Below are 72,089 nucleotides of genomic sequence, written 5' to 3'. Positions count from 1 at the left end.
GAATTCGGTGCGGCCGTAGACTTCGTCGAGACGATCCCACACAACGGAGTACATGGTTCCATCAGCAAGTCACTCGCCGATCTCGTTCCGTACTTCTTTCGACAGCAGCTCTTCCAACATGAACAGGAGGGCAGGAGAACCGTCGTATTCGTTTTCGTATAAGGCTCAAAATTTGGCCTTAAACCGAGCGTAATACTTCGGATTTCCATCGAACAGCTGGATCGTGAAGTTCGGGGTACGTGAGCGACTACAGCAGCTAGCGTTCTCAGTCGATTTGCTAATAATCGATTCCAATCGATTATAATCGACTAATTAATCATTCGATTATAATCGACGGCAAAATTAACCAATCGACGCATAATCGATTAGCTTTTTTTTAATATTAATCAATCGATTTGAGAAAAAAATAATCGATTAATCGACCGATTTTCTATTAAAAATTTTCAAAATTTTTTTTTTTCGCTTTTGCTGCCACTAAATTCCATTAAACAGTTGTCAAAAGAAGCATTATTCATTCTCACCTCCACGTCCACGTCATTCTCACATCGTCTGTAGTAGACAGTGGATCTTCGAGACTTCGACAGTTAGTTCAGAGACGACTCGATAAAGAATTAAAAATTGAAAATTCCAACAATTCCAACATCGTTAGGTAGGTTGAATGAATCTTGAATTATTATTCTTATTTTATTTTTATGTTTCGATGTGATCTTAGTTATTTATAGTGAGTGACAAAATAATGTCAGACTCAGATCGACGTCCAACTAGTGCAACTACAACTAGAAAAAAAGGGGTCCTCGTCGTGGTTCTACTAATCGCGGTCTTACTGGTGGTGGTGGCCCAGTCACTCGAGGAAGCAGAGGAAGATTCGCCCAGGGTCCCCAGGATAATACAGAAGATCAATATGAACAATGTGGGCAATCAGCCCAACCTTCTAAGAAGTCAGCGAGAGCCAGAAGCTTCCCCTTTGCTTGTCGTTTGCCTGTGGAATCCTCATCAATTGCAGCTGGAGGTATTGTTATATAACTACAGATAGGTGATACTGGTACGTTAATCTGTCTTTCTAACTCAGGCACTGTGGTTGCAGCAATTGGCGTTACTCCTGCCATACCAGAACCACCCACCCACCCAACAGCTGATCCACCATCAACATTAAACGATAGCCAACCTTTGGGCTCAAAACCAGCCTTCGTGCGTTCAGTTAGTTCAGCATCTTCTGGTTCTGGGGCTAGTACTAGTGATGTTGCATGGACAAGAACTCCAACTCCAACTTCTAGACGTGATTCCAGAAGTAGCAAGTCAGAATACTGGCAGTATTTCTCAAAAAAGACCACATCAACTGGGGAGGTCCGTGCATACTGTAACTTCTGCACAACAAGCTACAAGGTGCCCTGCACCATCAACATGGGAATTCATATGATGTCCAATCACAGCACGAAGATGGTCCCCGTTGATCAGCCTACTTTGATGAACCATATTACAAATCAATTGGAATTAGTCAAGGTACCAAATTATCTCCGTTTATTTTTTATTAAACTACATGCAAGTAACATACTATTTTTCAATTTTATTCAGCCTTTCAGCAATGAATATGCTAAGGAAGCTTTGCTGGAAATGGTAATCAGCAACAATCATCCCTTCACATTGGTTGAAGAGCAAAGCTTCATCAAGTTTTGTGCCATCCTCAACCCACATTTCAAACTCACAAAAGCGAATGCGTTAAGAAATGCAATTTTTCGTCGCTACATTTCCGAACGAAAGGATCTCATACAGTACTTCAAGCGAAGGTCGATTGGGATGGTTTCAGCTACCACAGATTTGTGGACGTCTGGCAATAATTTGGCCATGATGGCTGTCACAGTCACATGGCTGACCTTTGATTTCGTGATGATGGAGGTCACTCTCGGATTTCGGGAGCTCAGAGGAGATCATTCTGGAGTTAATATTGGCAGTTGCTTTTTATCAATCCTTACCGAGTTCGGTCTTCAAAACAGAGTAAGCATAACCATCTACACGGTTTTTTATTGAACCTCACATTATGATTACTTCCTTCAGATCACATGGTCCTATACATCCTTTATTTTCCTAGTTAAGCCATTATTCTTTTCATTCAATTTACAGCTTCTTTGCGTGACAACGGATAATGCAAGCAGCAACGGGACTTTTATCGAAGAGCTCGCGCGTCTAACAAAAGACTATGATTGTCCATTTCAAAAAAAAAATTGGATTCGCTGCCTCGCACACATCCTCAACTTAGCATCTCAAGACGCGCTGGAATGTCTCAAGCCTAATATCGAAAAGGTAGTTTCCATTCTTCTACTTAGACTCAAATTTAAAAGTAACGTTTTATTTTATTGCTAATAGTTGAAGAACCTATCTATTGAAATTCGATCTTCACCTCAGAGGATTGCATTATTCAAGGCAGTATTGGCTGCTGATAATTTTGACATCGAGAAGGAAATCCGTGATGATGAAGAGTCTCCTGGAGAAGACAACACTTTCATTCGCGTCTTACTTTCCCTTCGTGACGTCCCAACCAGGTGGAACTCTACTCTTTATGTCCTTAAAAGGGGTATTAAAATTCGAAGAGCGTTAGATGCAACTACAACACAGCGTGAATGGAGAGGTTCGGAGATTCATGAAGAAGAGTGGGAAAAGATCAAAGAAGCAGTAGAATTCCTGGACCCATTCGCCCTTACGACTCGTTTTCTGGAAGGGTTCAAATACCCCACTCTTGGGACAGTCCTTCCCTTGTTTACGAAATTGTTGATGTCGTTGCAAAATTGGAGTCTTGATGTTGGCCACTCAATGGAATCTAGGGAGGCCGCTCTTGCGGCAACAGCAAAGCTAAAAAAGTACTATAAGCGGCTCACACCAGTTTATATAGTATCAACTGTATTGGACGCAAGATTAAAGGTAGAGTACTTCACTACAGGCCTAAGATGGGAAGCTGGCGATGGTGACTATTCAGATATTGATATGGTTAAAACCTTTGTCCTGCCAGCGTAAGTTTTGTGCTGTACATTTTCAATTATTCCCAAGTATAATTTTTTTATAATTTTTTTAAATTCAGTCTGGAGAAAGCCTGGGGAAAATACAAAAATAACCCTGCTCCTACGCCTAATATCACCAGTGGACTATCTTCGACTTGTCATGGCACCAAGGATACAGAACTGAACGCATACCTTTCTGACCTATATTCGGTGAAAAAACGAGCTCGGCTTGAAGACGAACTTGAGGACTATCTTGCTGAACCTCGCGAGCCATCAGATGCAAGTTATGACCACCTGTCATATTGGAAAGCACACATGACGTGCTACCCTCGTCTCTCCTGCATGGCACGGGACTACCTGGCCATCACTGCAACCAGCGCTTCTAGTGAACGTGTATTCAGCTCTGGAAAGGATCTTCTTGGCATTTGCAGGTTATGTTTAAAACCCACCACAATGGAGGCCTGTATGTGCCTTCGGTCTTGGTTGCGGGCAGGGATCAAATTGATGGGAGGAGAGGACGCTTATGTCTCGTCGTCGTCTCAGGAACCGCTGCGCGGATCCATGAGCACAGCGGAAGAAGTCGCTCAATCCGTCCCCGAGGCTGACGCTGAATGTACTGAAGAAGTCGTAGTATTTATAGCAGATGAAGATTGGAGTGACAGTGAAAGTTATAGTATACAAGATCACGAATTTGCCAACGAATACTTTCAAAATAAATAAGAATGTATTCACTATTCTGTCTATTCAATTCAGTCTAAGAAATAAACGAATTTGGAATTTCCTTAAGCATCAACACCATTACGAACTCGATTATAACTCGATTATAATCGATTATAATCGATTATAATCGATTGTAAAAATTTTTAATTTTTTTTCCTTTTAATCGATTTTAATCGATTATAATCGTTGCGAAAAATTAATCAATCGATTATAATCGATGGTAAAAAATTCTAGTCGATTGGAAATCGATTAGGATTTTTTAAATAATTAATCAATCGATTGGACCATTTTTCAATCGATTAAGGTCGAGTGAGAACACTAACAGCAGCCACCATGAGGATGGTTGGTGCTGCCATTTGCAGGCTGGTGCTCAGAAGACGTGTCCGAAGACGAGTTGTCCCCAATGGAAGGGCCGCCGTCTGGATGCATGATAGGCAGTGGTCTTGATGGCTGCTTTCGTGAAGAAGTGTCAGCGTCAAGCAGAGTTCTGCGATGCAGTACTGTGGCTTCGAGTGACTTCAAGATAGACCGAGCGGAAACGTCTTGTCTAGCTGATAGAGTCTGTGGTCGGCTAGGTATGCGTGCTCCTTAGTCGATGACTTGCTCCTGAATCGTTCTCAGGTGCACCTTGCTGTTGCCAATCTCCGTTCGAAGGCCCTCGATCTGCGCGTTCAAGTCTAACTTAACCATTTCGATCTTCTGATCCATGTCTTGCAACGTCTTACGTGAGTCTTTAACCAACTGAGTGTTGGCGGCGATTTTAGTGAACATGACATGGGAGCTGTCTATGAGCTTGCCTAGTTGCTCACCTATACCCTTTAAAGCCTTACTCAACGTTTCCGTGACTGACGTTGCGTTGGCTTCCATCTGGGACTTTGACTGTTCCAACTTGACTTCCAGCTCCAACATTTGCTTCTGGATGTGCAGGTCTAGCTGGCTGGTTTGTGTTGGAAGATCGGTTGGCGCCGACTGAGTAGACCTCTTCTGCGATAACGTTGTGCTAATCGTGACGTCTGAAGCTGACGTCCCAATAGAACTGACTGAGTGACGAGACGACGTGGCATACCTAATGGCGAAGTTGAGGATTTCCACGTGGTGGGTGTCGAATTGAACCTCCCATTTTTCACAGGCTTGACGTTGTGGATCAGTAATATCGGGCAAACTTTCCATATACTTGTGATGAAGATCTTTGACGTCTTCGTAGATACGAATTAACTCGTCTCGCCATGCTGCAACTTGCAACTTCTTGAGTCTGATGGCTCCCATCTTGTGATCTGCCACTGCTTTTCTGAGCTGATTCGTTAACTTCGTGTGGGCCGTCTTTCTTCTCCCACGTTTCTGCTTGAGATCGTTGTCTGGGAGGAGGGGGCCTTCATTCTTCATTGTTCCTGGCTTCATTTCGTCTTCTATAGAGATATTGCCTCCCGACTCAATACTCTCGGCTTTTGCTACGGCTTCACTCATGACGTAGAAACGTTCAAAGGCAAGGAAGTAGTCACACGTAAACGGATGTCGATGATTCACGTAGATACAGCGACGATTCAGTCAGATACGCAACGCGTGGTAGACCAGGCTCTGCCTTCAGGCTTGCGTAGACGTATGCCAAAGTCTTGCAACAGGGAATACCCGACAATTTTACTGAATCTTAACACGTTTTACTAGGGATGACAAGAGAAATGCACGTGTTCGTTAAATCCCGGGTTTCGGCACCATTTTTTACACACGTTCACGTGCAGTGGAACGTCGTAACAGAAAAGATGAGGAATGGAGGGTGAAAATAATGAAGATGAAAATGACGGGTGGGATGAGAACAACTGGGTTCTTTGTTAGAAAAGCGAGGGGGGACACAGTTCTCCACTGACGTGGTTTAAAGAGAGAGAGAGAGAGAGACTGGGGGTACTTAATTGCTCGATTTCTAGGCCAATACTCCAAAAAAAAAGGGGGCAAGGGCTTCTTAACATTAACATAAATTAAGAGGGTCCTTTCCACCTACAATCCTGCCTGTGAGGCAGCACCGTAGGTGACACATAGGTAATAGCTCCTAAATCCGAACCTCCGAAAACTCGAGAGTCGTGAGCACTTTGCGGAAAACCAGTAAACGAGTAGCTGAAGGAACGGTTTGGGAGGCAAACGGCTAGAAGAAGAGTGAAATGATAAAACTTACGATTATTATAGTCTATTTACTTTCTTCTGGTGCTTGAATATTTCTACACGTTCCATCCATGGCACCTGTAGCACCAGGGAATCCAGCCAGCTTTTTAAACTCTTCGCTGACTGCAGGGATTTCATTTGCGACTGGCCATTTGATGAAGTGATGATGATGCATTTCTATGATTCCCGTAACATTGTCGACCGTTCTCGAGCTTGTTGAAATTGAACGATCAAACAAGAAGGATATAACTCGGTATGAACAAGGGTTCGCCAAGTACCACAGGGTTATGTAAACCTTTTCTTTTGTTTCTAACTGGTTTTCTGGTGTTTCAGGTAGATGGGTATCACAAAAGGTTATAAATTTTGCAAATGTAGTGCGTGTCATACGAAAATACTGATGAAAGACATCTTCCGTAAAAAATGGGATGATCATTTTGCAAAATCTACAACAATAAACAAAACATTATAGTATAAATGCATCATAACTGCAAGTTAAACGGAATCAAGTAGTAATAAAACGAAACATTATTTACCCGAAAACGCAAACATGGGAATTACGCATTAAACTCGTAATGCCCACTGAAATTATCATTTTCGTATGGTTTGAATAGAAATTGGACATTACTTCTTCGTATTCATTTTCCTCGAAACTTCGGGACATATGACACCACTAAATAAAGTATACTTCTGCTCACTGTGAGAGCTAATAACTCCATTGCCTCCAATCGCAAAATCTCACCCGAAAAGAGGAACAAAATTTTAGCACCCTTGAATGAGCTTCTCTTTTTTTTTTACAGGACCAAAAGAAAGGTGGGGATAATATTCTTTTTTGTTACAAAAACATAAATTAAAAAGTTTTTCTAAAGGTATTTCCTTGAGAGAGGAAAAGAAAATTATGTTGAGGGATTTTTTTTTTTTTTTTGCATTCGAGCTTTAGTTCATGGAAGACACGCTTGAAAAGACCCCGTTCGACTCTATCGGCAATACGGTTGCCTAAGGTTACATTTTTTATAAAAGTAATTTTTTTTTACATTTATTCGGGCACTCTACCCAACGGTAAATGTTATTAAATTTTTTTATGCTTTCATTTTAAATCCATTTATGGTATTTTCTCAGGAACAATGTACAGCGTTGAAGTAGACATCGACTCGGTCCCTCCATCCCACCTTTATGTGCCATGTTAATGTTTAGACAAATATGCTAGAGAAATTGTAGACGAAAAAATCCGCTCCCGAAACGAACAGCAGAACTTTGATGCTACTGAAAACTACCATCAATCCCCACGGAAACTATTCAGGAAAGGCCAGCAGTGGACCTAAGCGACGCTATGCCTGAAACAGGCCCCGTAAGTAACCAACTAACCAAAGTACATATGAAGAGCTCTGGGCGGGCTGCAGATCTCAAGCAAAAAAACCGCTAGACCTGTTGGCCAGTACCGAGTACCAAACTGTTGGAGGTTATTAAATAACATTGGAAAGAAGTGTCCAACAAGAAGATTCCAAGAAAATCAGTATTTGCTGCAATATCAGCAAAACTTAGATTGCGAGGAATAAGACTCAGTCAAAATCCTGCAAAATCCTGGCTTAAAGTTTATGGTAGGTGGAACAAGCTGAAAGAATCCTACATTAGGTACAGGGATTCAGTTTCAGAGACAGGAAAGGGGACCTGGAAACCACCAGCCCTTTACGAAGAGCTCCACGATTTACTGGGTAAGATGTTTAAAATATATAATTTAGATGGTTTTTACTCTTTGAAATGTTACAGGAAACGGTGAAATCGTCAAGCTCAAAGTTCTAAGTAGCTCCCTGCCCATGGGAAGAAGAGTTCAGGAAACTGGCCCTAGCGCGTAGAAGCAGCAAACGAGTTAGCAATGATACAGCAGGAAAATGAATACCTGGTTTCCAACGGCATAATTACAGCCGAAGAAGCAGCATCAGCGGCAACAGTAATAACAAAAAGGGATCATATACCTCCAAAGAAAAAGAAAAAGGTAGGACCAAGTGCAAAATTGTTGAACGAAGTTGTTTCCAGTCTGGAAAGTTTTAAGTCATTAGAGATGGTAAGTACAGTCAGACATGCCGTTCGATCACCAAAAAATGATCAATCGCTCGTTTACTGATCATTTAAGAAAAGTGGTAAATCGCTCGCTCAATCGATCAATTTTGCAAAATGACCGATCGCTCTGTAAGGAACGGCCAGCCGCGAACCTTTTACCACCGCCGATTTTACACCTCCGATGCGCGACCTTGGTTAACATGGAAAATTCTAACCCGAAAACCCTCACCCGGTACCTTTTTACACTTTAGTGTTAAATTTACATTAAAATATTCTCTACCTTTCCCCGTATGTTGAATTAAACTGACCTTGTTCTCCCGTATAAAATGTCCCTCCAAAACCCTAACGAATTCAGTCTTTTTCTAGTGCTCAACTCGACAAGTCCTTTTAAAATTTTGTAAGTGTAAGTGTTGTGTATTGAATAAACTGTTTGGTGCCCCGACCCGCCGCGTTTTACTCTACCACCGCTAGTTGTCACTATGCGCACACTGTAAGTACACCTAAATTCCCATCTCTATCTCGTTTTATTCTGGAAGCCGACTCTCACCCGGAGAGTCAAGCTTCACATTGGTAACAGTGAAATTCGAACCCTAAACCTCCGCTAGAGACTCAAATTTTCCTATAGATTTCCGGCACCTCAGATAGCGACACTTTTAATTTTTTCCCACATTGCCAGATATTTATCGATTTTTTACCAATAAGCGCCACTGCTAAGGGAAATTATAACTTATTAGTCTAAAAAAGTAAATGGATAATTTTACAAAAGTATTTCGAAGCGCTCGGAAAATAGTTACAAGATTCACAACCAAAAATAAAACAGCCAGAAAAAATCAGGGTCCTACAAGCAAAATAGTCTATTCTCAGATACAGCCACAAATTGCCCCAGACAACGAATCCCCTAGCAACATCAACCTACTAACGGACAACGAAGTAGAAGAACACAACCTCGTCACTCAGTGGGATAGAATTTGGGAAGAAGATACAACGCACCTAGAAAGCGACCACTACGAAACACCCCCTTTGGAAATTCTAAGACAAGCTCAAGTACTTACCGCAGAAGATCGTGGCCAGCAGAGAATAGAAAACCAAGCCACACAACTTTTCTTCGACGAGAACCTTACAACACTAAAAACAGACACAACAGGCACACCAAGCTTTAACAAACGATACGCTGATTTACAACTTGAAGACGTACCAGAATAAGAGATTTTACAAGAACTACAATTTTTGAGGGAACTTAATTGTCAACCTGAATTGTCTTACGAACAAATCAGAAAATCATACCGAGCAGTGATACAGCAGTACGGCGAACATTTCTATACACCAAGGGAACTCTTCCGATTTTTGAACCTCAGAACATACCTCACTACGATACCGGAAGCTCTTTACCCAAACCCTTCACCAGTAACCGCAGGGCAAACGGAATCAACCACACTGGCTTCCCGACAAAATCCTGGCCTGGAATTTACCAGTTTTAAGGCAGACATACCGTACTCCGCCTTCGCACCGCACCCGATCCGTGTAACTAGTAGAGGAAACCCCTTTTTAACAAGCCAGGGCCAAGAAACCGCGGCAAGAAGCAAAACAACAAGCAGACTAGCAGAAAGAGAGTTGAGATCTTCTACAGTAGCAACAAACAAGGAAACGCCGAGAAACGCAGAAAACCTCCCACCTCCGGTTCCAAAGAGAGTATCATTCACCCTTCAATTATCAACAACAACAAGACAGGACATCACAAACACAATGAACTATAACCCGTGCCCTCAAGGCAGTACTAACTCAAGCAATCCCGAAGACGACTTGGTAGTATTCCGAGCTTTAACCAGAAATAACTGGTCAACTGACGAAGCTGCAAATTTCGTAGCCACCCTTGTAGGAAACAACACAATCCGAACATCCAACCCTCCCCAGTATACGTCTACACCAAACCGCACCTTGTGGCAAAATCCGATGAGCAGTGCTATCGCCTCTCCCTGGCTGAACTACCGAACGATGGCATCAACAATAGCCCCTCAACCAAGCTACATGACTTCAAGAACGCATCAACCATAGCCTCACTACGGACACCACCAATCAATAATCAGCGAACTCGACATACAAGCAACACGGCTGCTGACACAAATTAGCTTATTCTCCACACCAGGAAACAACGTTGACTTCAACTCTTGGCTAAGGCATTTCGAAAATACCTTGGACATTGGCGATTTCGAAGAATCCAAAAAATTTAATATCTCCGATCCAAACTAGTGGGTCAAGCAGGAGACTTCATGGAACAGTACCAACTCGATCACCCAGTCGAAGCAACCTCCTATGAAACCCTCAAACGAGCGCTCAAAGAAAGATTCATGGGAAAAAACGTGGAACACAAATACCGAACCTCGTTCAACAGCTGTAAAAAGGAGCCTGGATAATCAATCAGGAACTTCGCACACCGAATCCAGAAACTTGCAAGAGGAGGCCACCTGATCGTAAGCCACGAAGTGATTGAACAGTTGAGCAGGGATAAATTCATGAACAGACTAGCCCCTCAACTTCACGGCCGACTGTTCTGCAAGGATTTCCCCTCATTCGACCAAATGATCGAGACAGCAGAACGACACGATTTAGCACTGGAACTCAAAAATTCAAGAGAAAACCAAGTCGCAGGAGACGCAGCAGGACCCCTAATGAAGAAAGAAGACGAAGCAAAGAACATCTCCGACCCCATGAGGGAAGTAATTAGATCGGAACTCGCAAAGAACGCCGAAACGAGGAAACCAGAGAGAAGGGAACAGAGAAATGGGCAATATGACACGTCTGAAAAATTCTGCAAGTACCACAACTTGTACGGACACGACACCAATAACTGTGCTGTGTTGCACTGTCGTTGCAATACCAAATGAGACTAGTGTGTGAAATATGCGGACGTAAGGAACACAGTCGCAATTCCGGTCGCGCTCCCGGAAAACACCCATCAGCAGGGCAGCAACCTCAAAACAATCCACCACTGAGGGACTATTATAATCAGCCTCCAAGACCGCAGCAGCAACAAACGCCGCAATACCCACCACCTACTGCCAACCACCCCCCAACAAATAACACCGCAACCGGGCAGTTAAACGAGTAACCACCGATAGTGATGTCGGGCCAAACGGTGGAAATGCTCCTAAGCCACGCCAATACGTAAAAAGTGTGCAAAATAAAGTCGGACCTCCAAGAATAACACTAAAAGCATGGGAAGTAACAATCGACAGTGGTCCCTTTTCGACAGTGGTGCAGGACAAAGCTTACTAAACAACAATTTATACTCGGCACTTGGTTGAAACGTAGTGAATTTTTCTCCAGAAGTAGCGGTAGAGCTATTTGATACAAACAACAGGCGCTTAAAAACCCTATAACCATTCAATTTCAGCTAGTGGACGAAGAAAGTCCCGATCTCCTAGTTCAATCGTTCATCGTAGTGGACGATATTACCGAGAACTGCGTACTAGGATTAGACGCAGTCTACGGTCACAAGTTCATCTTCAACTGCAATGAGCAGACGATTTATCGGATGAGAAAACCAGATCAGCCTACTCACGAGCCCGTTATGATAACTCCGCGCAAAATCACAATTCCTCCATACACAGCCCAAGTGGTGGAGAGCGAACGGGGGGGCGGAAAGCTACCCCCGAACGTCGCCTGTTCATTTATACCCGCTCCAGAACTCCCGAAGGGAGTTCGCCTTGACCCCTGCGTTTCGAAGAAACAAGGGAATGGATTATTTCGCATCGTCATCATCAATGAGACCCACAAACAAATCACGATACCACGCTTTCGAGTATTAGGTACAGTAGTCTTCACTGAAGAAAGAACACAGCACACAATTGCCTCCTGCTCCTACCAAAACACGCCGACTGACCCCAACGTCTTCGACGAAGCCCTGGCAGAAATTCCGAGCAAAGAAAAACAAGCCCTATGAGAGCTCCTAGAAAATCATGCCCATCGGTTTGCTTTTAAAACAGAATATCTCGGAAAGACAGGACTATTCAAGCTCACGATCGACAGGCAAGGCAAAGGACCTATCCTGTCGGAACTCTCCACGACAAAAAGAAGTCGCGGAGGAAATCATCCAAGAACTACTCAGACACAAGATTATACGACCATCTGTTTCTCCATGGGCATCACCCATTGTTCTGGTAAGGAAAAAGTCGGGAGAAGATAGACTGTGCATCGACTACAGGAAACTAAATGCCATCACAAAAAAAGACTAATTTTCGCTGCCAAGAATCGAAGACGGATTAGACCTCCTACAACGACAGAAACTATTCTCCACCTTGGATCTCGCTTCAGGGTACTGGCAAATAGAGATGGATGAGCAATCTAAGGAAAAGACCGCTTTTATTGTGGACAATAATTTGTACGAATGGAATAGATTAGCATTTGGGCTAACAAACGCCCCAGGAACATTTCAACGTTTGATGAATTTTTTGTTAACAAGCGTCCTCGGTAAAAGTTGCCTCGTTTACTTACACGACATTATAGTATTTTCCAAAACCATCGAAGAACACAATCTGCACCTGCGAGAAATTTTTTGACTATTGGAGAGAGCTAACTTAAAACTGAAGTTATCTAAATGCAAATTCTTGCAGAAGAAGGTACATTATCTTGGCCACACCATATCAGCCGGAGGAGTAGCCCCCGACCCAACAAAAATTGAAGCAATAGCCAATTACAAACGCCCATGCACCGTGAGAGAACTTCAATCATTCCTGGGACTAGCCTCATACTACCGTCGGTTCATCGAGAAATTTTCAACCATTGCGCCCTGCTAGTGCAGTCAAAAGGGCAACCCAAAGATGGGATCAAATGGGGATTGAAGGAGGAAAAAACCTTTGAAGCCCTCAGGAAGAGCCTGATAACAGAACCAGTGCTGTCGCATCCGGATTTTGGCAAAGAGTACATAATCTTCACGGACGCAAACGATCACGGACTCGGTGCCGTCCCGTCTCAAGAAATCGACGGGAAAGACAAGCCAATTGCGTACGCCAGCAGACATCTTAACGACAGTGAAAGAAAATACTCAACGGTAGAAAAAGAAGCAGCAGCCCTGATATTCGGGATAAAACGTTTCAAATATTACCTATAAGACTAGCCCTTCATGATAGTAAGCGATCACCGGCCACTGCAATGGCTTCAGACCTTCAAGGATGAAACAGGGAGACTAGGCAGATGGTCGATAATGCTCGGTAACCTAACATACACGGTACAATATCGCCCAGGACGGGTAAACGAAAACGCCGACTTCCAATCACGGATAACAGTGGTAGCCGTGCAAGTGCAGCCCAAAGACGCCGATAGTATAACACAAGAACAGAGGAACGACCCCTATTCCAAGACATCCAGGCGCACTTAGAAAACGGGCTTTTATGGGAAGAAGATCGACGACAAATGCCAACCTGGGCAAGAGAATTCGAACTATTCACCGTTGAGGATGGCAAATTCTGCAGATTGTACACCCCTCACTCCGAAAAGAGGCGACAATTTGTGCAAAAACAAGTGGTGGTATTAGCATCCTTACGACAGGCACTAGTGGAAGAATATCATGACTCACCACTTTCTGGCCACCTTGCTTACCAAAGAACCTGTCAGAGGTTACGTGATAATTATTATTGACCAAGCATGCTCGAAGATGTTAAAGAATACTGCCAGAAATGTGAAACGTAAGCTCGACAACGACGATCAGACAACAGAGCGCTTCTACACTCGCTCCAACCCGCCCAAGCCCCATTCGAAACATTGGGACTAGATTTCTTGGGTCCTATTAACCCTACATCCTTCGAAGGAAACAACCACATACTTGTGATAACGGATTACTTCACCATGTGGGTGAAGGTCGTGGCGTTTCCAGACCAAACCGCAGTAACAACATGTAAGGCCCTAGTGGAAAAAGTCATTAACTACCATGGCCCCCCTCGGGTAATCATCTTAGATCGTGGCACGAATTTTACACCAGAGCTATTCAACGAACTCTCCAAGGCTCTCCGCATCAAACACTGCACAACCACCGCGTATGATCCACAAACCAATGGATTAACCGAACTTTTCAATAAAACCGTCGTAGAAATGCTAAGAAAGTACATCTCCGAAGGATACAAAAATTGGGAAGACATGTTGGGACACGTAGCATTCGCTTATCGTCATTCGATCAACTCTTCGACGCACGAAACACCGTATTTCCTGAATCATGGTCGGGACGCAGTCATGCCTATCGACCGATGGTTACAGCCAACTCCCTCCGATCCTATTACATCGCAAGACTACAAGAGCCAAACCATGATACGCCTCTTCAAGGCTTTTCACCTCGTTAATGAAAATCTAGAGAAAGCAAGAGTACAGCAAAAATAACACTACAACAAACGAGTTAAAATGTTTGAATACCAAATATGGGATAAAGTACTCCTCGACGTACAAACCGTTTAACCCGGGACCAGCCGTAAACTTATTCCCAGATACCAAGGCCCGTACCGAGTGACCAATATTAACCCGAACCACACCGTGGAGATACAGGCAACACCAGGGACGGCCTCGCACTTCTTGGCGTAAATCGTTCAAATTCGTCTCGAGGGCGCTGTCTTCCCCCGCCTCTTCCAGCACCCCCACTCATCTACCGCCTTCTGCACGAAACTCCTACTCCCCCCACCAACGATCGACCGTCGTTACCTGACGGATGACACTCCGTCTACCCACGATCCCTAGATCGTCATCCACGACCACCTGCCGCTTCCCGACGAACCCCTCTTCGTCCCAACTCCCGATTTTTCAATCGTTACTGGCGGTGATCTACCACCTGGCAGCGCACCACTGTCCGCCTCTACGCCCCTTTAATTACCACTAGGTCCCACCTACCTCCCCAGAAATTCTTATGTCCGTCCCCGTGCTATCGCACCCTAATCGCCCGTCACACGGCCGGTGCTGTCGCTTCGTACCCCAACAGTTTAAGGCGCGTAGGCCAGTTGGATCGACGACTCTCGGAAGCCCCTAACAGCCTCCGCCTCCACACAACTAGAGCACAATAGAATGAAACAGCGCAAAGACTTACCACAAGTTCTGCATCTTTACCATGTAGCACGGAGGAATAATGCTGAGACTCAAGTAGCGATTAAGATTGTATTCACTGTCGATGCGCTCACACACACACAGTACTAACAAACAGTTACAACTAGACTGGGGACGCAGCAAGGAATACACACAAGTATTTATGCACTAACGTAGACAGCAGCTACCAGGAGAAATATCTGCTGACAAGACTGCCGGACATCTCGGGTAGAGTTGCGGTCAATAGCGGATATAGGAGTGCCGGACGTGACAACTAGTCCATGGGGCCTCAATAACCGGGACAATAGTCTGGCAATTTTAACCTCCCTTCCATTGGCGTTTATGCTCCCCTCTAATGTTGTTTCAGGATCTTGTAGTCTTTTGCGACTTCTGTTTAGGAACCCAAGGATCCATACCGTTCTTCTTACGAGTCGGTTTCAGGTTGAGATCTTGTTGACATGCCATTCAACTGGCTATGTTGTAGTGGCGATTGCTGCTGTCATGTTGACTGTTGTGCTTCTTTCTTCCGCTCCAATTTCACTTTGAACCTTTGATGGGATTTCTGAGTCTGGAGAATCCGGTCATAAATTTTCTCCTTCTCTCAGCCATGTTGGACCTTTCCACCAGAGCTGAGAGTGAACCAGCGACTGCGCTGGCACTCCCCGCGAGACGAGATCGGCAAGATTGTGCAGGCCTGGACAATGTTCCCACCAGTCGGTTTTTGGGACCTTTTGATGGATTCCACTTGGTTGCGGACGAACGGCTTCCATCGATGGGGTTCTCCTCTTATCCACCCTAAGGTGACTAGGGAGTCCGACCAGTAGGTAGTTCTCCAATGCCCTATCTGTAGTGCCGTTTTGATTGTTTCTACTAGACGAGTGGCCAGACGAGCGCTGAGAAGCTCTAGTTTTGGTAGAGTAACCTTTTTCTTGGGTAGAGGGGCTACTCCTTTCTTGCTCGCAAGGAGAATGGCGTGAGGTTTTTCATTCCTTTTCTGGAGCCAGCCGTAAACAACGGCTCCGTATGTCGAAAATATGGATCTTACTTGAAATTTTTTGTTCTGAGAATCCTGTACACCGTGGAATCGGCACTTGGGTAAGTTCTGTTAGGCCGCTCATCACAAGAGTCCATGACTTTTGTATTTCTTCTGGTGCAGCTTGGTCCAAACTTATGTCGTTCTACCAAAGCTTCTGGTAAATCACCTTCAGTAGTAGGGTAGTTGGAGCTAGAAATCCGAAAGACTCAAACATTCTCGACGAAAAACTAAGTATTTTTCTTTTCGTGATCAGCTCCCCTACTTCTTCCACTGCTTGGACTATTGCCGTAGGGTTGAATTGGAATGAATCGGATGCGGTATCCCACCGGATCCCTAACACCTTTTGTTGGCTTTCTATGGCTAGGGAGAGGTTGCCGACGATTTGGTTAGCTAGACCTTTTTCTTTTAGGTTTAGGCGTAGCTCTTCGTCGTTTGTTGCCCAGCTTCTCATGTTATGTTGGGCTTCTCGGAACAAAGTCTTCGTATCTTGGACTCTTCTCTTCGCGATTTCTGTATTTTCTGCGCCGCCGAGGTAGTCATCCACGTAGAGTTATTTTTCTAGCTGCTCTATGGTCTCTGGGAAACGAGACTTGAAGTGTTTGTTAATCGTCACCCTCAATAGGAATAAGGACTGGAACTGAGACTCAAGGGGTTTTTTTTTGTTTACTCTTTTCCATTTGTAGGCGATTAACGGACGGCCGATTTTTTCCGGCTCTCGTGGCTATAAGAATCTGATTGCTTCAGAGTCTTTTGGTTGTAGCGCAATATTGAGGAATGCCTTTTAAATGTCTGCTACCCATGCGATTCTGTTCGTTCTGAATCGCATCAACACCGACAGGAAATCGGGGTTGAGATTAGGTCCAGTCTCCAGGACGTCATTTATGCTGGGTCCGTGTTTGGATTTGGCAGCTTCGTGAAAGACAGGGCGGATCTTGGTCGTCATCTTGTCTTTTCTGTAGACTGGGTGATGAGGGGGGTAGGTGTGATGTCCGTTGTAGTCCATGTTTGCCTCCTCGACGAATTCTTGTTCGATTAGGATCTGGATCTCCTTGTGGTATTCTGCTAGGTCCTGTGGGGTTTTCCACAGTCTGTTTAGCGTGTTTTCTACCCTTCCCGTGGCCAACTGGAGGTTTCGTTGTAATTTCCAATTGTCTGTTGTCCAGGGTATCGGAGTGCAGTAACGGCCATCTGCTAAGCGGGTGATTTCGTCTTCAAAGGAGCTGAGGTGATCCCTTGGTTCCGCTGATTGTGCACCGGCTAGGTTAGCATTCCAAATTCTATTCTCCAAAATAAGGAGAGACCGAATAAACTTCGGTGCTTTTAGCTCGTCTTTTTCAAACCTTTCTTTGTCTTCTTTTCCTTCTGGCTTCACTGGAATGCCCGAGGTTGATACTCATTTTTTCGGCGGGTGCTGGATACTGGAGGGTTCGGTATTATTTTCTACCATCGGGGTGTTTGACGAATTTGAGTTGACGTTTGTGTAGCTGTAGCAATTTGTCGTCAATGACGACGTAACCTCTAGCGGTGAGCGGTCAGAGCGTGAAATCATTTGCTAGATAACTTTTTGTCCTATCTTGGAGTTGGTTTCCTTTGACGGTCTGGCCAGCATTCTTCCGAGTTGACTATTATAGGATACACAAAGACCGCACGGGCTTTGGATTGCTGGTTCATCTGGAACATTTGGTACATTCCGATTAGGATTCCCACCGGCTCTTCTTTGTACTCGTTTTCGAAGCGATCGTCCGCCATTTTCTCGTTTTGCAGTCAGAGGTCTCTGGCGAATTCCGAAGCGACGTAAAGACTCGTATCTTCTATTTGTTCTGATTCCAACGCAATTATTTTGACCTTTGGGGCGCCTTTCCAAGGGCTCCTAACTTGCATTTCGACGGCTTGTGTCACTTCTGGCGGGTTTGCTTCTTTCTTATTGAAGACTATTGTTCCGATGTTTTCGATCGCGACCACCTTTAGATTGAGTTGGTTGGAGATCGATTTGAGTACCCAGCTTCTATGGCTCCTTTCGTCTGCAAATAGAATGGCTTTAAGTTCTTTGTCATTCTGGTCGGTTACAATTACTGTGGCAGTTTTTAGCATGAGCTGTCCAAATGTACTTTTGCATGCTGAGGTGGTTGAAATTGAGTTTCTAGCAACTGTGTGGTTTGGAGACGTAGTTGTCTCCTTTGAGAATTTGAGCTCTATTTTGTCGCAGAGTGTCGAGATGCCTTGCCTTGCATCTGTTGCAATTGCGAATGGATGTGCATGTGGAGACATCGAGTTTGTAGCTAAAGCAGTTCATGCATCATTTCAAAGTTTGGATGATGTTCTTCCTTTCTTTGAGAGTTTTCAGACAGTTGGAGGGCCAGTGAATTTCTCGGCAGAAGATGCATGGTCAATTACACTCCATTGTGCTTCGTGCACCTGAATTTTGCGGATATGAAGTTTTAGTCTGAAAATGTTGTTTGAAACTTGAAGCCGGGTGTTGTCTGGCTCCAGCCGCTAGTCGTGATGCTGTAGCTGGCGTAGGCACGAATTGTCTCTGTGTTGGTGACGTTGGAGGAGGTTTTGGATTCTCCTGTTTCAATCGATTAAATCTTTCGGCTGCCTCCCCCTGTTCACGGATGAACTTGATCACTCCGTCGATGTTGGTTGAAACGTTCGTAGAAGATTCTTCCCATTTGGCTTGTAGCTTGTGGAGGATCAGCTTGATTAGTCTGGATCCTAAAAGTCCGCCAAGTGTGTTTCTAGAGACTCCTAATGTTTCCAAGGCATTGATATGCGATTGTACGTTCAGGTAGAAGATCTTAAGGGCAGCGACATCGTTTGCATCCTTCACCGGTTGAAATGTGTCCAATTTGTTGAGATGGGCATCGATAAATACGTCCTTTTGTCCGTAAGTTTCTTTAATTCGTCGATAAAGATGGTGTAATTGGTGTCGGTGAGTTCTAGATTTTCCACGAATAAGTATGCTTTTCCTTCTTGGTACTCCTTCAAATAGTCGAATTTCTGTACCGCTGGAAGTGAGGGAGAGTGGATTGCAGCATTAAATAATTCCCAGAATGGGGTCCATTCGAGGATGTCCCCTTTCAACGGCTTAATTTGTCTTTGAGGTAGTCTCGATGATTGTTGGGCTGCCTGTGTTGTGTTGGCTGCAGGAGGGGCGGCCATAAGTTGCTGAATGGACGCGGCGTTTTGGGCTTGTTGCTGCTGGAGAACGTCGAGGAATAATTTTTCTCTGGTCGCCTCCTTTTGTATTTCCTTTTCTTCTAGTCATTCTTGTTGTTTGAAGGCTACGATGACTCTTCTTATATTTGGGAAACTGCATCGTACTCAGCGTCATATTCTTGCTGCGTAGCTTGAAGGGTTGCCATGTCTTCTTGGAACTCAGTGAAAGTGCCTTGTATGTCTCGAACTTTTCTTTGAGTATTCTGTCTTCTTCGATTAAAACGGTGGATATCCGAGCTGTCATGGTAAGTGTCTCGTATCCGTTGATAGCGTGGATAGTCCTAGTGATGTGGCATTTCACCACGGCTCTAGTAGCTTTCGCTGATGGAGTAATTTTTAGAGATGAGGGTGAGCTGAGAGAGAGAGGTGATGAAAGAGATGTGCTTGAGATTGAGTAGTTAGTTGTCTTTTCTTGTGAAGACGGCAATCTCGATGGCGTTATTTATTTGCAAGAGGGTTTTGCTCACGCTCGGCTGGTGCAGGAACTCGAGGGTTGAATAACTGTTTTTTTCACCACGCGGTCTTCGATTTGGCCAAACAACTTTGAGAGTTTTGGATTTAGTTTCTTGCTCCTACATAAGCAATGGCAAGCACGAGAGAGAGAGAATTAAGAGAGAAAGGGCAATTCGAGAACTGAGAGGAGTATGCTTGACGGCTTGTCAACCATTGGAGAGAAACAATTGAGAGAGAAAGGGCTTCTGTTTTGATGCTGAGGGATATTGAGAACAAATTGAGAGTCGAAACCAAAGATGAGAGTGTTCAAAAATAATCAGAACTCAGAGCGTATACAATTGGTAAATTGAGAATTGAGAGGTTTAATTGAAATGAGAACTGAGATAAGAACTTCTGACTTGAATACTAGAAATTGAAGAGAGAACTGAAAAGAAATAAGAACTGTTGAGTTGAATACTAAATTCTGTATTCGTACATCTACTTGAGAGCATAGGAAGAGCTTAAAATTTGAGCGCTAGATGGCGTTACACCAGACATGCTGTTTAATCACCAAAAAATGATCGATCGCTCGTTCATTAATCATTCAAGAAAACTGATCAATCGCTCCCTCAATTGTTCACTTTTTCAAATTGATCGATCGCTCCCTCAATCGATCATTGTTCGATTAAAGAATATGTAGTATTTTAATTTTTCCGGCGTTACACGTATAATTTACAAGCTGATTACTTACTTATACCCAAAAACGACTCGTCAAGCTCCGCCCCTTTCCCACATAAACTATTCCCGTGAACGCTATTTAGGGATTTTAAATTTTTTTCACCCTTTATAAATTTAAACAAACACCTTTCCCAGGTTACGACTTAAATTTATGTGAAGTAATTTAGACATAAATTGCAATAAAAAAAGAAAAAGGAGGTTGGGAAATAAAAGGTGTCTAAATCCTCTTGGTAAACCAAATGGGAATACAAGAGACTTCTATCAAACTAAAATCTAGCGCTGATTTATCTTCTTTTGGCATATGTGTTTGCAAAGACAATTTGAAACTTCTTTTGCGAATCATAGATGGCGTTCTGTTAGTGATCAAAATTGATCAACAACCTTTCAATCTCGATCTTGATCTCGATCTGAGTAATTGATCAATCGCTCGCTCACGATCACAACAAAACGATCGATTGATCAAATCGATCTCGATCAACATTCGATCACGGCATGTCTGGTTGACACCTGCGCTTTGTAAATGAGAGAGGTGTGACTTTTATGTGAGAAATTTTTTTTTACATGTCGAAGTGAGAGAAAGGGAAGTGGAAGAAGTGAAATAAGTTTTAATGCTTGTATTTATTGAGAGTCAATACGTTCCCTTCCACGAGTGGAAGGGAATGCTTCCCCTCCACTTCCACTTGCTCTGCCTCTGCCTGGCCTTGGTGGTGTAGGGAGGATGGGGTCCAGGTGTTGTCCGTGGCCTTTCCTGCTGGTCCCCTAGCTGCTGCCAGTATTTGAGCTTCGACTCCAACGATATCTTCTTCCTCCGACAATTCCGATGAATCCAACGAATCGCTGCTTGAGGATTAGTTTGGAGCCTCCTTGACGGTTGGCTCCTCCAGTACCGCTTCCGCTTGTTGTTGAGGTGATGGTGATGCTGGATCCGGAACCTCGGGTGTCAACTGGTTCGGATCCTGGGGCCTGAACCAGTTGTCTCCGCTTTATTTGGGGCGCAGAGCTTCACGAATTTCCTCCACCAACAGGTGTCTTAATGTGATGGGGAGAAAGTTTCCAATGGTGGCTCTGGATTCGACTGAGGCGCCGACCTGCGGTATTTCGCCACGAAGCTCCCTCAGATTTTGCCTGCCTTCTGGATTTTTTTTGTGGAGCCCTTGGTCGAATGGGGTGTGTTTAGGGGGGCAGTGCTCCCTCCTTGCGCTGCTGCGCACGCCTTATACGTTGGGATTTTTTTCCTATTTTTGAAGTGTTATTGGAGTACCTCCTCTAATAGAGGGGAGAGCGTGGCAGAAAAGAGGAATTTAGTTTGGGCTGAGTTTAAGAATTTAATTTGATTAAGCAGAGGGTATGAGAGGACAGAGCGTAAAGGTGTTAAAGCAACATGTAGATGTGGGAGTGTGTGAGAGAGAAAAAGAGAAAAAAAAACACAAAAAATTTCTAGTGAGAAGGGATTTCCACGTGGGTACCACCCTAAAGAGGTAGGGTAAACTTGTTGTCGGGAGGGTGGTAAAAAAAAGAAAGAATTGGGTCCCTTGCGACGGTCATAAACACTTTAAGAGTTAAATTCTTTAGAGAGTTAGTTGGGGGCTATTAAAAGTAGTCCGTTAAACTGATTGGTTGAGAGAGAAATATTGAATTTCGTTCATTGTGTTGAAACAAAATTCAGAATTGAGAAAATTTTTTGAGCTGAGAAGGTGTGTTTAAGACGCCATGTACTTAACTTTAGAGTTAGGTTTTTTAAGAGACTTACACAAATAGAAGAAATTTAGAACTAGTTTAAGAGAAGGTTTGAAGGACCATTAAAATGGATATTGAACTCTTTTCGGTGTTTTCAGACTGTTCAAGACCTTTAGAAGATGAAGAAATGTTAAACACTAACTGTTGCGGCTCGAGGAACCGCAAGAACGAGTTGGCAACGCCGGTGTCTTTGGGGGCGTTTTTTCGGCAGACGTTTTTTGGTTTTTTCTGAGCGCATTAACTAATCCCTCCGCGAGCATTAACTAATCCCTCCGTTTTGCATTTTCCTCTATGATTAATACATGATCTCCAATGCGCGCGTTTTTATTTGTTCTGAACCATTTTTTCCTTTCCATTAGCGATGGCACATATTCCTTCACCCATATTTTCCAGAACTGATTTATAATAAACTGTTCCTGCTTCCATCATCTGCGGGACATGTCCGTAAACTCGGATACAGTGTTGATTGGAATATGATGGTAGGTTTTCAGCACTAAAAAGTGATTTGAGGTAAGGTGTTTGTTGTCTTCGTGGTCCATACTGACGTGTGTTAAGGGCCGGCCGTTCAAAAATGATGTTACTTCGGCGAAGACAGTTATTAGCACTTCGTCAGTTACGGCTCGTTCATTTAAGATTACCTTGATGGCCCTTTTGTTCCATTGCATTAACCTTTCCTTAATCCCTCCAAAATGTGGTGCCGACGAAAGAGAAAATACTCACTTCACTTCTTTCCCTGCTGGCTCTTTGGGGACTGTTTCACTTTTCACAAGATGTTCAAAGGCTTCTCGTAATTCTTTCTCCCCTGCCGTGATATTTGTCCCATTATCACCTTGCATCCGACTCCCAGTGCCTATCCGAGTTCTATTTCCTATCGTTTCTTTACGTTCCGTCTAATTTCACCCGTATCGCTCACGGTACTACGGTAAGATAAAATTATGCTGTCTTCATTTCGCTTTTGTTTTTTCATATTCTGGTACGTGTAGTCTCCTTATATTTTATGGCCTAGATTAGTAGGGGAGAGCGGGGTCATACAGGACAACAACTTTGTTTGGTCTGTAATTCAGTGTGTAACAATGTTATGCCGAAATAAATTAGATTAATGTAAAGAGCGTTGTTTATATAATATTAGGGAATTTTTCCATCGACATACGTTATATAATTTACGAGTTATTGAATTTCGAAAAATAGGGGTAAAAATGTTGTTGAGGGAAAATGGGGGGGTAAAACTGGACAGAGAGTGTCCCATACTGGACACGGTTAATTGCACTAAAAGTTTCTAGTTATTAATGTTTTAAAAATTTCCCTAAATACTTCATCAATAGAACATCTATTTTAGCTTTAGATTAAATTTCAAAAAAATAAATTAACATGAAAAAAATTTACGAATGAAGTTGGGGGGGGGGGACTGGACAATTTCGATACCAGATGGAGAAGTGGGAGGGGCATCTTAGATATTGCGTGATCGATTCTTGCTCGATTGTTAGTGAAACAAATTTTTCGTAGCAGACAACACTTTTGGACCATGATTGGACAAACTTAGGCTCCGCCCATAAAAAATCGATTTCGTCCGATTGTACCCCCAAAACCGTGTTCAGTATCACCCCCAATGAGAGTCTATTTTTAATTCATTAACAACTCTTAAACCATAATCGTAAAAAAAAATTTAGACCGGCTCTGTATAAGTAAATGAATTAACTAGCTTCTTTAACTATTATATTAATTTTGGACGAGTCATAGCGTGGGCAATACCAAAAAATGTGCTGTATATAAAAATGAAAAGACACCGCTCTTTTTTTGTTTCCTCTATAACTCGTGTATTTTTCAGAATTTCATGATGATTTTTTTTTTTCACATTTAGATTTTGACATTGATAACATCCCAGTATTTTTTCCCCCAGTTCATCATCACCAAGACCCGTAACTGCTACTGTCCTGTTTGGTACGTGTCCTGTATGACCCCGCTCTCCCCTAATGCACAGTCGTCGTTGTGGGTAAACCCTAGGGTGTTTCATTTTGCAAAAATTTTTGAAATTCAAGGCGGCCTTTTAAATTGGGGTGCCCAGTACTAAACTAATGATAACTACAAAATTTCAGATTTTTAAAGAAATATTTGACCCTCCCAGCCGTGAGAAAATAGCTAAATTTGCATTTTTCTTCCTATTTTCCCCTGCGCTCGAGATGTTGTACTTGGAATTTTTTAGCGGCCTTTCGTATTTAAGTTTTTCAATATACAACTAATATATGCACAAAACCTCATATTGATCGAAGAAGTTTTAGAGGTCGAAGGAAAATTAAGAAAAAAAAATAAGGAAATTCAAAGTTTTTGTATTCATTCCGACGTAAATATCAAATTGAATTCAAACTGCTTTTGTTGAACGACTTGAAATGAGCTCAATGTTATTCAATTACTTGAAACAAATAATTTTGCTCTTCAACGTTACCCACAACATCTTTGAAATCTGTAATTAATTTAACAGCACGCTCAGCACAGTCATTAACCACTTCCATAGACCGAACGACAGCCTCTGCTTTTTTATACCTACTCATTTTCTCCCAGCAAGAAACAGGTGCCTGCATCCAATCAAGTTGTTCCTCATTCATTTTTAATAAATCAAATAGCAACCAACTGTTGGGGCCTTTGAATCTTATTAACTGGTCAGAATACTCAACTGAATCGTTAGGGCCAGTCTTTGGAAATTTTGGTTTGCCGGGTAAAAAGCGCTTTGGACGAGGAATGGATAATAGCTTTTCAACTAATGCTTTCCTCAGAGATTCAGCTAACTCTCTATAAAAAACGGAAAATGCAACCAATTCTTCCGACAAATACCACAAATGATTGAGAATCGATTTGATAGCTGATGCTGCGGCGATTTCGTTTTCCTTTCGATAAAGCGACATCATCGATAAGTATTTTAGATCCACAGCTTGAAATATCATTGCAAGCCTTGATTGTAGAAACGCTTTACTGTGAAACAGTGCAATGAAAGTTGCCATAGTCTTGACGTTCTTTGCTTCTGCATCGTTCATTTCAAACTGCTCCGAGAGCAATTGCATTTTGAGAAAGTATATGGAATACGCCATAAATCTTGCGTGATGATGGGCTCCTTTTAAATGAAAGTAAAGTCATGTATAGTGGACAATATTTAAACACATATGCTAAAGCTTATTAATCAACCTGGTTTCCGAAAAGAAAATGGATATACGCTGCCGCCGAGGAATAAAACTGTCAGTTCGAGAAGTTCACGATAATCTTCTATCGGAAAAGTTTCATTTTCTAAACGCTCCGTGCCCCAGTCCACTACCGAATGAGCAATATTTTGCAACTCAACATCTACGTCAAAGTCAAATAGCGATAGATTCTATGAAAAAGTAAAGCAACATTATTGATAAGTCAATCATAGTTATTGGAAGACGCTACTCGCTACTGTCACTAACCGTGTGGTCTTGGTCAATGTTTGGCCACTCTTTTTGAAACCTGACAAATAAAGCTTCTGACGGACTATTCCTCTTGCCAATTATTGAATCCGATACGTGTTTCACATGAAGTTCGTAAACAGGGTGGCGACAAGCAATCCACAATACCGAGTGGCCAACAGTTGATTCAATGATGGTCGCGCTGCCTTTCAAACGCCCCGTATTGCTGGCGGTTGTGTCGAAACAAAGGCCAATAACGTTCTTCAATATGCCCCAATCTTCTAATAAATCGACTACAGCTCGATGTTGAGCGACACCTGTGGAATCTGGAATTACTGGAATTCCTAACAACTTTGGTGATTCAATCTGAGGTTTGCCACTGACTAACACAGCCACGCGATCGTCAATATTTCCCGTTAAATACCTTTAAAAACATATATATTTTAGTCGATGATATGCATTCCATAATACCAAATAATTTCAATACTTAATGAGCTTTGAATCCCAATGGACAATAACAAAAGGAGGTTTTTCTTTCAGCCAGTCCTCTTTTACTTTTTCTGCTATGGCTTTTCTGTTCTCGCGTCGGTGGCGGTAAGCAGTAGATAAAGACATGCTCATGTCATTAATGTCACCACCTCCTTCTCTTACAAAAGCTGACTGCAGAAGTAAATGGTCCCGGATGCTAATATTACGGCTATCGGCAACTTGTCCAGTTTGTTTCGTGAGATTTTTTGCTGGAATTTGAAGCACCACTGATGATGGCCTGGGCGTAGCGCGTGCAGCTGAATACTCATCATCAGTCAAATGACAATCAGGGATAGATTGTTCCGATTCAGAAGACAGCTGGGCATCATCATCAACCAAACCAGGCGTTAACTTGTCAGCGATTGAGCATGACTGTTTTCGATTCATTCTTCTTTGTCGACTACTTGCTCTTTCTTGCTCTTTTCGATCCAATCCATACATCGTTCCAGTTTGAGGATACTGTTGTTGACCAGCTAAAAATTCTAAATCTTCTTGCCAGTTATTCGTTCGTAAAGCTTTAAGCTGATTTTCAACATCCGATGGAGACAAATCACAGAGACTATTCATGCTGTTGTTGAATTCTTGGATTTGTCTTTGTGAATTTTCGTTTTCACGAGCAGACACTTGGATTTTTTTAACAGACGCCCAAACTTTATGAATTTTAATGAGTTGATCAAGACATTTCTTGTCAGACTTGATTGGGATAGCGGCTCTTTGCCAAATTTCTTTCAATTCCATAAGTATGGCTCGAAAAACTTCTCTAGTACTTGTGTTCCTCTTCATGACGGCTCTCTTCAAAGGCAGTTTAGTCCCAATCGATAGGCTACTTTCGGTTCCATGGCCGAGTAGCCAATCTTTATTGTTGGTCCTCGTTTTGCCCATTCCAAATCAAAATAATTACCACTAATTCGACGCACTACTACTGGATTTCAGATTTCACCAACGATCACTGTCAAAAAAGGGCGACTAAGCGTTGGTGCCATATTTCTTAATTTTTCTGCGACCTCTAAAACTTCTTCGATCAATATGAGGTTTTTAGCATATATTAGTTGTATATTGAAGAACTTAAATACGAAAGGCCGCTAAAAAATTCCAAGTAAAACATCCGAGCGCAGAGGAAAATAGGAAGAAAAATGCAAATTTAGCTATTTTCTCACGGCTGGGAGGGTCAAATATTTCTTTAAAGATCTGAAATTTTGTAGTTATCATTATTTTAGTACTAAGCACCCCAATTTAAAAGGCCGCCTTGAATTTCAAAAATTATTGCAAAATGAAACACCCTAGGTAAACCCCTCCGAGTTCCATGGTAATATAAATATGTCTTAATCCATAAAGTAATGCACCCGAGAGGGAAGATGCTTTACATTAGTGTCGATATCGGTTCTGTTTTCCATTCGTAAATAGAACATTGCTCCAAACGTGGTTTGCGATGCATCACAGAATATGTGTATATCAAAATATGTGCCACCAAGTTGAAATCTTGAATCTCTAACGCACCGGGCACACTTTAATGGATAATGACTTCTAAACCCACATTCCGCGCACTCCATTTTTTCAAAATCTCTTCTGGCAACGGATCGTCTCTGCATTGGTTCAACTTTTACGAAATAATTATTTACTGGTCGGCCAGTTTTCCATACAGTTTGGAACAGGGTCTTTACGATGGTTGTTATTGGCAGCAGCAATCCTTTTCAGGATTTGTATCCCGTAAGGCCAGTTACTGCTGGCGCAGAGGGTCAGTCGGGACTTACCGGGGTGAGCCTGCCAGACTGTTCTACCTTTACACGAATGAACTATTTCTTAAGTGCCGTAGCACGTTGTAAGGACAATAGCTGTCGCCTTATCGGGCTATGGCTAATAAGTCCAGCGATTGCTTGTCGCCCTTTGGGGCTAGAGCAAATGCGGAGTCTGTTGGGCCGTATGGGGTTCAACAGAGGATGATGCCGCAAGAGTCTTACTCTTATTGCGGTGGTGACTGGGCTCCGGAACTGACGGCTCGATCGCGGGCTGGCACGGCGGGAACGGCGACTGGCAGGCTACAGAAGACGACGGCAGACAGGCGGTAATTTCCTGAAAGCAAGAGGGTTAGAGGAGCAAGCAATAACTCGACACTAACACGATGATTCGGTGAGAAAAAGTGAGTGTATTTGCATGGCTTGACAGCCCCTTATATACACGGAAAAACTACACCGTTGTCTGATTTATGCGGGCGTCCGATCCGGGAATAGAGGGCACCAGCTGCTGATAATTGCCGGTTATCGATCGGTAACCTTCTCGATAACCCTGCGGGAACTAAACCTATATTCTGGCGGGATGAACTCTGCAGGCTCCGCCTCAATAAGTTCAACCCTCACATCGTTCCTTTCACCCTCAACAGGTGTCTCCATATAAATGGAAAAGCACTCAGGCAGTTCCAATAACACAGTCTCGCCCTCCAGCCTCTTAACTACGGCTATTGCGAGCCGTAGGCCATTTTAAGTCCCTTGCTTCCGCTAATGGACTTCCTTATCCTCGGTGGCGCGGCATTCCACCGAGGATGACTCGTCTGAGCCTGCTTCGGCCAAAGGGTTGTCACCCGGACGAGGGCTGTGAGCTTCGTCCGTCGGAGTTTCCGACAATCCTAACGGATCAAAGATACGGGCGATGGGTACTAATAGTTGCCGCTTTTTTGCTACTATTGAATGCTGTTGCACTATGAATTTAAAACGATCTCTTTTGGCAGTCCCACAGCATGCCCAACATTCGCTTTATTGGTAAATCCCCCCAGTCTAGGTTCAGGTTTTGGTCAATTCTTTTACTTTCCGGAATGGACGCTAGAACTAATCTTGATGATGAGAACCAGTGGTTTAGATGAAAATCACCACTGCGCAACGGCCTGGTGAGTCAATTCACCGTTTGTATTGCATGTTGCTCTGTTTCAAAAGTTTGTATTGCATGTTGCTCGGTTTCAAACGGTTCAAAGTAATTGTCGACATAGAAACTTGTTTTTACAATTTTTTCGACATCTTTGATCTCGCTCTCTTCTGCCGTGGACTGGAGCGTAAAAAACACGAAGTGGGCGATGATATTAATCCGAAAACTTACACTGTCATTTGATATGTTCGGGGGGGGGGGTTCTTCAACTTCCTTGCTTCCACTAAATGAATCGTTGAACAGATTGATCTCTTAGGTGCACCCGAACTTACTTGTACATTGCTATTCAATGTCCCCCGAAACCGCTATTTTTTACTCTTGAACGAATCAGGATACCCACCAAGCATGATAATAAGAAGTGCCCCCTCAGCAGTTTATCATTTAATGAAACTACTCGGTACTTTGCTGAGCCGTCGAACACGACTCTAACTTCATTCGGTTTGTTCGGGTTTGTTACGTGATGATAGGGCAAGTGCCAAATCTTTCCCCGGGATCCATTAATTCGTGCAGGGGTACCAAACGAGCATGGCCACTGCTTATGTATTTTCAACTGCCTTTGTATATTGGTTGGCCGTGTCTTCATTACGGAGTATACGTCTCTCTATTGCAAAAAATCGATGCATAGCTTGGATTCTGTTATCTGAGAGCTGCCCTACTTCAGCTTTCCATAGCAGTTTCAGCTCATATCTGCTTCCAACGTTTCGAACTGTACTTCTTAATATGTGCAAAGTACGAGCGTCAGATTCTCCCATTTTGTATGGGAGAGTTCCAAAAGATTCTGTTGAATGATATTTTTCTACCAGCTCCACGAGTCGGTCGTTTACGTCATGAATACTGCCAAAATGACAAGAGAATCTTCTGCTCGGCCCCGAGTTAAGGACACTTGAGGGAATTCCGCCAATTACGGTCCACCCGAACGGCGTAAGAATGTCTTGTGGAGCCTGGAGATAATGTTTACGAATCGCTCGTCTAATCGTTTGTGTGCACCTACGATGTCCATTCCCAACAACACTCCAATCTTTCTTAAGTCAATACTTGGAAGCTTTAGATCTGATAGATGATGCCAATTTTCTTTTTCTTGTGCCCAGTCGATTACCGCTGTAGATGTTTGAATACATAGCACAATGAAGGCCTCTTCTTTGTGCCACTTAATCCCATTTTTTTGCCACTTAATCCCATTTTAAATCCAGCGTAATTAACGTTACCTCAATACCCGGGTCAAGGAACCCCCGAAGTTTCAACTTTTGTATCCTTGGATTTCACTACCATCGGAACAAGTGCAATCAATACTGGACGGCTTACAAATAGCCACTTAACCGATTTTTTTCCAATTATTTTACCTTGATTGCTGGGGAACACTCTTTCTCAGCCATGAAGCAACGAGAGATGTTGTTTTCCACAACCCATGACGTCGCATTTGATTGACTTCTTGCATGATGCGGAAAAATGGTCTCGCGTGAGGGAGAAATTTGAAATAGCATCTTGATCTACCGCATTCTTCAGTCCGTCTTGTTCGGGGTAGGTCAAGGAATTGTTGGCAAAATTTCAGCGAATGTCCGGGATCTTTGTTTCACACCGAACATGATTGGTTTGCGTCTTTTGAGTAACGGTTGTGGACATGACAGTTGGACCTGTTGGGTAGTATCGGTATGATGTCGGCTGATGCCTCTGTGTACCAGATGTTGAAGGTTGCCATATCTCTTTTTGAGTTTATTTAACGTTTCAGGATAATTCACTGAAGCGGAAAAGAGGTTGTTGACGCTTTTTCTCACTTGCGGCTCTTAATTGTAACGCAACGTGGTCATTTTTAACGAATCAGGCATTCGTGTATTATAGACCATTGCAATAAATGTCTCGTTGCGTTGAGCCTTTTTCCGAATGTCTTTCATATCACGTTCCGTTTCTCGTCTATTTTGTTCTCTCTACTACTCCAGTTTCAATCTTTTTCTTTATGCTGTTGTGTGCTGGTCTTCCAATGAGTCATGATCATCCAATTTTTCTAAATAATCTTCGATCTCTGCTTTACCACCTTAATACATCGTCTTTACCTCTTCTCCCCAGGCAATAGCTGTTGCCAATAGCTCTGCTCCTGGCTTTGTCGCTTTATATTTGTTGTTAAGCTGTTTGGCTTTTTAGTAAGCCTCCTCCCACATAGGTCGATGTGAATTCCTGTTGGCTGCCGAAGGTTTTTTTTTTGTATTAATTGTTTTATACGGTTTACAAGTTTTATATGGTTGCGCTTTGCTGTCGTACGTACCAAAACAATCACTCGTGGTTCATTAAGATTTTCTTTGTCTTGTTTCTGACATTGTTTTTTAAAAGTTGGTAGTCGCTAATCAGATTTTTTTTTTTCAGTCCAGCCCTCGGTGATAATCTTGATGTTTGTACTGCTATTGATTTACGAAACTGAAAGAAAAAAAGTTTCTGAGACCTAAACGTTTGTCTGTACGGTTTTCGATCTTGAAGTTATGCCCCTTATGCTTTCGATTTTGCCTGAAAAAATTCAGAAATGAAATAGCCACACTGTTATATATTGTTGTGGTTATTGAGAGTATGGACTCGGTTGTCATGTCCGGTTATGTTTTATTGGAGATTTCCCGTAATCCTATGTCCGGCAGTCTTGTCAGTAGAGATTTCCCACGATAGCTGCTGTTCCCCAAAAGCATAAATACTCGCACGTTTCCCTTGCTGTCCCCCAGTCTAGTTATATCTGTTATAGTGCTTTGTTGTGTTAACAGTGAATAAATGTGTCTTAGTTACTTCCCGGGTCCTCAGGTTAACACCCCCGCGTTACAAAATGCATAAAAATATAAATAGTTTTTTTTTACCGGAAAAAATTCAGAAACGATACGAATTTCATTTATGGCCTACGACCTTGAGATTAATGTCCTTACGGCTCCCAAGAAAAATTTCAGTTTACCTTTACGGCTTTCGATTTTACCTGAATATTATTCAGAAACGGATTTTGCACATTTCAAGTATTATAACCATTCGACTATACGTGCGTATGTATCTATATATTTTTTAACCTGAAAACAAATTCAGAAACGATACGAGTTGCCTTTACTGATTTCGAGATTTCAAAATGCCTCATTCGGAGTTTGAATACAATTTTGACTCAACTTCACGATTCTATCCTTTCGAAAACGTATGCAATTGAAGTATTGATACAATAACCGTCATTCGTTTTGAAACGCATTTTACCACAAGTACCCGTGTCAAACGCGCACGACTCAGACCCGCTTGTTCTGGTCTAACGTATAATCTATGTCTTATGCATTTATATCGCTTAATAGCCAAGAAAATTTTCTATTTAGCGGTGAGATTGAAAAATTTTTTGGTTGCTAATTTTTTTCGACACATGTTTAATTTTAAGCTAATCGGTGCGGTGTACTCCCTCTAGCAGACTCCCAGTACCACCCTCTAATTCGTAGTTACAAGAGTGCGCTGAACAAAGGTTCAGAGGGTGGTACTGAGGTGGCTAAATCTTGAATATATAGTTTATTAGCCATTCTGCATAAACCTTCAGTGCTAGATAGCAAGGGAGTCCCTACAGTGATTGGCGGAGACTTTTAAATGATGGCCGCCGGCTCAACGGTGATTGGCGGGAATTTTTCCATGATGGCCACCGTTACCAGAATCAATTTTGATTGGCCGACAATGTTAAAGCTTGTCGTTTGGTTTTCGTTAGAACGCAAGGTGGCCGAAGAGTTAAATGAAAATCTATCTGTCGGTCGTCGTCCACAAGGCGGAAGCACTTTTCATCTTCCGATTTCTTCATCAGTGTCCCAATTACGGATTCAACAACTCGAATTGCATGGTGAACCTCATAGCGTGTCCCAACCTAGAGTTAAATGGTTGTGCGATAAGGAACCGGCAGCTATGGAAGCTTTTCCGATTGGTGTCGGATAATCTTTATCTTTACAGTGTTGAGGTATTATAGCTTAACAACTTATACTAGGGGGAATTTATATATGACTATTACAAATACGATCTGTTACTTTATAAGTTACTCTAATAATAAAGAAATGATAAGAGACACGGACACGTGTTGTTACTTGCTTGAGCTGCGTATACTTGCAAAAATAGAAGAGAGAGCTGAGACACATTGACACGGTCTTATATAACATAAGGATATTAAGGATAAACAGAATCCTGAGTGAAACAAAAGAGTGAACAGGTACGTATAGGTTTACGCAACCTTTACTTTAGTTGCTGAGGAGAAGCGCACTTTGACACCTGGTCTCAACTAATAGTGAAGGTTGAGTTTTATCATAAGTACAAAACGAATTTGGCAATCACACACCCAAAAAAAGAAGAAGAGGAGAGTGAGAAGACGAAACACAATGAAACGATGAAATACCAAAAAAAAATAAATAAATGAAATATTGAGTGGGATCTTCTTGTCTAATATGCGGTCGATAAGGTGCCTGGTCTGATTCAATATTAACTTCTAGCTCCGATTTCTGGTCTGAGTGCATCGATTGACTGCTAAAAGCATTAAACCGCTACACAGAGTTTTGAGTGCTTTTTCAAAACGTGGTCTTGATCTTTAGATGTGGAGACTGGAAAGGCTGAGTCTTGATTTTTCATGTTAGGGAAATTGTCTCCCTGGTCTGCCTTTAGGATCGCTCGTGCTCTTGCCAGTTTCCGACAGTCTGCCGTTTTGTGGGTGTCTACTTCACAGAGATCACATTCAAATTCTTGATTTTGAAATTTTGATTGCTCCCATTGGTAGTGGTGATATGCAGTATTGTAGCGATTAGCTGCTCCTCTCCTGGCATTTTGAAAGTTTCCTTGAAGACCGGGATATCCACCTCTTCCAGCTTGGTAACTGCCTCTTGATCGTCGGATGGACGAATGGTTATAAGCGCGGAAGGCACTGGACATCTCATTCTTTGATTCAGACTCATCTGATGCAATCACACTCTCTTCTGCCACTAATCTCCGAGTGAGATTATCGATAGTTCTCTCGTGGACTGGTACAACTGTCCATGCGGAACGCACCATTCTAAAGTTTGGTGGAAGAGCGGCTAGGATTTTGTTAAGAATTTGCCTCTCAGGAACTGGCTCATTCATTTCTCTTAGTTGGTTGGCGATGGACACAATCCCGTTGATGTAAGATGTAACGTTTTTTTCAGAATCGTACTGGAAATCGTAGAGTTCCTGCCATCTCTGATGAATGGTGTCATCTGCTCTAGCGGCATGCTGAGAGATCAGTTTAACCCACATTTCTCTTGCGGTAACACATGGATAGAGAAGGATCTTCTGACTTTGATCTGTGGTGGCCAAGATATAGTTTCTGCATGTGATATCTCTCATTCTCCATGCGTTGATGTCGACTTGATTAGTGACCGCGTTATCAACTCTTGTCTAGTAAAATAGACAGTAATGAGTATTTGGATTTTTTTTTTTTTTTTTAGGATAAACTGAGTGTGAGTACACCCTTTAATTGAGATGCAAAATTCTCGTTAAAGTGTGATGACACTTGTTTTTTTTTTGTTTTTTTTTGTTTTGTTTTTGTTTTTTTTTGTTTTAGGATAAACTGAGTGTGAGTACACCCTTTAATTGAGATGCAAAATTCTCGTTAAAGTGTGATGACACTTGTTTTTTTAGGATAAACTGAGTGTGAGTACACCGTTTAATTGAGATGCAAAATTCTCGTTAAAGTGTGATGACACTTGAAAGAAACAGAAAAAAAAATAATAATAATCATAATAAATCACAAGTATTTATGCTGACCAGCATATTGGGTGCGTAGTAGACATTTGAAACAAAATTTATACGATAATGTATAACTTTTATTACACTAATCTCCACATGTTAGTGGAGCACCCCTTCAATAGAGTGGTTTATATATATACAGTACGGTATGATGTATGTACAATCAAGAATTTAAAATGCTGATATCACTATCAAATTTGTACAGATTTTAAAGTTTCTTGATTGAACAAGTTGCGAAATAATCCACTAATTATGAATCAATATATAAAAAAAATGTGAACACACGACAGATAAAAAAAACATGAATTTACCTCCAAAGGGATGGCATCTAGTACACCACCGGGAGGTGCTTCAAGCAAGGCCTTAAGGCCGAGTTGTTCCATCATGTTTTGAAATTCATATTTCCATTCCGTGAAATTCTGGCCATTGAATTTTGGTAAATGGCTCACGTCCTTAAAACTGTTTGTAACTATTGCATTAGCCATTACGCGAAATCTGGGCCCATAACCTGTTGAGGTATTATAGCTTAACAACTTATACTAGGGGGAATTTATATATGACTATTACAAATACGATCTGTTACCTTATAAGTTACTCTAATAATAAAGAAATGATAAGAGACACGGACACGTGTTGTTACTTGCTTGAGCTGCGTATACTTGCAAAAATAGAAGAGAGAGCTGAGACACATTGACACGGTCTTATATAACATAAGGATATTAAGGATAAACAGAATCCTGAGTGAAACAAAAGAGTGAACAGGTACGTATAGGTTTACGCAACCTTTACTTTAGTTGCTGAGGAGAAGCGCACTTTGACATACAGCTGCACTTGTTCAAGCTCAAAGTTAAGAATTTCCGAGTCGATGGTTCGTAACCAATATCCTACAATTTTCGCATCACGCGTGAATACACATTTATCGTCCAAAAGACTCATTTCATACCACCGCATGTCTTATTGTTAATTAAGCTGTGGCATTCAGCTGGCATCCTATCAATAGGAATTTTGTCAGGACCGATCACTTATTGTCCGAAAAAGATCATTGTTACATGGTGAATGTTTCTCCACTTTGCGCAAAAAACCCCGAAAATTTGACCGTGGCGCGTCCATCACTAAAAACAGCGTATCTCTTTTGAACGGCACTGGTATTATTATTGCAGTCGGCATCAGGAAATTGAATAATTCCCATATTCAAGGGCTCAGTGCACTCGCACAGAATCGTTTGAATTGTGAGTGCTTTTAGACCAAAAAGACGTAGAAGCAGTAAAAATGGCAATAGTCACATTTCTATATGCGAAACATAGAGGAAACAATACAGACAAAAAAAACGGAACAATATTATGTCCAACAATATTAAGTCATCCTATGGGTTTCTTAATTCTAAATAAATGAAAATAATAATAAAAGAAGTATAGATGGAAAGATAAAAAGAAGACAGAAAATGAAAGTATTCTGACTCGACTTGACGGCCTCACTGACTGCCAAACTGGTCGACTGGCTGCTCGACTGGCTGCTGGTGAAGTTTGTCCGTCTTTTATACGGCAAAACACATAGTCGAAATTAAAGTCAATCGTGGCCAGGCGTGTTCAAAAATATAAGTCGGCGGAAGAAGGCTGGCTTTGCCGTTAGAGTAATAAAAGTAAAAGGTGGGTCATTCGGGGCAACAACTTGCGGGTCAAAACAGGGCAAGGACTAGAAGATACAGGCAATAAAAGCAACACGTTAAATTTTACCGTTTGAATTTTGATTTGGTCGGCGGATCGTTACAATAAGGAGTAGACATAAGGTAAATAATCAAAGATAACATTTTCGTAGAAAACAAGCGAGGACAAAGATTTTTTTTTTATATCATACACAAACATTTTTCATTACTATTCCACAATACTCTGTTTTATTTATTTTTTTTATAAGAGAGAATTAAGGAACTGTGGTTTTGAGGAACTTGTTTCGTTTTCCTTTCCGAACGTGTTGATTTTTTTAATCTTTTTTGTTTCTTTTTTTCCGCTTTCATTGGGAATTTATTGTGTTTTATTTATTATTTGTATTTTTTTTTACTAAAAGTTCTGTTTTCCACGGGGCGTACAGCATGTGTTAGCAACTACGAAAACGTGGCACTTACTTACGGTATTACAAGAATACGGAAACAAATAAAATTTGGGGAGATTTCTTCAGTGAAGCGGTGCACGACATTCGGTGCAGGGATCCCCTTCGCCCCGATCCGGAGGGTTTTAGTTGGATACACGGTTGTTCCCGTCAGGTGGATCCAACTCGAGGAGCCGCATCGAGCGAGCGTCAATACTCGCCATGTTGGAGGGCTCCTGCGAGTGCTAGCCGTAGGACGTGTTACGACTATACATGGTGGCCCCACTCCCGTTGCCTGCGCATGCTTTGGGGCAACGGTACGGGTCGCACCTGGGTCTGGCGTTTAGGCCCTCAAGTGGGGGCGCCGAAGTTGGAGCAGGTGCGTTGGGGACAGAAATCGTTATACTGATGTGACTGACCGATGAAGGCGGTGGCGGTAGATTGTTGTGATCGGCCATGTCATCTTTTTCTTTTCTTTTTAATGGGTAAGTAAGAACCCGAATGTGTGTTGCATCGGTCAAGAGTAAAGTGCAAGTGTGGGTTGTCGAAGATGGTGAATGGCGTTTTTTCTCTTCTCTTCCCGCCAGTTGAATTTAGGCGACGTGAGGAAGCATCGACGTCGATGGCTAGTTGGAAATTCGAGAGCTGGGTGAATCGTTTTTCGCCGCAGTAAGTTGGCAAAGAAGGGCTAGCTTCTCCGACAAGTGTCGTTATATTTTGTGTTGTAGGGGATAGAGAAGGATGGATTTTAAAAAAGAAGTAGAAAGAAGAACATAGAAGAAGGAAGGGGCTCTGGGTCAGTACGGGAGCTACTTTGGAGTTCAATTTGTAAAAAAAACGTACCATGTAAAGACATGCCTCCAGTTCTGATCGAGATCGATTGCAATCGACCGATCATTTTTTCTGATCGATTGCTCATCGACTTCAGTCGAGATCGAGATCGAAATTTTACTGATAAATTTGACCAACTTTCGAAACGCCATCTATGAGTCGCAAATAGTAGTTCTTCTACTTTGCTTTGCAGAAGCCATACATCATGCTTACTATTCTTAATCAGTCACAGTAATAGTTCACTGCTTTCAATCATTTTTTGTCACTTTTTTTATAATAGCTGAACGCTGAAGCCATCTCTTCATTAAGTAATGAGGAAAATGAAATCAATCGTTACGTAAATGTACTTAATATTTGTAAAAGAAGTTAAAAATACCGATCACATTTTTTTTAGTTTTAAGATTGGGGTGGAATGAAGACAAACACTGAATTCTGAGGAAAATTTTCAATCTCCAGGCAGAATTGAGCCACATATTGTTTCTGTGTCACAAAATTCTTCTAAAATATCAGTTCAAAAGAAAAAAGTACAGTAAACAAATGTTTACTCGAATTTTTCTCAACAAAAACCACCAGTTCCATTCTTCATTGAATAATGCACGAAGACATCTTTTTTTAGTTTACACTAATAGCTAATCTTGCTGCTTTCCAAGGTGACTAATTAGTTTAAAAAAAAATTTTCCAAGACTTTTCACCGTGCTAGATGACATGAGAATTTTTTGGTCAAAAATTGATCAGATGAACGATCAATCGATCAGTTTGTTTCCGTGATCAATTGAACGATCGATCGATCAAAATTTGAGGCTGATAGAGATCGTTCATCATCGATCACGTTTTCCTGATCGAACGGCAGGTCTGACTATGTTTAATTACGGGGCAAACCTACGCAAGGTGAGTACGCATAAGATTCATATAACCCTTGTAAACCGTCGTGTGCGAATGATGCGACCCTTGTATTTGCGAATCATTAACCCATTCCTCCCATTTTATCGTTACTTGTTTACTGCTCTTTTATGTTTGACGAGCCAAAATAGATAAATTAACTATCGTTTCAAATTTTACAACTTTATTTACTACAGGATCAATTTCGAGAGATGAACCCAAAAGAAGAAAAAAGGGCAAAGAATCAAAGACGACAGGATAGAGGAATTGCAGAGGAAAGAAAAAAAATGATAGGAAAGATATCCATGCTGTAAGCATTTCACGACAGGTTAGAAAATAGAAAAAGTTTCTTTCTTTCGTTCGTGATCGTAGACGAAATTTTTTTCGGTTCAGGTTTTACTCGTGCTTACTTATCACCTCCTTGGTGAGAGCGGTAAAAGAGCGCGTCGCACGAAGATGACGGCCATCCGTAAAGCGGAGGATGACGATTCGTCGGATCGAGATCCAGGATCCTTTTCAAGGGGTCAACCGCAGTACGCCAGTTTTCATTCTGGATATAGACTTGAAGCCTATTTGCGAGCAGGGAAGTCCGAACCCGTAGGCTTTCTTCATAGCAGTGCTGCTCTTGGACCCAGGTGTTCTCTCCGTACGAATCTCATGACTGGCTAGTCAAATGCACGACGGTCTGCTGCTGCGGCTGTGCCCAATCTTGCACCGTGTGCTGCTGCTGTTGTGCCCAGCCTTGGTCGGCCAGCTGTTTCGGATGTCCCCAGTTTTGGGCCCTTGACTGCGCCACAGGTGTACTCTATGGCGCTTGCACGTTGTGCTGCTACGCGGAACCCAAGCCCCAGTCATGGTAAGTGCCGAGACGCCAGAGCCGAGTCGAGGGCGGCAGGTGTTCCTCCGGCTCTCCGTTTAGTTGGTGGTCCTCCATGGTGAACAGGTTGTGTCGACGTAGAAGAGATTAATGTGGGCAACGAAAGAGGGTTGTGGTATGATTGATGGTTTTTCCAGTCTCATATAATTGAGCGACTACTGATGACATTGATGTCACAGTATCCAGCATTAATGCTTCGTTCTCAGTTCGCGTTATTGGAACCCGTCTCTGTAACGCAGAGGCTTCCTTCGACTGCGTTGCGGGCGTCCAGTGACAAATCGGAATTGTTCGGATTTCTCGGCCAACGCATCTTCCTCGGGCTCCGTGATGGACATGCATCTGAGTCATTAATAGCGCGTGCAGAATCGTTCTCGCTAATTCTATCGTGATGAATCATCTGTGTTGCGTCGTTGTGTTTTTCGGTGGTGGAAATATTTTCTTCTGATGAAGGTCGGAATGGATAAGTGATGTTTCCTGGACCTAATGGTTGCGGAATATCTCCGTCGGAAAATTTTTACCCGCTAGAGTGGCGTCCAAATTGGAGCTATCGTTCACCATTGCTTCTTCGTGATCTTGACCTTCAATGGCAATGTCATTTTCGGAAAAATCTATTGTTTGGGTTGCAGTTGATTTACGGAATCAGTTTTCAAAGTCCGACGGGCTTTTAAAGGGAGGACGCATTTCCCTTTTTCACAACATCGTTTCATGCAAGGGTTTTAAATTATTGACATGTGTACGCTGGCACACATAGGAGTTATCAGCTCAGCTAAATAGTAAACGCGGCTTTCGGCTCGTTACAATACAAGAGGTAAGCGAATGTATAGTATCTCTAAAAACTCACCAGAGACTGCTCTCAATACTAATCAACTATTCCCCGACTCATGAGCACTTACCTTCCTTATACCCTTTCTTAGATACCCTTGAGACCCAAGACCCTGAGTCCGAAACACAACAACTTAGAGAACAGTTTATCGCACATTGGAAAAAGCTCGTAGAGTATGAATACGAACATTTTAACGAAAAAATTAAACCTCATCTAACCATCTCAACAACCCTTAAGTTAAAGCAGAAAGAGGACGAACAAACAAAAATCAAAAGTTTTACTGCCCTTCTTTTAATTTCTGTCTAATCTCATTTTTTAAACGTTTCACTTCCATATGATATCGGATTTCTATATATTCAAACATTTAAAAAGGGACCATTTCCATGCGATGTTCGTCGCAACAAATTCAAGTCAAAACAAGGCCGTTCAAAAATGATTTTGAACAATTTTCTCAACTTTGGCAAATGTAAGTAAACATGCCAAGCGAGGCAAAACGTAGGAAGCCTTTGCCTCTCTTGGCATGTTTTTTAAGTTGAGAAAATTGTTCAAAATCATTTTTGAACGGCCTTGTTTTGACTTGAATTTGTTGCGACGAACATCGCATGGAAATGGTCCCTTTTTAAATGTTTGAATATATAGAAATCCGATATCATATGGAAGTGAAACGTTTAAAAAATGAGATTAGACAGAAATTAAAAGAAGGGCAGCATAAGCTGCGCAAACTGTCTAAGATGGTCAATTAATGTGTATTAATGTATATTAAGGTTTATAATACAAAGAGGAATTGATTCAGGTTTCCTTTATTTGTATAGTAAATTTTTTTAATTTTTAATACAGAAGAAAATAGCGCGAAAAACAGTCACAAACGACTACTTTCCCCATTGTTGACAACGTTCAGGAGGGAATGTTATGACTGATCCAGGTAGTCAGCGCCCCTAGCGAGTGCCCCAAAATTTGTCCACGGAAATAGCAGACGAACAGCCCAAAAAAGGCCTAGCAGACGACAGTTCTGGGACCTCTAATGTTAGACCATGGTTTTACTATGTATTCGTGGCTCCGAAATTCTTAAAAAACTCCAATATTGTATTTCCCCGAACAACGTTACATAGAAACGGAATTGGTGAACATTTCTATTTCCCTTATCGGGGGGAGGAATGTAACGAGCCGAAAGCCGCTTTTACTATATTACACTCATACTGTAACGAAACGCCAATCGAAGCCCCTTCTTACCACTTTTCTTTTGCTTAATTAAACTGAGACCTTATTTCTTAAATTCTTCTTAACTTAATACGCCACTAGTTGACCTAGTTATTAGACTTTCTAGAAAATATAACAAGCGGAGAGAACAAGTCTCGGCACGCCCGTTATAAATATAAACTTTTACGATTTGTCAAAAGCCGCCCAAAACGGACTTAACCTGCCGTGTCTAAAAAAAGATATATTTTGGTCTGTTGGGAATCGCCCGAAACGGCCCGAAACCGTCCGGCCTATTTTTAATAATCGTCCAAATTCGCCCAATCTCGCTTGAATTTGTCCGTATATACCTCTTCTTGACGTCCAAAATCGCCCGATACCGCCCGATTTTGTTCGCCTATACCTTAACATTGTCCCGTATGTCCTCCATGGGATGATGACTAACATATAAAAAGCCACCGCAAACTCCCAAAAGTCAGTCAGATCTACTCTGCCTGTTCCGTGTGCCAACTTAGGCCTCTGCCGCTCTCCCGCCGAGCCCGCTACCGTAACTCTTGCAAGCCGCAGAATAAGTACCCCCTTAAGTAATCACTAAGTAGCTGTTTGACTCTTTCTTTATTACGTCTATGCCTTGAAGTTAGTACCCATTGGTAACATTTAAGTCTCGTGAGTCTTCTTTCCTCGATTTACGAGCTTGAATTCTACGAGTACCTGTTGCAAATCGGTTTATAATACACGGCTTTTTATTTATTGCGTGCGTGTTGTTTTATGCTTGCTAAGTATACAAGACATTGTGAGTAAAGACGCCGCATTAAATTTAACTTTTCCGTATTGGAGACAACATGACAATGTCGTGTACTCCTTTAAATCTGGTGGCAGCGGTTTTCAAACTCACTTACAATGTCGCTGTATACGGGTGCTAAGCCTAAAACTAGAAGTACCTTTTTCAAAAAATCTAATAAGACTGCTAACGCTCCCACGGAACTCTTTGTTATTCCACCTTTCACGACTGATCTGACTCAGCCTAATACGTACACTCCTCTCAAATCTCCTCCTTCCCAGAAGAGACCTACTCGTTCAACGCTAAATTACGTACCTTTAGAGCAAGTAGATAACCCTGAGGCTATTTTACGATCTAAGAAGATACGCATCCAAAACACTGACAACGTAAATCCGTCACTTATAACCAGGATTGCAAATTTCTTTACACCAAAAAAAGTGACAAATCAAACCAATTTATCAATAAGTACCGAAAGCTCCAACAAAGGCAGTATTAAAACAGAAACCATAAATACACAATGAAACACTATTTCCCAAACCCCGCAAATTACTGTCATCCCTGAATCACATAGTGCAAACACAACGCCCACGATAAGTTCGGTAAGTGACAAAACGAACTCAGCAAACAGCAAGGTCCTAACAAATAACACCCCATCCGACGAAACTAGCACCGACCAGCCAATACAAAATATCTACGTAATAAATAACGCAGCCACCACATTCCATCAAGATCGTGTAGACAACCAGACTATCGAAGAAACACTCTCGACCATAATTCCAAACACTTCAGATCTTTCCCCGCCCACTAGCAACTCATTTTTCGAATTAGTCAACCGTCTCACAGGGCATCTCCATATTCCACCACCAAATACCAGTACTCCCCAAGGAAACATTAAACCTAACACGCTCAACTCCACCACAAACACCATCAATAATCCCCTACCTTTCACGCCGTACATCGAACACATCCTGACAGCGCTAAGCCAACACAGCAACGCTATCGGCGGAGACGAACTAAGCATCGATATCATAGAATACCCTTTAAGAACAATTTCCGCGCATGGAAAAGTGGAACATCACGACGAGGATTGCAACATTGCACAAACAGTACGCCAATCTACTCCGGCAAGAGCTGAAACAAATACGCCCCGCGTATCCACAAGCCAGTGCAATAATCGCTTGGATAACAACGGAGCTAGAGAGCACCCCATCCAAACAGCAAATCCATCCCCTCCGACAGGACTTTCAGTGTGCATATTTAGAGACCTGCGACCATCATTCCCACTTAGCACTCCAGCCCTACTTTTCAGAACTATTGCACAACTTAACCAAACTCGCGGAAAGGAAGAAACTCACGAAAGCTCTACAACTCTGGCAGCACGAAGTGAGCGAGCTGACAGCCCTTTTGTGTGCATTTGTGACCGCTGCAGTCAACGAAATAAGATCCATTCTCCACTTTGTGAAAATACCGGGCCAATTCGCGGTCGTAGCGCAGACTTACACCACAGCGCTCCGGAAAGAAGCGAGTACCAAACACACGACACGACAAGGAACCTACTCTCTCATCCAGCCACTCGAAACCCTAGCAATAACACTGAACACAAAACACCGGATCGGGATCACGCTATTTTGTACAAAATTCAGTCAACTGATCAAACCCCTGTTCGACCCCAACCACGTTACACCCCTGCCGTCACCCTTGAAGATCAGAATCCCGATCCCTCGTTTTCCAAATACGTACGGACCAGTTTATTACCTCCCACAAAAGACACAAAATCCTCACCGTCTCTGGTTTGATACGAACAGAGCTGCCACTCTAAAACGAACCGGCGCATATACGCCTTACCCGAAAGAAGCGAGCTATCAAACTCCCGAGAACAGCACACACAAAGAAGCCTGGGTAAACTGCACCAATTACTCACCCACTGACTGTCACACGGGACGAAAAGAAAAGCGAAGACCAAGAGTGTTTATTTAACGAAAAAGGAATCAACAACATAAACATCACAAAAAACCAAGAAATGGCATCACCCCCAAATAATTACCGGAAAAATTACCACCGTAAGGGCAGGGAAGCCATCACCATGCTGAATCAACTGCAAAATTTCTCAGGCATCCTCCCTGTTCGCTTCGATCGTTGGATTTAGCTTTTCGACAACGTCGTAGCCATGTCAAACTGGGACAACGCAGAAATAATCAGTATGCTGTCAACTAAAATGTCGGGCGAAGCATACGACTTACTACAAAATATCTTGGAATCCAGCGATACTTACGAATACGAAGATATCAAGAAACTCTTCCAAGAAAACTACCATGGATCCGAAGACATTGACTTTTATCAAAACCAATTAGACGAGATACAACGGAAGTCAAAAGAAAATATTTAAAATTATTCCTACAGACTTAAAACGCTATACACACGGGCCTATCCCTCCAACAACCAGGAAACACCCGAAGAAAAAACCACGCAACTAAGATTACTTCGACAAAAATTTTTGCAAGGACTGGAACCAGAACTTCAAAACATCGTAAGACACAAATCGGTATCAACATTCGAAGAACTTGTATCTATCACACAGAAGTACGCAAAGCGCGTCCAATCAGATACGATAGAAAAAGACAAAAGGATATTTGTTAACGCTGTAGCTAGCACTCAAAACGAAACGTCTATCCTACAAGCAATTGAAAAACAAAGTGAACACATAAACTCAATCGCATCCTGCCTGAAATAAGCCACCGCTGAACCTGCTCTACAAGAAACAAGCACATCGCCCGACTTGAGCGGAAAAATTGACCGTTTAACGTACGTCATAACAAACCTCGGCAGCATCATGCAGGCTAGCATTCGCCAAACAAATGAGATACGTAAACCCCTCAGAAATAACTTCAGCTATCACCCGAACCAATCAAGACACGGAAATTTCTCAAACCACGCCCCCAAAACAGTTTCAACCGCCAAGGCCCAATGAACGGGTTCCGACAACCAGTCGGAAACACTTTCGGCAGGCCTAACGAAAATAACTCAGGTCAGCAACCTTTCCCACGAAATAGGGCAACGCAAAATGCCGCTGGCTGCTCAAACTGCGGCCTCACCAACCACAGCATCGAAAGTTGCTTTCGATTTATAAAATGGCAAACGACACCAGAGACGCCACCTACCTGTTACTTTTGTCAACAAGTAGGCCACGTAATGAAATTTTGGCCCCAGAAGAAAAACTTAATTAAGCCTAACGAAACTGACGCTTCACCGAACCAGGGAAACGAATAAAGGCCAGCCATAAAATTGGGTTAACGGAGAATAGGTCATTAAGCCCCAAAACCATACCATCAGTCGCAAAAATTGCAGCTTTCAGTTAATTAGCAGCCCCTCGACTTTCTGTGATAATTCACGATATTCCGTTTAAAGCATTATTCGATACGGATGCAGCGCGGAGCCTTTTACATATAGATATTTTTAATCGGATAGCGTTGGAAGAGCAAGTGAATTGCTCTGAGTCCGACGTAGAACTATACGATGTGCACAACAAAAAATTTTTTACGTTAGGGTTAGTTTCCCTACCAGTTGTTTACGGTGCCAATGTACTAGACCAAGAATTTATCGTCACGAACGGTATATCAGAATCATGTATATTGGGTCTGGACGCCGCAGACAAACACGAGTTTATTTTTGAGGGCCGCTCCAAAACTATATTCCTTGCCCGTGACAAACCGGAAGGTAATCAGGAAGTTAAACAAAATGGGTTATTACCGACGAGCCAAGAGCCCACGGTCAACGTAGCCATGACTCTAGTTAGAAAGGTTTCAATTGCCCCTAGATCTTCTCAAGTTGCAGAGGCCACATTAAAAGAGCAGGGTGATAGATTAGGCACTAGCTCTCTCTTTTTATTTTCCCAGAGTATGGATTTACCAGAGGGAATATACATAGGCAATTTCGTAAACGCTACGAACGAAAACAGAAAATATCAGATTGTTGTAGAAAACAATTCCAATATGGCACACACTCTACCGAGAGATAGTCCCCTGGGTGAGGTAGAATTCTTAGGGGGTTTCATTCTGCAAAAATTTTTGAAATTCAAGGCGGCCTTTTAAATTGGAGTGCCCAGTACTAAAATAATGATAACTACAAAATTTCAGATTTTTAAAGAAATATTTGACCCTCCCAGCCGTGAGAAAATAGCTAAATTTGCATTTTTCTTCCTATTTTCCCCTGCGCTCGAGATGTTGTACTTAGAATTTTTTAGCGGCCTTTCGTATTTAAGTTCTTCAATATACAACTAATATATGCTCAAAACCTCATATTGATCGAAGAAGTTTTAGAGGTCACAGAAAAATTAAGAAATATGGCACCATCGCTTAGTCGCCCTTTTTTGACAGTGATCGTTGGTGAAATCTGAAATCCAGTAGTAGTGCTTCGAATTAGTGGTAATTATTTTGATTTGGAATGGGCAAAACGAGGACCAACAATAAAGATTGGCTACTCGGCCATGGAACCGAAAGTAGCCTATCGATTGGGACTAAACTGCCTTTGAAGAGAGCCGTCATGAAGAGGTTTTTGTGGCTGAGACAACAGGCCAAAGGTAACACAAGTACTAGAGAAGTTTTTCGAGCCATACTTATGGAATTGAAAGAAATTTGGCAAAGAGCCGCTATCCCAATCAAGTCTGACAAGAAATGTCTTGATCAACTGATTAAAATTCATAAAGTTTGGGCGTCTGTTAAAAAAATCGAAGTGTCTGCTCGTGAAAACGAAAATTCACAAAGACAAATCCAAGAATTCAACAACAGCATGAATAGTCTATGTGATTTGTCTCCATCGGATGTTGAAAATCAGCTAAAAGCTTTACGAACGAATAACTGGCAAGAAGATTTAGAATTTTTAGCTGGTCAACGACAGTATCCTCAAACTGGAACGATGTATGGATTGGATCGAAAAGAGCAAGAAAGAGCAAGTAGTCGACAAAGAAGAATGAATCGAAAACAGTCATGCTCAATCGCTGACAAGTTAACGCCTGGTTTGGTTGATGATGATGCCCAGCTGTCTTCTGAATCGGAACAATCTATCCCTGATTGTCATTTGACTGATGATGAGTATTCAGCTGCATGGGCTACGCCCAGGCCATCATCAGTGGTGCTTCAAATTCCAGCAAAAAATCTCACGAAACAAACTGGACAAGTTGCCGATAGCCGTAATATTAGCATCCGGGACCATTTACTTCTGCAGTCAGCTTTTGTAAGAGCAGGAGGTGGTGACATTAATGACATGAGCATGTCTTTATCTACCGCTTAACGCCACCGACGCGAGAACAGAAAAGCCATAGCAGAAAAAGTAAAAGAGGACTGGCTGAAAGAAAATCCTCCTTTTGTTATTGTCCATTGGGATTCAAAGCTCATTAAGTATTGAAATTATTTGGTATTATGGAATGCATATCATCGACTAAAATATATATGTTTTTAACGGGGGGTTTTAGGTATTAAACGGGAAATGTTGACGATCACGTGGCTGTGTTAGTCAGTGGCAAACCTCAGATTGAATCACCAAAGTTGTTAGGAATTCCAGTAATTCCAGATTCCACAGGTGTCGTTCAACATCGAGCTGTAGTCGATTTATTAGAAGATTGGGGCATATTGAAGAACGTTATTGGCCTTTGTTTCGACACAACCGCCAGCAATACGGGGCGTTTGAAAGGCAGCGCGACCATCATTGAATCAACTGTTGGCCACTCGGTATTGTGGATTGCTTGTCGCCACCCTGTTTACGAACTTCATGTGAAACACGTATCGGATTCAATAATTGGCAAGAGGAATAGTCCGTCAGAAGCTTTATTTGTCAGGTTTCAAAAAGAGTGGCCAAACATTGACCAAGACCACACGGTTAGTGACAGTAGCGAGTAGCGTCTTCCAATAACTATGATTGACTTATCAATAATGTTGCTTTACTTTTTCATAGAATCTATCGCTATTTGACTTTGACGTAGATGTTGAGTTGCAAAATATTGCTCATTCGGTAGTGGACTGGGGCACGGAGCGTTTAGAAAATGAAACTTTTCCGAAAGAAGATTATCGTGAACTTCTCGAACTGACAGTTTTATTCCTCGGCGGCAGCGTATATCCATTTTCTTTTCGGAAACCAGGTTGATTAATAAGCTTTAGCATATGTGTTTAAATATTGTCCACTATACATGACTTTACTTTCATTTAAAAGGAGCCCATCATCACGCAAGATTTATGGCGTATTCCATATACTTTCTCAAAATGCAATTGCTCTCGGAGCAGTTTGAAATGAGCGATGCAGAAGCAAAGAACGTCAAGACTATGGCAACTTTCATTGCAACTGTTTCACAGTAAAGCGTTTCTACAATCAAGGCTTGCAACGATATCTCCAGCTGTGGATCTAAAATACTTATCGATTATGTCGCTTTATCGAAAGGAAAACGAAATCGCCGCAGCATCAGCTATCAAATCGATTCTCAATCATTTGTTGTATTTGTCGGAAGAATTGGTTGTATTTTCCGTTTTTGATAGAGAGTTAGCTGAATTTCTGAGGAAAGCATTAGTTGAAAACCTATTATCCATTCCTCGTCAAAAGCGCTTTTTACCAGTCAAACCAAAATTTCAAAAGACTGGCCCTAACGATTCAGTTGAGTATCCTGACCAGTTAATAAGATTCATAGGCCCCAACAGTTGGTTGCTTTTTGATTTATTAAAAATGAATGAGGAACAACTTGATTGGATGCAGGCACCTGTTTCTTGCCGGGAGAAAATGAGTAGGTATAAAAAAGCAGAGGCTGTCGTTCGGTCAATGGAAGTGGTTAATGACTGTGCTGAGCGTGCTGTTAAATTAATTACAGATTTCAAAGATGTTGTGGGTAACGTTGAAGAGCTAAATTTTTTGTTTCAAGTAATTGAACAACATCGAGCTCATTTCAAGTCGTTCAACAAAAGCACTTTGAATTCAATTTGATATTTACGTCGGAATGAATACAAAAACTTTGAATTTCCTTTTTTTTTTTCTTAATTATTCTGCGACCTCTAAAACTTCTTCGATCAATATGAGGTTTTGAGCATATATTAGTTGTATATTGAAGAACTTAAATACGAAAGGCCGCTAAAAAATTCCAAATACAACATCTCGAGCGCAGGGGAAAATAGGAAGAAAAATGCAAATTTAGCTATTTTCTCACGGCTGGGAGGGTCAAATTTTTCTTTAAAAATCTGAAATTTTGTAGTTATCATTATTTTAGTACTGGGCACCCCAATTCAAAAGGCCGCCTTGAATTTCAAAAATTTTTGCAAAATGAAACACCCTAGGCCTCCCCCCAGCGGCGTGGCCACCGGCCTCCTACAGCCGGATGTCCACGATGGATCTACAGCTGCCGAGAGCAACTCCATCGCCGGGACTATTCGTGGCTCCCACACGTCCAGGCTGGACGACCAACATAAACCACAGGAGCTTTTCCTTATTTTCCTTTCTTTACCTCTAGCTTTTGTTTTATATACAATTATGTAACACCAAAACAAATAAATGTTACCTCGCTTTTGCAATAAAAATAAATAAATAAAATAAAAACTTTGTCAAATTGTCTACCAGCAAAAAAAATAAAATAAAAATAATAAATAAAGAAAAAACCAACAAAGAAAAAAAAAAACAAAACAAAACAACACAAACAAAACAAAACAAAAAAATAATTAAAACAAAACAACCCCCCCCCCAAAAAAAACCAACAAAAAAACCCCCAAAAAAAATCTATTATCATGATAGATAGTGACTAAAGAAAGCGACGAAAGCCAAAAAAAAGAAAAAAAAATTATAAATAAATAAATAAATAAATATTAATAAATAATAAAATAAAATTATAACTGGTTTGTTTTACGGGAGACATTCTGTTAATGCTGCACAAACTCCCGAGAGCCCGTATCGTCCATCATATAGGATGCGATCCATCATATAGGATGCGTGATAAAATCGGATGAAACTTGCTACAAAATCATAATTGATACGCTAACTCTAAGCTCGTCTACCGTTTTCTCCATCTCCTTGCTCTACATAACCCTTACTCATTCTGCCTTTATCCAACTTCCACCATGTAAAATATTTGCCGTACATATATCTCGGGGAAACGCCCCAGGCCACAATATGGTGCGCCCTCTATGATATTTTCACCCTTCTATTCATACAGCCATATAGCACTCCCCTTGTATTGCTTTTTGCCACTCCTACGGTGAACGAAGCACCAACCTGCCATATTTCCATAATAACCCTGCGTGACACGACTGTCATGCGGACTGTTCCCCACCCCTTCATACCATAGGATGCTTCCGATAAAAACAGATAAGGCTCCAACAGCCATACGATTTAATAGGCTACATTATCAGCCATCCGTATACTATAACTCACCCAACCCCACTCCATACACTCTGAACGCTCCTGCAATAGCGAATCGATTTCTTCGTGTAAACCCCCGATAAACGAACTCCCACCACAATCACCTCCCTCCCCCCACAATTTAGGATGTCGGGAATACAGCCGGATACAACTGCGCATGCGAACGTACGTTGCGGCAGTCAATTTTTCTTCCCATCTCTCACTTCTCACTTCATCCTTGTCTTACGCACCTTCTCCACTGCCCTCCCTCCCCGCGACAACGCAATGTTTCCCCCTGTAGCTCCCCTTATCCGACTATCAACCCCTAATGCTTATTACCCCCTATAAGATACGATGTTTTAGATACAGATGGATAATAATATTAATATACGGCCATATGCCATTGCTCTCCACATATATGTCCATCCCCCCCCCCAACCCTATAAGTGTATCACAAAAGAAAAAAAACAAAAAAACAAAACAAAAACAAAACAAAACCAAAAAAAACTAAAAAACATTTACTGCGTGGAAATACGGTAGTAAATTAAGGTGTTTTTATGATTACCTTAGATAATGATTACCTCGTCACACTACTCCTACTGCTCTCCTCGACAAATGCATTCCAGATCACGACATGCGACTGCAACAAGCCAAGCGGAGTCGGACTCCTCCAATTTTCCGATGGCTCCTGTGAACCTGCCACACGCAATTCGAATACGAAAGTCGACTATCGAGTCATGACCGACAAAAAGGCAGCTTTTTACTTCCCGGGATACATCTGTGGTAGATGGAAATCAATTAAGCATATCACGATCAATTTCCTAGGAAAAGTTATTACCGTTCCGGAACGCATCGCCATGGAAACGACGGTGGTAGAGTGTGATATAATGAGACAGTCGAGGCGATGCAACGAGAGCCCAATAATGAAATCAGAAAACAAATGGATATTTAACCAAGAACCGGAGGACTTCGGATATTGGCTAAGAACCCCCACTGTGGTTACAGTCAGCTGTATGTTAGAAGAAGTCGTCCTTTCCCGAATTGACGAAGGAGACATGATAAACACGCCACTAGGAAAAACCAACGTATCCCATGGATCCCTATCCCATAACCATCTAACATTATTTTGGATAGACACCTACGGAAAACCAACTGATATCGCAATCCGACAATTAGAGAAAGGCGTGGGAATCTGGTACGAATCTTCAACGAACGGGACTTGAATCCTCCAAGACGACTCCAAACAGTTGGACTTTCACGTACGGTTGACGCCACGCTGCCAAACCGTGAAATGCGACAAAAAAATAGACAGTTGGACCGTGATCGGAGACAACCATTTGTTCATCATTAAATACCCATTAGGATCGTCCGCAGTTACCGTACCATCCTTCATCAAGGATATTGTGACAAAAAAAATGACCCTTTAGATATCAACATCCGACAAAACGCAAGAATCTAGTATTTGGAGGACGCCGCCATCCGTCACGAAAATGAACTTATCCGCGTCATTCAGAGCATGCAGTGCGACCAACGACGTGCTAAACACGCACAAGCCGTGTCAACTGCCCAATACAATGGATGGCTGGCAGCCGCACAGCTGGGTCTTCGGCAATGCATCAAACTGATCGCCACCGGAAACATCGTCTCAGCCCTACAATGCACCCCTACTACAGTAAATTTCACGACGGATACAACCACTTGTGGACCTCAACCGCGGTTCAACAATATCACCATTGGCCGGTCCGCTTGGGAACTCACTGCTTTCACGCCATGCTACTGGGCCGGAGGTATCGTGAATTTTAACGAAAAAACTCACGCCTATCGCAATAACACGTGGAAACCGGTCAAAGCATCCGTCATCATCCCACAGCGCGATTTGGCTGACGCTTTCCGATATAAATACGTCAACTTCTTCGAACACCAACATCAAACCAATCCCGCTTATACGGAAGTCCTCATTAGCCCGATGGATATAATGGCCGATATCACAGCCTCCATGAACGAACACTCCCTGACTGTCCCCAATCAAATTACAGGGACATCGGCTATCGTCGTATCCGCAGCCGAAAAAGCAGGTCTCGGAACCTTTACCAATTGGTTCGAGAATTTTAAAGTCTACTCATTCATCATCCTGCTCATCGCTATCTTCCTACTGATCGCTCGTGCTTGTTACGCCCTCGGATTTTGTGGTTTGATATGGAAATGTTGTTTTAAGCCCCCACGTCCTCCTCCTACGGCGGTTTACCAGCCGAGAAGCAGCCGACCCACAGGTCCCTGAATTTTCTTTTGGATTGCGGGACGCAATCTAGTATGACGGGGAGCGATGTAACGAAACGCCAAGCGAAGCCCCTTCTCACCACTTTTCTTTTGCTTAATTAAACTAAGACCTTATTTCTTAAACTTTCCTTAACTTAATACCCCACTAGTTGACCTAGTTATTAGACTTTCTAGAAAATATAACAAGCGTAGAGAACAAGTCTCGGCACGCCCGTTATAAATAGAAACTTTTACGATTTGTCAAAAGCCGCCCAAAACGGCCTTAACCTGTCTCTAAAAGCCTCGACCCGTGTCTAAAAATAGATATATTTTTGTCTGTTGTGAATTGCCCGAAACGGCCCGAAACCGTCCGGCCTATTTTTAACAATTGTCCAAATTCGCCCGTTACCGCTTGAATTTGTCCGCCTATACCTCTTCGTGACGTCCAAAATCGCCCAATACCGCCCGATTTTGTCCGCCTATACCTTAACATTGTCCCGCATGTCCCCCATGGGATGATGACTCATATATAAAAAGCCACCGCAAACTCCCAAAAGTCAGTCAGATCTACTCTGCCTGTTGCGTGTGCCAACTTAGGCCTCTGCCGCTCTCCCGCCGAGCCCGCTACCGTAACTCTTGCAAGCCGCAGAATAAGTACCCCCTTAAGTAATCACTAAGTAGCTGTTTAACTCTTACTTTATTACGTCTATGCCTTGAAGTTAGTACCCATTGGTAACATTTAAGTCTCATGAGTCTTTTTTCCTCGATTTACGAGCTTGTTTACTTATTCTACGGGTACCTGTTGTAAATTGGTTTATAATACAAGGCTTTTTATTTATTGCGTGCGTGTTTTTTTATGCTTGCTAAGTATACAAGACATTGTGAGTAAAGACGCCGCATTAAATTTAACTTTTCCGTATTGGAGACAACATGACAACGTCGTGTACTCCTTTACAATACTATCCTTGCACGGGAGTTTGAGTGATTCGTAGTGTATGTCACTCAACTAAGCCCCTCCCACTTCACCTTGTTACGGTTGACATACGTAACGGTCAACGTACGTCACGGTTGACGTATGTCACGGTTGGCGTGCGTCATGGTCGACGGGAGCACCAACGGATATTACATCCGGAAGATGCACAACCGACGGATGGTACCATCGGAGGATGCACCACTGGCGGATGCACCACCGGCGGATGTTAATACCGGCAGATGTTACTACCGGTGGATGCTTCATCCAGTGAAAGCTGCCTTCCAGGATTATATAAAGTCGTTTCGGTTTCTTGCACTTTCAGTGCTGTTTTGTACTCTCAGTAAGAACATAGTACTGTATACCGAGAACAAAATACATATTTAAAGCAGGTCTCACAGTATTACTGTTATGAACTTTGACTACTCAAAAAGGGTCTTTATACTTTGAAGTAAACTTCCTACTATCGCCGTCCTTAACTACGGGAATATCTAATAAAACTCTATCTCCTACAACATTTTTTCTCTCTTTTTCTCGTTTATTGTTCTTTTCACGCTGACGATTCCGTGCTATCTTGCTCTCCTTACGGACTCATTGGAAACAATAACTTAAACGATCAGCTAATTTTCCTACATATTCAGATTTTAGTATTTGAGGGAAGCATCTAAAAATTCGTTAATGGGAAAATTAGGTTCTCTACCATGGACTAAATAATATTGGGTTTCAAGTGTTGAAGAGTGAGCTGAACTAAGCCCCTCCCACTTCACCTTGTTACGGTTTACGTCTCGGTCAACGTACGTCAAATAGGCAATTAATAGTCAATTGATAGGCAAATAAAACATCGTCTAACATATCTTCCAAATTAGCATGTTCTCTATCTTTTAATTCTTTTCTTAACATAGCGTTTAATGTCCGATTGAACCTTACGGTCAGACCATTAGTAGCGGGGTTGTAGGTCGTGGTGAGCCTTTGAAAAAATTTTTATTTCTTACAAAAATAACGGAACAATTTTGAAGTGAAATTTGTCCCACGATCAGCAACAATTGCTTTGGGCAATCTTGACTGACAATAATTTTTATATATATACACTCAGCTGCGGTTTGGGCAGTTTCATCTTTTAATGCAACTTCTTCCACCCAGCGACTAAAATAATCTGCAATAACTAAAATATAACTATTTTCGTTTGGTGAAACGGGAGTAATAGGGCCTAAAAATTCCATGCCAATTACTTGAAAAGGGGCTTTAGCAAGTTTATGGCGATGTAAAAGTGCTCTATAAGTGGAAGAAGTATAAGCTGTACAAGTTTCACAAGCTTGACAATATTCTAAAATATCTTTTTTCGTTGTAGGCCGATAATAATGATTTTGGACTTAAAATAAGTTTGATAAAAATTAATGTCCTCCCATTGGTACGTCATGTAATTATTTTAGCATTAGTTGGCGAAGCGAATACGGCAAAACTAATTGATGATTAATTTCTCTACGCTTACTATCCTTGGAAGGCAATTCATGGCGATAAAGTGTACCTTCTATAATTACAAAATATTCAATTTTCTTAGCCCAATCCAGTTTGGATTGGTCGTATTTCTCATCAAATTCTCCTTTCTCCAAAAAGTTATGGATGGCTGTATGAAGTTCGTCTTCTAGCTGTTTTTCGCAAATCAATTTAACATTATTCGGTACCGGTTGGATACTAGCTACTTTTAATCGGGATAAACAATCAGCGTTTTGATGAATAGATCCAGGCCTATACCTTAATTCATAATTTGTTGCGGCTAACAATATAGCCCATCTGCCTAATCAACCATTTTTATCTTTCTGATTTTTCAGCCATGTACTATATACTATATACTATACTATATGCAGAAAAAAAATGCTTAAAGCGACCTTTATTTTTTAAAGAGCCGTTTGTATTTGAGGCATCGCGGACACTTAAGGCCCACATAACACAATGCAGTCCGTCGGATGTCCGACAGATGTCGAGGTCGGATGTTGAGTACATCTTTTTTATACCCGCCGGACAGCGCGACATCCGATTTGGATGTTCTATGGATGTAATTTTTTTTTGTTTTGACCGCCCTCAACAGCGCCGTCGGACATTCTAAGGATATCCGAACGGGCTTTCTTTCATTTGGCTATAAATATGACATATATTGGACCTATAATCTTGAAAAAACATTAGGCTTTATCTGGATTCAAACTCGGGTCTCCCGCACCACAGTGGAATGTGTTTCCACTGTGTCAATCGACAGATATAATAACTATCATTTTAGAACAAGCCAATCGAATTGTTGTAAAACACTTGAGTTTTTTTCGATAACAAATCACCAACAGGATTTTGAATAAGTCAAGATGATGTCGAACTTAGGTTAAAACAGAACTGTATAAATTGCAATTAAACAATTTGTGATAAATATTTTTTAAATTTTAAATTTCCGCATGATTTATTAAGTTTAAAGTAGTTTTTTATTATTTGAAATTAAAATCCTATCATAAGTATACTTGCTTCGAATATTATTAAATGCTGAATAATATATATTTTCTCTAAGTTAATTTCCAATGGCTTGGTTCCCGTAATCTAAACGGCAAGCCTGTGCAAACAAACTCACGACTTACATATATTTTATTCATTTTTTTGTAATAAATTAAAAAATAAACCACCTGGCAAATAGATAACTACTCCTTTATTTTTTTTATTTTTCGTATTGAATGATAGACTTAAAATAAAAATACGTTTAAGGGGCTGTTCATAAATTACGTAGTACGTTTTAGGGGGGGGCTCTGAGAAAATACTACGGTTTGCTCAGGGGGAGGGGGGTATTTCCTATTTTACTACGTAGTGTGTGGAAAAAAAAAGTAAAATTTGCTGCAGTAGCCGGGGGGAAATGGGGAGGAGCTTCCAGACAGGCCTAGACATGAAGGGGAAATCCCCATTGAATGGCAAACTGGTTGTTTCGTTTCGTCTCAGTTAGTCGTTGACCCCGACCTTAGTCAACAATGTCTCAGCCTAATATTTACCAACAATTATTTGAGGCATATTGTAAGGCTTATCCAGACAAGAAAAAAGAAACTTGCCAAAAAGAACTTAACAAAGAATGGGAGTCAATAAAATCAAGTTCAGAGAATAAACCGTTGCTGATAAAACCAAAAGCTGGAGAATATCTTAAAAAGCTTAATGCTATTGCTGCGAAAAAAAAGGTGGATTAATGCAATTTTTTGCCAACTCATCGATATCTCATTTAAAAACAAAAACAACCATAGAAAGGCCCCAAGAACTAGAATTTCAACCTGATTCGGATCAGTTTTGTGAACCTTTATTGACGGAATCTGAAACAGAACAGAACATTTGTTCAAAAATTACGAGTTCTGTGAAAAGGCCTGCCCAAGAAGCAGCTAAAAATGAAGTTGATCTATTAAATGGGGATTTGGTTGGTCTTTATAATCGAAAAAAAATGGACATGCTAACTATAAAAGAACAGGAAATTCTTAAAGCTAAGAAAAGAAAGCTGGATGAATGTAAGAAAAAACTTAAAAATTTACAAGATCGCCAACAAAATCAAAAAAAGTTCCGTGATAATCGTCGAGAAGCTCTTAATTCAGCTGTTGTTGCTGACCCTAATTTAAAATCAAAACTGAAGATCAAGGACTCTGGCAGTGCGGGTAGGCCTCGCCTCGAAGAAACACAGCATTTGTTGTTGTCTGAAATTGTCCGAATCGCAAGGCATGGATCAGCGGCTCATGAAAAGCGACAAGATGAAATCTATCGTAGCATCTTAACCTTGGATGATTTAACTGAGATACTTACTAAAGACGGATTTCACGTGAAAAGATCATCAGTGTACCTTCGATTACAGCCTAAAAGGAGTAGTAGCCACCAAGGAAAGTGCCATATTGACACGGTTCCAGTGAGACTTATTCGGGCTCAGAACGACTTTCATAAAAGTCATCCAGATCAGAGACTGTGTCAAGCAACTATACGTACCATGGATGAACTTGCATCTCTTTTGGGACCGTCAGAAGTGTGCTACATCTCTCAAGACGGCAAAGCAAGGTATTTATAATTTCAAATAATTTCTGGCCTTTTATTAGAACTATTTTTCTATTGTCACTGTCTTTTTATTTACTGCGGTTATAAAATTAACTTGAAATTATTGGTTATTTTCAAAAGAGTGGCTATAGGGATAACGGCAGCAAATGTACAGGCCCCTATGCTTATGCACATGCAGTATCGGGTAAAACTTTCGGACCATGATTGGGTTGTCGCAGCTGGGCACAAGCTCATCCCATCTGTATATGCAGGCATAGCTGTTGACAGAAATGGCCTAGGAATGCCCGGTGCTGTCGGATATTCAGGTCCAACTTATGTCACCATTCGCTCCGGCAAACATTGTTCTTCAACTGCTTTAAGTCATTGTATGGACTTTGAACGATTACTGAACCTCCCTGAATTCAACTCTATAACAAAAAGTTCAGATGAGAGAGTGAAGCCGATTGTTATGTTCTCAGGTATAAAATCAAATTGATGAATGAAATTTAATTTCTAACACTTTTTGTATAACTATTTTCTTTCTACTAGTTGATGGGGGTCCTGACGAAAATCCTCGTTACAACAAAGTAATTGAAGTTGCAATACATCACTTTGTGTCACACGATCTTGATGCGATTTTCATCTTTACCAATGCACCAGGTAATATCAACTTTATAACAATCCTATTGGATGAGATTTTTTACACACCCATATACAAAACCTTTTCATTATATTTTCACATAAAAAGGCAGGAGTGTCCATAATCGAGCAGAGCGAAGGATGGCCCCTTTAAGTCGCCCACTATCTGGGTTAATTCTTCTTCATAATTACTACGGGAACCAGCTTGACGCAGCTGGTAAGACCATCGATGTGGACCTTGAAAAACAGAACTTTGAAAAAGCTGGGACTACTCTGGCAGAGGTATGGAGCGAAGTAGTATTTGATGGATATCCTTGTGTTGCTGAATATGTGGATCCGAATTATTATGAATTCAGTCAAGATCGGCTCAACGTGAAAGATCAGTGTTGGTTTTCGGAGCATGTTCGCACGAGCCAGTACTTTACGCAAATTGTTAAGTGTAAAAATCTAATGTGTTGTATTAACGAGCCGAGAAGCTCATACTTGGCCGTTGTTCCTACGCGGTTTATTCCTCCTCCGATTCCATTGATCCAAACTGACAAAGGGTTAAAAGCTTCTGATCGAAGTGGCTTTGAAAGTCACGTCTTTCCTTCTTTATTTTTATCGCTCCATCTTTCACGCGACTTATTGCCTAATTCAACTAAAGAATTCCTTACGCTCCCTTATGATCTTTACACACCCTCAGTTCAGTCGCAGTTATTGGATCGAATTTGCCAAAAGTGTTCGCTTTATTTTGCATCGAAAGTTATGCTGAAGAGTCACATGATTGTACACAAAAAGAAGACTCAAAGCGCAAGTGCAGTTGTTGAGAAAGAGTTCATCGTCACAAGAACTAGACCTGTTCGCATCGCAGCGATGCGACAGAGAGAAATGATGGCTATCATTGTATCAGATGACAATAATGGCTTAGAAGCAGAGGACGCAGAATGGATTGACAAAGACGAATTGGATATTTCTGGAATCCCACCATTTGTCGAAAAGCCTTCGATCTTATCGTGCCCAGTTGTGACGCTTGAAGAGCATTTTGATAATCCATGGGAGAACGATGAGTGAATTAAAAAATAAGTCATATCCTGCCTATTAAATTGTTTATAACGCAGTTACACCCAGAATCAATCAATATTTGTGAGCAAATTGTTGTTTCATGTAAAAGTTAAAGGGTTGCTAAGATACAGTTTTTTAAACCCTTTATTTGCCTACTTTTTAAGATATAGTTTTTAGGGGGGGGGTCTTGCCGTTTACTACGTAATTAGGGGGGAGGGGGTTTCCGATTCTACTCAGCTTACCACAATAGGGGGGGAGGGGGTCCAAAAACAGTAAAAAAGCTACTACGTAATTTATGAACGGCCCCAAAGGGAAAAATTTGAACACGGTTAAGTTCTCCCCTTTTGGAAACAAAAATATTTTGACAATTAATAATGAAACTTAACGATCGGCATCAATTAGCTCTAATCGAGTTAACCGCCCCACACCGATAAAGTGCATTCGGGGCTGAAATGAGGTGCCACTTTTTCAACCGGGGCGGTGTGGGGAAAAATTTGAGGTCAACCCGTTGCCCCAACGCAATTTATTAAAAATGCCGTTCTTTCGGATTCAGAGTAAAAATCGGGGCAGGCGGGTAGAACAAGCTATTATCGGGGTTGTTATCGGATCGATCGGGTGAAACAGTCAATCGATTATGTTTTTTGCATCGATGAATCGATTGATTACAATCGGGGTAGCTTCCCTGATTAAGTACCTCGATTAAACCCCGATTGAATTCGGGTAGAAGAATTTTCCACCCTGAGCCACGCCTCGTTGGCCCGAAATGAGAAACCCGATTGGCAAATAAGCGCCCCGATTGGCTCTAGGCCGATCCTTAAATGAAACAATTGAAAATCTTCTTGGCTGTTGGAAGGAGGTCCGTAGAATATAATTTTCGCACATCCATTGCACTTCCAAGGTGACTAGCCGACGGACATCCCTGGAACTACCCATTGAGTACATGGATATCTAACGGATATTCGGCCATGATTCGGACATCCGACGGCAGAAATGTGCTATATGGGAGGTCGATGGTCACTAGTAATTTAAAAAGGTTTATCCAAAAGATAATGGTGGAAGGGTTTAAGTGCATCAATCACATCTAACGCTTCTTTTCCTATTGTACCCTATTTCAATTCGGCTTTCGTTAGTTGTCTATTGGAATAGGCTATTGGATGTTCTTGCCCATCCTGAATTAGAGACAATACCGCTCCTATTCCCATATTCACACGCATCAGTGAAAAGCAAAAATTTTTCATTAAAATTTGGATAAACGAGAGAGAACAGGGGGAGTTACGTACGAATAGCGCAAAGGTAACTTGTTCCTCAGTTCCCCAATCAAAAGATTCCCTACTTAAATACTGATGCGTTAATCGAGTTAACGACTTAGCTATCGAACCAAAATCTTCAATGAATCTTCTATAATATCCGGCAAGTCCTATAAATGATCTTACTTCTGCAAAAATTGGTGTTTTATAATTTACTATCCTTTCAATTTTACCGGGTTCCAGTTTAATGCCGTCCGTCAAAATAACATACCCTAAATAATTTTCTGAACCCTTAATAAATTGACACGTATAAAGTTTAATTTTAAAAAATTTCTCGAATGTCGCGTAAGTGATCCTCAAAAGTATCCGAAAGAAACCAGGCCAAGCCTCGACTCGAGCCGAAATAGGGGGGAGGCGAAAAACAAGAGGGGGTTAAGAAAGACAAAGAACGTTGTTGCCCCAAGGCCTAGAGAAACGTCGTCTAACGTTGGACCCAAACAAAGAAAAGAGGAATACACAAAACTAAGGCCGGGAATAAATTTCCGACATCATCAATGCGTGGCATAGGAAAAGATTCTTTCTTTGTAATGCTATTCAATTTCCTATAATCGACGCAAAATCTTACTTCTCTAATCCTTTTCTCTTCAAGCACCACAGGGGAAGCCCACGGTAACTTCGAATATTAGATGACCTTTGCATGCTCTTGCACCTTGTCCTCTAATAATTTCCTTAGGTTCTTCTTTACCCTATATGGGCGCTGTCAAATTGGGCCTCGTTCTTCTGTGTCAATTGTGTGTTTAATGAGATTAGTATTCCATAGTTCCGAATCTTTTGAAGCAAAAAAGTCGTAAAAGTTATTTGATAAATGAGATAGTGGTGCCTGAAATTCCGAATTGACTTACGAAATCACAATAGGCACAATTATTCCACTAGGCCTAGCTTCAGTTTGTCTAAAGCTATTTTCCCGATGATCTGATGGAAAATCTCAATGATTCCTAACTTGGTGTTTCTTAGGATCCTGAATTGATTAAACGAATAATTTTTTACTATAATATCATATGTTTCATTTCCGATAGCTTTCCAATAATCTCTTAAATATGAATTCCTGCCGTAAAATTTTCTACCTGTGTAAATATAAATACTGTGTTAGGTGGATCATACGGAAATGAACCAAAAAATTGGCCTACAACTACGAATGACGTCTGACGAGATAACGTCGTCTTTTTCACTGTCGTAACTGCCATTTCCGGTGCCCTAGAAATAACTGATGGACCATGTTCATCTCTTGCTAGATAAATGCTTTTGGTTTCTACATCGAGAAGAAATCAGTGTTTCTGGATTGCATCCTATCCAAGAATACAATGTTTAAAAACACCCTTCGTAACAATAAATTCTTGCTGTAAAATTGACTCTCCGTATTCAATGGGCAAAGAAACTTTTCCTAGCGTGTGTAATTTTTCTCCCCTACGTCATACAAATCGAAATCAAGTTGACTGCAGATCGTCTGACCTCTAGGGGGAAACTTATTAATTAATCTTTCATGAATAATACTTTTAGACCCGTCTGTATCAAATAAGGTTTAGAACGGGACCTGGAAAATTTTTAGTGGAATTCTCAGGGTCGATTCACTCGTAATAGTTGTTAATTTTGCGACTTTTCGGGATTTTTTAAAATGAGGTTATTCATCAACTGACCCGAAGCTACAGTTGGTCCCTACTGGTTTTCCTGATGTTGAGGGGGACTAGGCATATTGGCGTTTCTGAACTTAGGACAATTATTATATCAATGCCCGATGTCACGGCAAGAATAACTAATTGGCGACTGAGCTTGTTCTAGTAATTGACATTAATAATTACGACAATTGGACTGCACATGACCTCGGTAACCACCAAGTTACACCAAGTTACAAAAAACCGACGGTTGTGTAGGCCTATTGTTGGGATCGTTTGTAAGCCTTGGGAACGATGGTGTACCGTTTGTAGGCCTATTTTGCGGGTTAAAAAACTGTCTATTGCCTTTATTGTTAGAAAAGCACTGTGCCGTTGGTCTTCAATTACCGTCTTGGTTAGCCGTCGGCGTTTGAAACGGGACCTGCTTCCTATACGACATGTTCGACGGATACAAAACGTCTTTTCTATTGAGATGGAGTTTTTCACGCACTGTAGACATCCCTAATCTGCTCGTTCTCGGTTTTCTTTTCACCTACCGATTTATCCTCGTGGCAAATATTAGCGACTGCCTTATTCACAATTTTCTTCTGGTCTGTCATCATCTGCTTGATTTCTTTCAATTCTGCGTTACTGGTGTCATGTGGGCCGTCAATAGATCGAATAAACTTCTGCTTTTTGCGGTCGGTTTCCAACGCTTCTAGCCTGGTGGCATACACGCGTGTTGCTGCAACTAGTACGTTAAAATCTCTTAACTCCTGATATTGAACTTTTGCTTGCAATTTGGAATCTAATCCCTCTTTAAATTTTTGCATTACAATAATTGCAAATGACTTCTCAGAATGGCCTACAGGATAAGCACTTTTAAAAATTTTCTGTATCCGAAGGGCGTAATCAACAACTTTCTAGCCTGGCTTACGTTTAGCTATGTTAAACTTTTGAAGATATAAATCAACATTTTCATCACCATGAAAGTGGTCAAGCAAAGCTTCTTTAATTGACTCATAATAATGCGGATGCTCATTCAAGATGGCCTGGATAACGGAAAAAGCTCTGTCTGTTAACTTGTCACGCAGCATTTGGATAGTTTTCTCTTCTGGCCATCCTGATTAGTCTATTAAACTCTAAAAATATTCTAACCAAGAGTCGAAGCGAGTGATAGGACTTCTGGTAAACGAAGGAAGTAACTGCAAAGGGGAAAAAGTATGCTGATTATTTTGGAAATCATCAAGATCTCTTTCGGTAGCTGCTCTACTGGGAAAAGAACAGTGGGCCATGTTGCTATTTGGATCTGCTGACTAAAATTTTCAATTTCTCTGTCGCAAATTCTAAGATTGTTCTGAAATGCTGCTCGTAGACCATGGAGATTTGCCACAATATCTTCCGCGTTCCTGGACTTTTGTCTCGGTATATGGGATCGACGATTCGGGGGCCGTTTGAGAGATGGCCGAATAGGGCGGTGAACCTCGAATCGCACCTTTCTCGGACTTTAGATGACTCTTTCTTCAAGCGGTGATACTTGCTGTGGGGCCGTGGACTGCTGTGGTACCTCTTCCACGATATTCAACGATAGGAATCGTCTCAGTTCTTCTTGGTTTGGGAGAGGGTTTGTTTGATCTCCTCCGCGTGCTGCCTTTTGTTTGGATTGCTAGCTCCTGAAAAGTTGTCCAATTTCCTCAACAGCGCGTCGATCTCCGGGACCAATAGCTCCAGCGGGGTTAATAGGTGCAGTTCCAGCAGAATGAGATTGCGGATGTCCGCCAGAAATGTCCGTAGGTAGGCCAGTAGTAGCGTTTGGAAGTGGATGGATAACTCTTTCACCTAGCTCGAAAGGTGAAGGTAGCGTTCCTCTCTGTGTCTGACCGTAGGCCCAAAATGAGGAATAGAGTCCAGAATAGTCTTGTCTTTCTATGGCATGACGTTCTGCAGATCCGTGATGTAGTGGATCTGACCCAGCAGAAATGTCAGGAATTGTCTCGAGTACGATATGAGGATCCCTGTCAAGTCGGACGCCTGTCGCTCCGGTTTTGGTGTCTTCCTCACCCGTGCGGGGAGTCTCACTTGTAGGATTCACGTCAGTTGTCTCAGCAGGAACGTTGGTTCCCTTCACATCGTCACTGGATTCGGGTCGACTTGGTAAAGGTTCGACAGCCGGATGTCCTGGATCAACCAAATCAGCTGTACCCAGACCTTCGGATCGTTCGAGAGGAAGTCCGCCTCTCTCTCTATCAGGCTCTTGACCGCAAGGACTAGGAACTGAAGGTTGTTCGTCTTGGTCTGAAAAATCTTCTCGGGATCGTTCTTGACTTTGTTGATTTGGTGACAAAGACTCAGGTTTAAGTGAATTTCCATACGGAGTGCTCCTCGCCGTGAAAAACTCTAACACTGCCCCCACTACTGACCTAGATTTAGGCGAAACTTTGGGAGGAGACTTAGCTGGTGAAATACGAGCAGCAATCCTAGCAAAAATGGAGGGCGAGCGCTTTCTCGAAGCAGTTCTTGATGCTACACCATTTCATGTTTTCTGAATGTGTGTCATATCGAGTCCTGCTACTGCCTCGTAGGCAGCGTTTGATCTAAGTTTTTGTAACTGGGAATTATCTTTATCAACTTGCGGAATTACAACAGGGGAGACAGATTTACTAGCCGATTCGTTAAGAGTTTCTGGAGTCGTACACTCTGAACACATATAAGGAGAAAACTGGGATACAGTAAACGATTTGTCAAAATCAAGAGATCTGGCTACAGATTCTTTGTTGGATAGGGGAACAGAAATTTTGCGCACAATTGGTTGTAAGGGGGTGTACAATTTTAGGCCCACCAGTAATAACATCATCATTTATTGTGGTTGAGTTCCAAAAAGCGCTGCCACCATTATGTAATACATCCCCGTGCGAGGGCGGATAATATTACGTGATGTTCATTCTCACGCAAGAATGAGCCAAGTAAATCACTCTTCTCGGAGTTTCACACAATTTGTACTTTCTTTATCTTACAACACATTCAGTGTAACAGCAATTTTAGCGTTGACAGATAAGAGACGCGAGAGGTTTCTGTTCAGAGTACTTGAGAGGGGTGTCGTACTAAGCGAACTGCCTTTATTTCAACTCGTTCCCCCATAAGTCGCCATTACTTTGCCTATAGCTACTTGTCGCTGAGAAAGAAAGGGGGGGGGCAGGACGGAATTATTATGTATGCGACACCTAGAGTGATGTGTAGAAACTTAAGATTTACAACTCTTGTCTAAGGTGTGTGAGCGGGAACATCGCCGGCTTCATTTCCGTCGGTGACGGAAATTATAATGTTGTTTTCCTCGATGACACACAGCTTAGATACGGGGCGATGATAAACTCCATCTTTGTTCCGTACGAGGGCAGATCTTGGGATTCTGTCCTGGCCGATAAAGATTTCGTCCACGCGGCTAAAAGGCCACTTTCCTCTAGGGTTGTTTTGGTCAATGACCAGGACTAAATCTCCCACCTGGATGTTACGATGATCCGCATACCATTTTTTTCGTTTGGTAAGCGAGGGAACTACTTCTGCAGTCCACCTCCGCCAGAAATGGTCGCCTATTATTTGTGCATTGCGCCACCTCTGGCGAGTGGTAGGGTTAGTCTCGTAGATCACGTCAGCTGGTAGGCTAGGGTTAGCCCGAGCTAGGAGGAGGTGGTTTGGTGTGAGGACGGTCGGATCGTTCGGGTCCGTTGAGCACCTGCCAATAGGACGATCGTTCATTATCGACTCCACTTCGACCAAGGAAGAGACGAGAACTTCATCTGGGAATGAGTGGTCTCGCAAAATGAAGAGCAAGGCTTCCTTAGCCGTCTTTATAAGGCTTTCTCACGCCCCACCGAAGTGAGGGGCTGAAGGTGGGGAAAATTTCCATTCGATATTTTGAGCGCCCAACTCTGTAGCGATGGCGGATTGGTTGAGACGATCTAGTCAGGCCTTCAGTTCCTTTTCACCGGCTGTGAGATTGGTACCGTTATCGGAGTAAATTACGTCCGGCCGAATTCTTCTCCGCGCGAATCTCCAAAAGGACATAAGAAATGAAGAGGTGTCTAGGTAATAAGCCATTTCGAGGTGCACCGCTCGGCTGACCAGGCAGGTGAAAATGACTCCCCAACGCTTCTCTCTTCGCCGACCGATAGTAGTCCAGATGGGTCCGAAATAATCAATTCCAGTGTTGGAAAAGGCTGGGCGGTCGTCTTGGAGCCGATGGATTGGGAGCGGGCTCATCAGGGGAATCTGAGGCTTGGCTCGGAAGCGCTTACAATCAAAACAATCTTTAAGTATGCTATTGACGGAGGCCCTCCCACCAGGTATCCAATAATTTTTGTGCACGGCGACTAAGGTCCTTTCGGCGGTCGCATGCCGGAGGAAAAGGTGCTCTCGGAGAACAATAAGCTTCGTTATGTGATGGTTTGGAGGCAATAATATTGGATGCTTGATGTTCTTCGGGAAATCGCAATATCCTACTCGTCCGCCAACACGGATAAGTTTTGCATCACCGTCGATAAATGGGGTCAACGTAATGATTGTAGAATCCGACTTTAACTCCTTTCCGTGGTTGAGTCTCTTGTATTCCTTTCCGTAAATTTCTCGTTGAGCGAGGCGAATGAGGATGATTTCGGCTTCTCTCAACTCTGAGATGGTTGGGAATGCGTTTGATCTTCTTTCGATGGTCTTACCAAAACGGTTATGGACGAACCGCAGTATCCAGGAGATGATTCTTTTTAGTCGGCAGATACTAGAGTTTCGTTGAATGAGGGGGAGAAGGGGTCCCGTGTTGGGGGACGAGATGGTCCCCACCCATTTAGAGAGTTTTATTTCGGGGTCATCATCCGGTTGGTCAAAATATTCGGGCATAGCTGGCCAACTACTTCTAGGTTGGCGAAGAAAATCGGGGCCAGTCCACCACCGGTTGGTTTCCTTTAAGGAAGACGCCTCTACGCCACGGCTGCAATCATCGGCCGGGTTCACTGTGCCTGGCACGTGCCGCCATTGCCTCGCAGCCGTTATGGTTAAGATTTCGCCTACCCGATTCGCTACCCAAGTGTGGTAACGGCAGTGGGTAGAGTGGATCCATCGCAGCACCGTAGACGAGTCCGACCAGTAGATTTCTTGGTCTATCTTCAATCGTAGCTCATCCTTGATTTTTTTTGCTAAGCGAGCGCCGAGGAGAGCCGCTGACAATTCCATCCTCGGTATAGTAAGATGTTGAATTTGGGCGACTCTACATTTCGACATTACAAATGACGAAGTGGTAGTTTTTTTGTGTTGGAGTAGCAGGTACACCACAGCACCATACCCGAGTTCGCTGGCGTCGACGAAGGTGTGAAGTTGAATTAATGTTGGCAAAGAGGGTTGTAGACACCTTGGAACAGTCACAGATTCTAGATGGTACAAATCGGCGACCCATTTTTCCCAACGTTCAATCAACTCATCAGGCAAAACATCGTCCCACTCAGGGTTCAGCCGGCAAATATCTTGAAGGAGGACTCGGGCAGGAAGTGTTATTGGGGTCCAAAATCCTAGTGGGTCGTAAAGGCCACAAACGTCACTTAAGATTGACCTGTAGGTGTTGGAACCAGCTCGAATTTTGACTTTGAAGGTGAAGACATCCTTTTGCCAGTTCAGCATGATCCCCAGGGTCTTTTCAGCACGGAAGAGCGTCCAGATTCAAATCCAAGGCCGGGTCGGATCTGAGATCTTTGGGTATTGAGGCGAGTACGACCCGCGATGTAGACATCCATTGGGTCCATAGGAAGCCGCCGTTTCCCAATCCTTCCTGCAATTTGTGGCGAAACTCCATTGCTTCTTCTTCCGTGTCGAAAGAGTCCATGTCATTGTCCATATAACAGTTATTCTTGACTCTTTCCACCAAGCCTGGAAATTCCGATTCGTTATCGGCGGCCGCTCGTCGAAGGACGTAGGAGCACACTGTGGGTGAAGAGGCAGCTCCGAATATTTAGACCTGCATCGCGTACACGTCCGGGGGCCCAGATAAAGTCGGTGATCTCCATAACAATCGTAGAGCGTGAGTGTCAACCTGACGAACGCGAACCTGATGGAACATTCCCTTTATATCTCCAGAGATGGCGATCTTTCTTTCTCGAAGCCTTAAGAGTACACCGATCAGACTCGTTAGTAAGTCGGGGCCGGTCAATAGGCGATTATTTAAGGACACACCACGGAAGGAAGCGGCGCCGTCAAAAACAACGCGACATTTTTTAGGTTTGCTCGGGTTGAATACAGCGTGATGGGGCAAACACCAGGTACGCCCAACCGGGCCTTCAAATTCGTTTTCGTCGAGTTTTCTTGCGTGGTTCTGACTGATGTAGTCTTCGATGGTGTGCTCGTAGGCTGCTGCCTTCGTTGCATTTTTCTTTAAACTCTTGTCTAGATTATGAAATCGGGATAAAGCGATCACGTAATTGTCCGGAAGGTCAGGATGATCGGTCGACCACAGCAGCGGGGCCTCATAGCGCATTTCTACACAACGAACGCTTTCGTCCAGTAATTTTAGTGCTCTAGCATTGTCCTTGCCGATTGATAACTTTACATCCGGGAGGATACCAAAGGATTCGACCGACCAAAGATTGTGAACCAATTCATTCAGTTCAGCTCGCGATTTTTTAGTTTGAATAAGGTTGAAGCAAGGCGATGTGTTGTGGCCGGCTGTTTGGAGGAGTGGGCCTCGAACACACCAACCAAATACGGTTTTAATTCCCCCTGGGCCTGGAGAGTCCGGGGTTGATTTTCTTACTTCCAGTTCCTCCAGCGCATCTTGATAGTCGGATCCCAAGAAGATGGTTATTTTTGAAAAGTCTATTGGAACGAGATCGAGGTCGGCGAGATGTGGATAGTTAGTCTTTTCCTTTGGCCAGTCGATGGTTCCAGTATGTTGGTTGAATGTTTTAATTGCCGGGAGCTCGTACGCAATAAAGGAAAAACTATCGTCAAGTGACGAAATCGTGATGTCCGCTTTCTGGACCGCGATTAGTGCGTCTCCATGCAGGGTTCCCATCAACATTTCCTCCGTCGGTGGATATAGTTTCAGGGTTCGTAGAGTGTTACACGTCATCAAGCTGAGCTCCGAACCAGGGTCGAGCAAACCATAGGTGATGAGGGAGCGACCGTTGGCTTCGACTTTCAATTTTACTACAGCCAGCTGTACTCGTCCAGTTGAGACTTGCTTTATGCAGAAGTTATTTCCTCTTTTGAGAATTGGCGGTGGAAGTGAGATCTTTTTTGTTGTGGAGGCTGACGTCAAGGTGTTATCCGTTTGGGGCGTTGGTGACGAGAACATCCTCGGCGCCCCATGAAGCATCGGGTGATGGTAGGACTTGCAGTTTTCGTGCACACATCCCTTTTTGTTAATGCAACCTTTGCTGGAGTGACCTGGACGCAGACAGCAGAAGCAGCACCTTTTCTCGATGATAAGCTCGGCTCTCGCCTTCGGAGCTAATTTTGAGAATTTTGGACAGCTTGCTAAAGCGTGTGGGCCGGCGCATAGTACAAAGGGATTCGAGTGAGTCGCATTGAAGACTTTTGGAGTACGGACTGGTGCTTGTCGCGTTTCTTCCCTTTCCTTAATCGTTTTTGACCGGTTCCTACTGGTATTTGGGTTAGAAGGGAGGGCCGGGGCTGCCCATGTACCAGCCATTACTCTCGAATCGAGCCATTGATCAAAGTCAATCAGAGTGACTGCCTTGGGCTGCAGGCTGCACATCATTTCACCCCACTTTTGAGTTAAGACTGGTGGGAGTTATGATGCTACTTGGTACAGTAGTCCAGGGGCAAGCAAGTCATGAACGTGTCCACCATTGGAAAGGTCGGCGACAGCTGCTTGAATCGCTCCTGCGAAGACACAGAGGGATTCGTAGTCTCCATCCTTAGGGCCAATGAGTTGCATGAGGCTCTGTATATGGGCTCTAACAATCAACTGTGGGTTGCCATATCGCCTTTGAAGTTTTTCAAGCGCTGTGCGATATTGTGCGGGATCGCGGAGATAATTAGCTACGCTATTTCGAACCTTTTCGGTCAGATAATCTTTGAGGAAAACAATACGTTGAGCGTCATCAGGTACCACGTCGTGTACCAGGCTCTTGAAGTTCTGGATAAAGTAAGACCAGTTTCTAGGGTCTCCATCGTATGGCGCAAGGTATATGCGAGGCAGTTTTGAGGCTAGCCACGAAGAGGGTTGGTTGCGCGATGTGGACCACGTTGAATCGGTTATCCAACCATCCGGAGTTTGCGTCCCGCTGTGCATCGACTGGTGGTTGTGTCCGTGAAAGTTGATGATGTCAACAGGAGGATCGGCAAGATGGTTGGGACGTTCCGGGGTGTAGTGAAATGCTAAGCCAAACTGCTGATGAGGATCACCGGCGAATCTGACCGATGGAGTGGTAGTAGGCAGACAAGGCCAGGTCGGACCTGGCTGGACTGAAGTCAGACGTCCAGCAGGAACATGCGTTGAAAGGCCAGCAGGAGCATGTGTCGAAAGGCCAGCAGAGGCATAAGCCGGGTGGCTACCTGAGACCGAAGTCGAGAGGCCAGTGGGAACATGCGTCGAAAGGCCAGCGGGAGCATGCGTCGAAAGTCCAGCATAGTCATAAGCCGGGTGGCTACCAGGGACTGAAGTCGAAAGGCCAGCGGGAGCATGCGTCGAAAGGCCAGCATAGGCATAAGCCGGGTGGCTACCAGGGACTGAAGTCAAAAGGCCAGCAGAAAAATGCGTCGGAAGGCCAGCAGGGACATGCGTCGAAGGACCAGCAGGAACATGCGTCGTAAAGCCAGCAGAGGCATAAGCCGGGTGGCTACCAGGGACTGAAGTCGAAAGGCTAGCAGGAACATGCGTCGGAAGGCCAGCAGGAACATGCGTCGAAAGGCCAGCAGAGGCATAAGCCGGGTGGCTACCAGGGACTGAAGTGGAAAGGCCAGCAGGAAAATGCGTCGAAAGGCCAGCAGGAACATGCGTCGAAAGGCCAGCAGGAACATGCGTCGAGAGACCAGCAGGAACATGCGTCGAGAGACCAGCAGAGGCATGCGTCGAAAGACCAGCAGAGGCATAAGCCGGGTGGCTACCAAGGACTAAAGTCGAAAGGCCAGCAGGAACATGCGTCGGAAGGCCAGCAGGAACATGCGTCGAAAGGCCAGCAGAGGCATAAGCCGGGTGGCTACCAGGGACTGAAGTCGAAAGGCCAGCAGGAACATGCGTCGGAAGGCCAGCAGGGACATGCGTCGAAGGGCCAGCAGGAACGTGCGTCGAAAGGCCAGCAGGAACATGCGTCGAAAGGCCAGCAGAGTCATAAGCCGGGTGGCTACCAGGGACTGAAGTCGAAAGGCCAGCAGGAAAATGCGTCGAAAGGCCAGCAGGAACATGCGTCGAAAGCCCAGCAGGAACATGCGTCGAAAGGCCAGCAGAGGCATAAGCCGGGTGGCTACCAGGGACTGAAGTCGAAAGGCCAGCAGGAACATGCGTCGGAAGGCCAGCAGGGACATGCGTCGAAGGGCCAGCAGGAACGTGCGTCGAAAGGCCAGCAGGAACATGCGTCGAAAGGCCAGCAGAGGCATAAGCCGGGTGGCTACCAGGGACTGAAGTCGAAAGGCCAGCAGGAAAATGCGTCGAAAGGCCAGCAGGAACATGCGTCGAAAGACCAGCAGAGGCATGTGTCGAAAGGCCAGCAGAGGAATA

At 42.7% G+C, this 72,089-nt stretch overlaps 2 protein-coding genes, 1 non-coding gene and 4 pseudogenes across 4 annotated transcripts; 4 read left to right on the top strand and 3 right to left on the bottom strand.

Moving 5' to 3' along the window:
* Positions 1–18,394: 18,394 nt before the first annotated feature.
* LOC116926821 lies at positions 18,395–19,170 on the bottom strand (annotated as a pseudogene).
* A 5,360-nt stretch (positions 19,171–24,530) lies between these two features.
* LOC116927317 lies at positions 24,531–25,187 on the bottom strand. Its single transcript, XM_032934327.2, has one exon. It carries the CDS (start codon positions 25,185–25,187, stop codon positions 24,531–24,533), a length of 657 nt encoding a protein of 218 aa, XP_032790218.2.
* An 8,293-nt stretch (positions 25,188–33,480) lies between these two features.
* LOC116926704 lies at positions 33,481–35,526 on the bottom strand. 2 transcript variants are annotated; one of them, XM_032933639.2, is made up of 3 exons: positions 35,296–35,374; positions 35,024–35,220; positions 33,481–34,361 (listed from the first exon to the last, which is right to left on the bottom strand). In XM_032933639.2, exons 2-3 carry the CDS (start codon positions 35,195–35,197, stop codon positions 33,489–33,491), a joined length of 1,047 nt encoding a protein of 348 aa, XP_032789530.2. In that variant the 5' UTR covers positions 35,198–35,220; positions 35,296–35,374; the 3' UTR covers positions 33,481–33,488. The 2 variants fall into 2 exon arrangements, with proteins under 2 accessions (XP_032789530.2, XP_032789531.2); XM_032933640.2 differs by having other exon boundaries at positions 35,024–35,526.
* An 8,811-nt stretch (positions 35,527–44,337) lies between these two features.
* On the top strand, positions 44,338–45,147 carry LOC123474467 (annotated as a pseudogene).
* A 3,283-nt stretch (positions 45,148–48,430) lies between these two features.
* Positions 48,431–49,139, top strand: LOC123474446 (annotated as a pseudogene).
* Positions 49,140–51,097: 1,958 nt separating this feature from the next.
* On the top strand, positions 51,098–52,818 carry LOC116926819. Its single transcript, XR_006649326.1, has 2 exons — positions 51,098–51,799; positions 52,000–52,818. It is a non-coding gene; the product is annotated as an uncharacterized LOC116926819 (transcript).
* Positions 52,819–56,761: 3,943 nt separating this feature from the next.
* LOC123474107 lies at positions 56,762–57,826 on the top strand (annotated as a pseudogene).
* The last annotated feature ends 14,263 nt before the right edge of the window (positions 57,827–72,089 follow it).

The sequence above is a fragment of the Daphnia magna genome, linkage group LG7 (assembly GCF_020631705.1).
Source record: "Daphnia magna isolate NIES linkage group LG7, ASM2063170v1.1, whole genome shotgun sequence".
NCBI lineage: Eukaryota > Metazoa > Arthropoda > Branchiopoda > Diplostraca > Daphniidae > Daphnia > Daphnia magna.
The sequence above is the reverse complement of the archived record's forward strand: the minus strand, read 5'-3'. Positions and strand labels throughout refer to the sequence as shown.

What these genes read in the sequence shown, in the direction of transcription:
- LOC116926704 (XM_032933640.2), bottom strand. Translation starts at nt 35,197, where the DNA reads ATGGCTAATGCAATAGTTACAAACAGTTTTAAGGACGTGAGCCATTTA. An exon ending in TAGATGCCATCCCTTTGGAG is followed by an intron (nt 34,362 to 35,023) that starts GTAAATTCATGT and finishes CTATTTTACTAG; the next exon opens with ACAAGAGTTGATAACGCGGT.
- LOC116927317 (XM_032934327.2), bottom strand. Translation starts at nt 25,187, where the DNA reads ATGCAATTGCTCTCGGAGCAGTTTGAAATGAACGATGCAGAAGCAAAG.